The sequence below is a fragment of the Numenius arquata genome, chromosome 13, assembly GCF_964106895.1.
Source record: "Numenius arquata chromosome 13, bNumArq3.hap1.1, whole genome shotgun sequence".
NCBI lineage: Eukaryota > Metazoa > Chordata > Aves > Charadriiformes > Scolopacidae > Numenius > Numenius arquata.
This window is the reverse complement of record NC_133588.1, coordinates 11,959,683-12,028,705: the sequence shown is the minus strand read 5'-3', so window position 1 is coordinate 12,028,705 and position 69,023 is coordinate 11,959,683. Positions and strand designations below refer to the sequence as shown.

General features: G+C 52.1%; 1 protein-coding gene across 1 annotated transcript; it reads left to right on the top strand.

Annotated features, from left to right (window-relative positions):
• Positions 1–11,161: 11,161 nt before the first annotated feature.
• On the top strand, positions 11,162–67,482 carry JPH3 (junctophilin 3). Its single transcript, XM_074158012.1, has 5 exons — positions 11,162–11,543; positions 27,510–28,287; positions 49,248–49,372; positions 55,193–56,112; positions 67,352–67,482. Exons 1-5 carry the CDS (start codon positions 11,162–11,164, stop codon positions 67,430–67,432), a joined length of 2,286 nt encoding a protein of 761 aa, XP_074014113.1. The 3' UTR covers positions 67,433–67,482.
• Positions 67,483–69,023: the final 1,541 nt, after the last annotated feature.

The following is a 69,023-nucleotide window of genomic DNA, read 5'->3' as shown; positions in this document are numbered from 1 at the left end:
GTTTCTTCCAAATTTTCACTTTCAACAAATAACTTGGAGGCTTTTCACTCCAGAGTTTGACTTGGGCCCCTTACTTTAAAAATTCAGACCCCTGTATGTTCTTCGGTTTCCTAATGAAGATGGCAGGCCCTGGGGCATTCAAGATAAGTGAGAAGTTGAAGCAGGTATTCATTTGGCACTGACTTTCAGTCTGAGACCTTCTCCAGAATTAACTGTCCAAAATTCACAGGCTCTTGAAAATCCTGGTGACTTATCATGAAGGAAGTTTGGAGGGAAGGGTCAAGTAATACTGGTAAAGATGAGCAGAGGGTAAAGGAGGAGCTTGGAGTGGTTGTGAGAAGAAGAGCATTTCTAGGAGGTGGAAGCCCAAGGAAGGTTGTATTCCTGACTGAAAATGAGACTGGGTAAGAAGTGGACGGGATGAAGGACAGGGAAGGTGGCATCCAGCTCCGCTCCTTTCGGGGGGCTCCGTTCATCCCATTGTGTCTGGGATGAGCAGTGGAGTTTCAATCCAAATCCAAATTTTCCCCCACTTCAGAAGAGTTCCCAGCTGGGATTTATCAGCACCGTGTGCTGTGTTTCGGCAGGACCAAGGTGTGCATTTCATCACAGTGAAAATTCAAATTCCCTTTTCTTCTTCACCCCTGCTGCCTCCCATGCTCTGTGCCTGGGGTGTCTCTTGACAGTGACAGCTGAGTTAATCCGCTGGTTTAGAATTCTCGTGGCTTGATTTCTAAATGTCTCGCTGTTCTAGGGTGACGTTCCTTTATCCTTCGCCTTTTCTTTTCCTCCTGGATTATCCCATGTTAATAGGTACCATGTAATACAGCCTGTTGTTAACTTCTCCTGAATCCCGCTTGCTGATTCCTTAAGCAGATCTTGAAATCCTGTGAATCTGGCTTTGAGTGGAGGTTTGTTTTGTGCTTTGCCTTTTTGTTAGTTTGTGGGTTTTTTTGTTTGTTTGTTTGTTTGTTTGTTGTTTTTTTTTTTAAACACAAGGCATGAAATGTGTAGCATCGCTTTCTACTCCAGCTTTTGGGAAGGAGAGAAGTTTCATGTGTTTAGACAGTTTAGATACACTATTGCAGACTGCAGAGTGCATATGCTTTTAAATCCCCTGCAAAACAGGCCGTAAGAAAGAAACCTTGTTTGAAAAACTACATCAAATACGGAGTAAATCCTTCCATAGCTGTTTATCTGCCCAGAAAAAGAGATCCTTGAACACCCTTGCATGGCAGTATTTCATAAGAAAAGAGTATGAGTAATGTCAACTTTTTTACATTGCTGTGTCTTCTTGCTTCTATGAAAGACATTTCTTCTTTGTTATGAATTATAAATCTCTATTGCTACGGTCCAAACAATTCTGGGAACTCCTGCCACTGGCTTCCTGAACACAGGAAAATACAATGTCCTTACCATTTGCAATACTCAAAGCGTTTCCAAACATTCATTATTCACATAGAAATTCGTACATCAGCATCTCCATCAAACTGAAAACATAATCCCTTCTTTCTCATCAGGTGCCAAACTACTTCTTTACTTGGTTGATGCCTGAGTGTCCATGGTTTTAAGCTTAATGTTTGGCTTTGCTGTAGCTGGCGAGATGCAGGCCATCCCGTGGAGAGGAACACCCTGCCTAAAAATCCTGTGGTCGGTGCTAGCAACAGGAGCGGCTGCACCGAGGCACAATGCGCTGCAGAACACCCATCATCTTTTGTTCCCTTGAAAACTGGGAAAGGGCCTTATTTCTTCCATCGAAAGGGAATCCTGATCCCGGGGTTCAGAAGCAGCGCTTTTTCCAATGGGGCAGACCAGAGGAGCGAGTGTTTCTGTGACAGCAGTGGCACTGCCTTTCTGTGTGACCTTCGCCAAAACGTGTTTGTTGTTGATCCCTGCCTCAGTTTCCCTGTTGGCAAAATCAGATGTTGGAATTCAGTCCATTGGGAGCTTGAGAAAAAACAAAAAGCAAAGCCATTTTGGCCAATACTCGCAACCCTCAGCTCTAGCAGTCCTGGAGTTCTTATGAGAGCTTTCCAAATTAAAAAAAGGTGGCTTTCTGTGGCGGTTATGGAAAGCAAGGAAAAAACAAGCTCTTTCCAGAAAACATCCCGAATGTGCCCAAAACAACAACAATTAAAAAAAACGCCTCTGAGTTGCTTATTTTTTTAAAATCTCCCACAGGTTGAAGCCTGTCTCGAGACTGAGGTGGGACGGAGGGAGCAACGAGCCCCACATTAGTTCTTCTGGCCCTTTCCACCATCAGCCTTTGTACAGGGCGGTGATGAGGATGGAAACCAGCACACCAAGTCGTTTTCCGAAGCAGGTTTCTTCTCTTCACATTATGTCAGCCGCATTTCCTGACAAAACCAGCAGGAACACGCGGGTGACAGATGTCCCTTAATTATCGGCAGCGTTCCCGCTCCTTGGTCTCAGACATAAAATTCAGAGGCTTGAAATGAAGGCCGTGTTGCTTTTGGTTAAGACTGGCTACCTCAGTTTTATTTACGAGCATCTTTCAGCTATGGAAAATTAGTCACCTTGGGTTTCCTGGCGTGCCAAGGGGTATGCCAGCCCTCCACGAGAGCAGCGGGCAGACTGGCAGGGTGGAAAACAGGGGGAGGCGTGGGTAGCTGGGGAAGCCATGTCCCTTCAAATAAATTAAGCTTTTGTATTGCTGATTGCAGAGTTTGCCACCTGCGATGAGAAGGGCAAAGCAGGGCCACTCTGTGTGGCAGACTGTGCCTTGCAGAGTGGTGACCATGAGAAGGATCTGGGTTTTATCATGAACAAACAGCTCGACACACATTTATTTTTTGTAGGGCGTCCAGTAAAATAAAAGGGGAAATGAGACATCTTGCCAGGGGGGAAATCACGTTGTTTTCCCTTGGCTTTATTTTTCAGGTTCCAACATTGCAGTGGACAAAAGCTACCTCTGTCCTTCAGCAAACACCACAGAGAGATGGAGGCAGGGAAGGAGGACGAGATGCCACCACCACCTGCGGAGCCATGCACTGCTCCTTTTCTCCTTGTATGGTATTTACTTTGGGGGCCTTTACACAGGACAGCAGGTTGATTTTACCGAGAACACTTGCTGGGTATGTTCCACAGCTCATAGAAGCTCAAATCTGGTCATCATCCAAATGTAACTGATTTATCTAAACCTGCAGCGACATGGTTTTTCCCGTAGCCTGAATGCCAAACAGTCCCTATCGCCTGCCCTTACGTACCGCGAAATACCTCTTGCACACCTCTGCCCACCCTGCATCACTCACGACTCCAGCTGATTGCAGCCCTACTCCTTCGCTCTGGAAAGCACTGGAAACATCGGTGCTTGGAGGAGGTCTCGCACCCCCCAGCTCCCCGCTTCAGGCTGCCTGATGGTTGCTGGGGAGAATATATCCTGGGGGAAAAGATCCGTCTGGCCCCAAGGCATCATAACACATTTCATGCTCCCAGCATTGCCAGTTTCCCCTCCCATGTGCCCAGTTGATCAGGATCAGCTTCTTTGCTGCTGTTTTTGTGCCTCTTGATTTCCACACGGAAACTGGCTCTATTTTTACCCAGCTAAAGCTGATTAGATTTGCAGTAATTGGCAGGATAAACAGACACATACTGCATGCAGCAGGTTAATGCGATACATTCAGTGACCAGTAAATGCACTTAGCCCATGCCCAGCACAAAGAAGACAATCAAGGTAATTTATTGTACACATGCCTGTAACATGCCCATTAGCCGTCCCTGTCCTTCCTCTCCCCGCAAACCCATTTCCCCTCTGAGACAACGAGTGTTATTGCAGAATGCAAAACGTTTCATCATTTGCTCCTAAGCTCTTCGCAAACCGGTATTAATCCCAAGGACACGCAGGAGTTTCTCTTTCTGGCTAACCCAGGTCTTGACTTTTGTTGACCTGTGAGAGATTATTAGCATTGAAACCGCCACATATTAAAAAAGAAAAATGCTACTTACAACTCGAAGGCCAACCTCCTTCAAGTAATGTAATTTCCAGCCATTTCAATCACTTTCATAAACTACAATCTACCGGAAGATTAGCAGTAGTCCTGCTTGCTGCAATATCATTCTATTCTTTAATTGGTTTTGGGGGTAATTTAGCTAGAGACCAAGTAGATAAGAGAAAACTTGGGGACAACATCAGGTGATTGTATACGCCTGGAATTCAATTAGCTGGGGGAGGAAATGAGCGGGAAGAAAAAATGAAAATAATTCCAGTTTCCACAGCTGCATATTTCACTCTAATGTTGTTAGACCTTGGCAATACCCTGGCAGTTGGGCTTGGTCTTTGCGAGGTGGTGGCTGTGCCCACACCGCTCAAGCCCAGGAGAGACAGGCAAGGCGAGCAAGCCTCAAAAAACTCATGAGCCAGGGAAGGAGGTGCCCTGTTTACTTAAAAACACCTGTATCAAGCCTGATCCCATCCCAGAGGCCTTCCCCATCCCTCCGGCTGCTGCAGATTCCTCTGATCCCCAGCATTTAGCTCCTCTGCATGTGCTGGTGGCACAGGGAGGACGTTCAGAGACCTCGGTCCTCACCTCACCCAGGCAGGCTGCAGCCCAAAGCTGCTCACCGCGATGCTGCTGGGCCCACGCTCCATCGACGCTCGCTCGCCGTTTGCAACTCCGCTGTGAGCCTTCTCAGTTATGGAGTTTTAATCTATTTAATGCAGGACCTGTTGATTTTTTATTGTTTCCCGATCAATCTGTCGCATGGGCCCAAGCCAAGGGCTGTGCGGAAAGCTCAGGATATTGCATGGGTATGATTATCTCTACCTAACACCCTCGTAGGTGAAAGATGTTGAGCTCACCATGGCCTATTTCCCTCAGACTCCTCTTTGCCACTCATTACATCACCCTCTTTCAATTCTCCATCTATCAAGTTCGGCGTTAGTGGTTCCAATAATTGTCCAAGATCCCTCCCAGGCTTAAGATCGGCAGCGTCCTGTTCACCCCTTCAAGCGTGAGCAGGGCACTGGCTTTTTCCCAGTCCTTTAGTACTTCCAATGACTGTTCCAAGACCTACTGAAAATCCCCATTAACTATCCCGACAGCTCCTTGGCCACCTCCTTTACAACTCTTGCAAGTTATTCGGATCTGCTGGTTTAAAAATACCGAGCTCCATCAGCTTGCTGTTAAGTGTACCCTCTGTGTACTCTTGGAAAGTATTTCATTAGCACATCATCTTTTTTCCACCAAACACCAGGAATAAACCTGCACTGCGCATTTCTGCCTTTTCTACGTTATCGATAAATCTCCCATTTCCCTGTAGTATCGGCCCAGTGCTAATGCAAGACTCCTTTTGTTGAAAATCTTGGAAAATATCCTTCTGTCTTTAATTTCCCCAGCTTCTGAGGTCTATTAATTACTAACAGTTTCCCTTTTCTTCTTTTCGTGTGTTTATATTTTATGTGTTAGTCTTGGCGCCTCTTTCACTTCATTTCCAAGCCGTGTTGGTTTTTTTAACAAAGATTTCTGTCTGCGTTGCTGCTTTTTGGGTAAAATATTCTTAAAGGCTTCTCCCTTTCCAACACATTTTTCAGTCTTTCTCCAAATTGATCTGACTTGTAATTATTTTCTTCTCTGGGAAATGGGACCTTTTAAAGTGGCAAGTATGTGTATATATATATATATATATATACACACATATATTACTGCTTTGAGCTTTACTTTGTTTGCACATAACAAATGTAATCACGCCATGGTCACTTGTGCCTAGTAAAGAGAGAAAGTCATCTTCACCTGCCAGGGTGAGGTCGAATGTAGAATTCCCTCATGTTGGAGGCAATATTTTTTGCATTAGGAAATTATCTTTCTTTTCCCCCCAGAAATTCTAAGGGTATTTTAATACCAGCAGCTCAAGACCTCCAGCATCCGTCTCTCAGTCTGAAGTCTCCAGTGATCACAAGATTTTTATTAGATATTATGGACATGGCTGCTTGAAGAAGCAGATTGGGTCGAGTCCCTGCATGGCGGTCTGCTGCAGACCTTTCTTGCGTCATTATTTCCTGGGATATTGATTTCCATGTTGTTAATGACTTGGAACCAGCCTGGGACCGCTGGTGCTCGGGAGAAGAAGATATGTGCTCCCAAACCAGTCCCAGTGGGATGTGGATCAGGACTGGCAGATCAAGACCTCAAAGCACGAGTGGAAATTAAATGGAGAAGGTGGTTGTAACACAGGGGTGCAATACTCCGGCCAGAGAAATCTCCCCACCACCCTGCAGGGCTGGGAGCAGGGCTGTGGTGTGTATTCAGCGATTCCATCTTTTGCTGGTGGTTTTTGCCGCTGCAGTTCATTCTCTTTGCATCCTGTGATTTCCCAATTGTATTTTTTTTTGGAGTGAGTGTGTACTGTTGCCCTCCTTCTTCCTCCATTACGTTATCAGGCTAACATGCCCCTTGGCTTGGCTGGCCAGAGCGTTCCCCTCTGAGATGGAGGTCAGCTGAGCTCTGCAGCTCCACCATGGATAGACTCATCCTGGGAAAACACAAACCTCCCTACACCGCTTAGGCAACCTGGTATTTAATTCCACATTTGGAGGCCTTTTTCCTTTCTCTCCCTGTGAAACAGAGGCAATTTTTTTAAGATCGCTTTGATGTGCTTCCCCTTCAGCATCCTTTGGGCATCCCCAGGAGCTGCCTGCAATTTGTGAGGTCCTGCAAAGCCCCGCTGCTAGCGCCAAAAAAATATCCTTCCCCCGTGGATGGTGGCCCACTGAGTTGAGAAGCCTTTGAATCGCACCTCGTGGCTGGGTTCGGGGAGGCCGGCACGCCGTCCCTCCTCCTCCCCTCCCCAGCCTCTGTTGTCCTTCGCAGGATCAAATTCCCAGAAAAAGCTGCCCGCCTTCCTGGGATGCTGGAGATGTTTTTCTGGGCAGCTGGACTGTTAGAGATACATCCCGCCATTCTCATGCTGAGGATGCAGTAGCAGCATGGATTCCTCCAGCTAATCCTCTCTCTCCCTTGGCTCTGTGGCAGGTTTTTTAATTTCTTAAGCATAGCCAAACTCCCAGCTGGTTTTCTGCGAAGGCTGGGTCCCCGTGATGCCCTGCGCTTGTCTTTCTGGACCACACTGTACATGAGAAGCCGTTGCCTGCCGGCATCCCCATCCCTCCCTGAGCTGCTCCGTTGGGCTATGCCCTGCTCTTTGCCAGGGGGGTTTCTGCACACAGGGGCAAGACGGGATCCACTGGAGATCTGTGCCTTTCCACCAGCGTTTTCGTCTGCAAGGCACACCAGGAATAGGCAGGTGCTAATTTTATTCTCTGTATTTTGCATTGCTCCCACTGCCCGTTGCTATTTTGTCTTCCCCCATCCACCCTCAGTTACTTATCATAGGCTGATTTGCTTTTTATTGTATTTTTTCGTCATTATTCTTTTATCCCAAGTGTTGTCTCACTCCCCTCATGCGCACCAGGTTATTAAAAAACCCAACTTGACAGCCCTATCTAGCATCATCCGTACCCTTTGGGGAAACATCTCCAGAGTTAGCCAAGTGACTGTTGGGGGTTTTTTTGGTGCGTATATGGTTGGACTTGATGATCTCAAAGGTCTCTTCCAACCATGAAGATTCTGTGATTCTGGTATTCAGGGCTGGTGTGAAATCTAATCTGGAATTTCCTCTCCCTCAGCTTCCCGCACACCAGCAGCACCAGGGAAACATGAACTGGTCTGGAAAGGACTCCCCAAGGCAGTAAGGACTGCAGATGATTGGGGTGTGTGTTTTTATTTTAAACTACATCCTGACCTTTGGATAAAGTCTGGGAAAACCAGATTTATTTGGGGTTAGGCTCAACAGCGTGGCTGCATCATGGTCGGCCACCAAGTCACGGTTGCCCTGGCATCTGTAACCGTCCATCTGTCCCTTTCATCTTGTATTCCCACTGTCTTCTTTATCTCGTTGCCAACATGGCTTTTGGCAATTTTTGGAGCCTCCTGAAGCCCATCTTAAACCCTTTAATAACCAAGATGGCCTTTTCTGACCAAACCCTCCACTCCAGCCCCAGGGCAGTGAGACAGGCTTTGGGCACACCACAAAACCTCCAGCAGGTCATGAACTGAAGAAGATGTAACACGTGGCTGCATCTTTAGCGTAGAAACTGCCCCCCTCATCAGACACAAAGGTGCTGTTCCCAAAATAATACCCATTTTAAAACCACACGCCATCCTGATAAGCCCTGCACTAACGCTTGTCACTAGTAAATCTCATTCCTCCCTCTGCTGCCTCAGCAGATTGTTTTTAGTGATTTCTTTTTCACCAGGTAGCATGAAACATGCTGTTATTTTAAAGACCTATTTCATTAGGAGCAGCATCCCGCGTTGGTTGGAGGTGTATCGTACCTTGGTGCTTGCACAGGCATTGGCCTCTGGTCTCTGTACCCCACTGAACTCCACAGAAGGAATAGCTGGCCATTAATTAACATGCCAATTAACATGTAAAACTACTATAACAGTGTAAAACTACTGAGAAAACAACAGAAAGGAGGCTGGAATGTCTTTTTTTTCTCTGCCAAAATTTTTAAATGTGTTTAAGCAACTTCAGTTGTAGTGTTTTTCTTGGAAAGTTTGGGGGTTTCCACCCAAAGTCTCTCTCTCTGAAAAAAAAAAAAGGGAGTTTGCAGCTGCCAAAAAATGCAGTACCTGAAGCGTGGGGTTTTTAGGAGAAAAAAAACCCAACAATAACCCCCAATGTATAATGAGAACAGTTCTTGCATTCACAAAGGAACTCAGTGTAGTTTGAAAAGACATTTTCAACTGAAAAAAAAAAAAAAAGCTTCAGTGGGAAAATTTCCACCCACTCTGGTTGCATCTCTTCCTTCCAGCTCTGACAGAGAGGAAGGTTTTCTTCCCGACGAGGGTGGTGATGTGTTTCAATGGACGGACAAGAAAATGCATCGATGTGGAAAAAACAACCTGAGTGGGAAGATGCAGCCTGAAAGTTCCCACTAGGTGGGCAACCGAGACAGGTACTGAGGGTAACCATCCCTTCCAGGGGGGACGCACGTGCCTAAACCCTGTGGGTTTCCAATGCCAGGGTTTATACAGCTCATTTTTTTTTTCTTTGGAGTCCTGGCTGAGCCGGGTCTCGAATCCGAGCCGATAGTCTTGGCTCAAAACTAGCACTCCAGTAACGCCGGCGGTGATGGCAGGATGCAAATACGAGCTGGTGCGCCTGGCGTTCCTACCGGAGATTTTCCGGAAGAACTGTGTTTTCCTACATTGCCCAGATTTTGCTTTACAGGCACTTGTGAGCATCCCTTAGATTTTTCTTAAATAGAGCTCCCCCTTTAATACTTGTGTATTAATACACTTGTGTATTAATACAAATATATTTATACATAAATGCACACAGACCCGCACAGACCCGCTGATGCTGCAAATATTTGGCACGCTTAGAAACAAGGGGGTGCGTCGCAGGACCAGGACCCCGCGTGCTCCGGAGGCACGAAGCGAGCTGTCGCCACTGCCTGGGGAGGATTTCACATCTTCAGCAATCCCAGGGGAAAAGAAAATAATAATTAAAGTAAATCTGCGGACAGGACTGGCGAGGGCCTCCTGCTGTTTTGCACCTTCCCGGTGGGGAGGAAGGACCCTGCTGAGATGCTGGGTGATGAAGGGACGGGACCGAGGTGCGCAGCAGCCCAGCCGGGAGGGGACACAGCCCGGACCGCTGCCATAAACCCCGAGCGAGCGACAGCACGGCCTTTTCATGAATAAATAATTTGTGTTGCAGTTGCGGAGTGCTGGACCAGGTGCGGAGCAAAGTCTGCCTGGAGACCCGGCGTTGGTGGCGCTGAACGGGGCGTTTGGCTCTTTCCCATCCTACCCACCCCCCCACACCCACCCACCTGCAAATGGGGACCCCCGGGTCTGGCAGGGGACAGCCGGCCGCCCCCTCGTCGCATGGAAGAAGCAGCGGGAGAGCAGCGGGAGCGGGGCAGGGGAGGGATGAAGGGATAAATAAAAATCGGGGAGCATCCCAGATCCGCGGCGAGGTGGTGGGGGGCTGCGGCCCTGCTGGGGGGTGGGGGGGGGGAAGAGGCGAAGGCGACGCAGTTCCTGTCTCTTTAAATCCACCCTGAGCCAGGAGCCGGGAGATGAGGCAGAGCAGAAAGCTCAGGATCCCTGCTCATTAATAAGCAGGATTTATCCCCCGTAGGGAGCCGGCGAGGAGGGAGGGAGCTGGGGGGGGGGGGGGAGGCCCTCTGCACCCCTCCGACCCCCAGCCCTTTACCCCGGCATCCAACCTCGCTCCGAGCATCCTCCGGCCGAGATGCGGGATCCGCCGGGCGAGGCCAGCGGGTACCCGGGGGAGTGAGGTTTGCCGGGGGCGGGCGGGGAGCGGAGCCGGGCGGGCGGGAGGGGAGGGGTGGGGGGGGTGGTCGTTCGGGTGTGTGTGTGTGTGTGTGTGGTGTGTGTGTGTGTGTGTGTGATGTGCGTGCGCTTGCCATAAGGGAGGCGATGGCGGGTTTTTAGGACGCGGGGTGCGTGCGCGTTTGCCAGGGCCGGGGCGGGAGAGGCTGGGGGAGCCGAGCGGAGGCACCGCATTGCTGTCAGCCGCCCGCCCGGCCCCGCCATGCCGCCGCTGCCGCCGCTCCCCCCGGCCCCGCGCCCCAGCCCGGCTGGGCGCCCGGGCAGCCCCGGCTGGAGGTCACAGCGGGGGCTCTGAGACCCGTCCTGCCCTCCCCTCTCGGGCTGCGGAGCGCAGGTTTGGGGTTATTTTTCCTTTTCCTTCTCTTGGCATTTGGCCTCTTTTTTTTTTTTTTCTTTTTTTTTTTTTTTTTTTCCCCCACCCCCGTTCCCTGCCTTGGATGGTTTTTAGGTGGAGTCGTTTGCACCAAAACCCAATAGCTGCTGCTGTTCTTGCTGCTATTTTTTTTTTTTTTTTTTTTTAATGATACTGTTTCCACAGCAGGGGAAGAGAGAACTGATCCTGAACATACTCCCAGAGAATGAATAATCACAAGGAACTGGCTTGAGCAGCTCCCTGGATCTGGTGCATGATTTCGATAGAGTTTGATTTGATTTGATTTTTTTTTGTTATTTTTTTGTATTTTCCCCAAGTCATCGTTCGCATTTTATTTTCTGCATTTCTTTTTTTTTTTTTTTTTTTTTCACCTTTTGGGGGATTTGCAAACCGAATTACATGCATGTCCAGTGGGGGAAGGTTTAATTTTGACGATGGAGGGTCGTACTGTGGAGGCTGGGAGGACGGAAAGGCTCATGGCCACGGAATCTGTACCGGCCCGAAGGGTCAAGGTGAATATTCGGGCTCCTGGAGTCACGGCTTTGAGGTGTTGGGGGTCTACACTTGGCCCAGCGGCAACACTTACCAGGGCACCTGGGCGCAGGGCAAGCGCCATGGCATTGGCATGGAGAGCAAGGGGAAGTGGGTATACAAAGGAGAGTGGACCCATGGATTTAAGGGACGGTACGGGGTCCGAGAATGCACTGGAAATGGGGCCAAGTACGAAGGCACCTGGAGCAATGGATTACAGGATGGCTACGGGACAGAGACCTACTCGGATGGAGGTAGGTGCTGCATCGATACCTTCTCAGCCGGGGCGGGTGGTGGCGTGGGGGTACACAGCTCCGAACGGGGACCCTGGTTTTGGGCTGGAGTCTGGGAGTTTGCAACCTGCTAGCCTGGAGCGAGGGATGCTCATAACCCGCAGGAGATAAGGAGCCATCCCAGCATGGCATCAGCCCAGCTCTTTGCCACAGGTAGCCCCATATGTTCAGCGGGTCTCTGGGCACTGGGTCCTCCCCCCCTGCCCCCTGCCTCTCCTCTACCAGGCTTTTTGGGGAGGGGAGCCGGCTGTGCTGGTGGGGGGACACCCAGCTCTCGCCCGGGGTGGGTCAGAGGACAGGGTGGGCCAGGCCGTTGGGAGATGACCCAAGTTGCACATGGGATTTACAGTTCTGCACCACTGGAACCTGTAGGATTTGCATGGAAGCAACCGGGGGCAGAGGGGAGGGAGCGTGCGAGGGGATCCAGGGCAGATGGGTACAGCTCTTGTGCTGCAAATGCTTCCAGCGAGGGGCTGGGGTCTTTGCCCGCCCTGCGGCCCCCCCCAAATGCAGCCCCATGCTTAATAATACCAGGCAAAAGACTTTAATTCAGACAAGAGTCTTACATTCCTAGTTTATGGCTTAATGCTTAGCGTAGGGGCTCAGAGGGATCACCAAAGCTATTCTCTGCCGTCAACACAGCTTAACGAGATGTGGAGAGGAAACTAGGATTAAATAAAAAAACAAGAAAACCCAATTGGAGCCATCAAAAAAAAAAAATTGCCGGACTAACAGGCTTTAAGGCCGAAGTAGGAGAAACAGCTGGTGCTGTGCTGTAAGTGGCTGTATCATCCTCCCTCATGTTTTGTGGCTACTTCCATCTAAATTGCCTCCATAATACGAGGCGGGCCTACCTGCCGGCAGCCGGGGGGCATTGGGCAGCGCTGCGCCCCCCCCCCCGCCTTGTTTTGCTGCTGAATGTGTCCATCTGAAGCAAGCTCTTTTTATCTTTTTTCTTTTTTTTTTTTTTTTTTTTTTAAGGCGTTATGGTTTTCCAGGATTGCTATGTTAAAGGAAATTGCAGCGTTGCTGAGCTCCATCGCAGCCTTCCTGAAAGGTGCTGCAAGACCTTCCTCTAGAGAACCCAGTTTGCTGCTTTGTGGTGATAGAGGGAGGGAAGATTAAACATTACCTGCAGCTGCTCTTTTAATGCTCTGGAAGGGAGAGGTGGAACCATCTCTTGATTTTTTTATTTTTTTTTTTTAATATTTTTTTTAATGATAATTTTGTGCTGGTGGCTTTCTCCTAAAGGAAAATATAGCTGCAACCTTTTGTTTCAGCTGCCTGGAATAATGCTGGGGTCCGAGCTGGAATCTGCCGAGTGTGTTTTTGCAAGGCATCGATAAATCCCAGCAGTCCTTCGGTTGAGAATAAAGCTTGCTCAGAGAATAATCGTGGTCTCCCACCTTCAGAGCGGTCAGGAAGGGATGAGGGGGGGATGTTTCTGCATCCTCCCAAACCGCTCCCCTCCTGGCACCCAGCCCCTGCCGGGGAGGTTTGCAGGAAGGCAGACACGAGTCTCGACAAACTACAGGTCTCCGAGGGCTGGGTGTTGCAGGGCTGGCCACGCACGTGCCCCCACCCCCAGCGCGCTTCCCTGTCAACCGCAGCGCAGCGGCTCTGTGGGAAAACTGGGGAGCATCTCCAAACTGGGGTTGGCTCACCATCGTTTTCACCCTTTCTGAGAACCTACCAGAAGCAAAGAGCTTCTGCTTCCATCTTGTCAGGCCAGCCCGGCCTTCTCGGTGTGTGGGGAGTTGCTATATTGCGTGTTTGTCACTTTAGGAGGAGGCAAGAGGATGAGGAGGAGACAAGGACAGGGTCTGTAGCACCACGCTCCCACCCAGGGACTCTGCAAACTGTCCTGGGAGGAGAGGACGGCCGTGCCGGGGAAATGCGGAGCGATGGTACCTGTGGCCAAGCCCATCCTGCTGCCGGGAGCAGGGACGGGCCACGCACACCCCAAGTAGGCTCTTCCATACCAGCTTTCCCCCCATTCCAGTTGGGCAATCGCCACAGAGTGACTCAACCCAACTGAAATTGCACTTGGACCAACTCAGTTGCAAGTACCTGGCGGCCACGGTCCTTTCCCAGTTGCCTGTCTCCATATGATTCTGGGTGGGAAACGCCAAAACTGAGCATCTCCAGCCTTTTGGACACCAAACCTTGATGAACTTTGTGTGGTTTGGGTACAAGAAGCTGGTGTGTGCTGGAGCTCTGCCGGAAGGGTGGCTGCGTAGCTATGGCACAGGGGAGGCAACTGTTGGGAAGGATGTTTCTCATTAATCTATTCAAGTTATTACCTTCATCAAACTGAAGTATCCTAGAATCCTCGCCCCAGCATCTGTCACTTGCCACCCACAGATAAATATTCAGCCCTTGCATATTTTTTTTTTAGCACATCAACCAGGGCTAGGGGCTGGGTCCCTAAATGCGCAGCGAGGCTCAGGAAGCGAGTTGCCCCAGAATTTGTGGTTTTCACTCCCAATTTTACCGTTTCCTTGCACGATAGTGGGTGAGGGCAAATCTTGACGCTCCACCAGCCGTTGCCAGCGCTATCTTGGGGAGCGATGTTCGGCGTGACTGATGCACACGTGTTGATGCGTTGGGCTTGGAGGTGGGGTATGGCATGCGGTGGCCTGAGCCGCGTTGCCACCACCACCACCACCACCACCCCCCCCCCCGCCGCCGTCCTGGCTCTGCTCACCGCCCCGGGTACCGTCGTTCCCCCCACCACCACCACCACGCTGGGTGCTCACGCCTGCCACGCGCGCACGCTTCCCCCACGCGCAGCTTGCAGATCTCGCACCTCCCACGCCGACACACTCATCGCCATGCACACACGCCTCTCCTCCCCACGCCGAGACGCCGCTGCGCCCCTCCGCTCCCATACCCACACGCACGTGGTCGGCCCCCAGCACTCTCCGGATGGATGCAAACCGCCATCCCCGAGCCCTGCGGATGCGTGTCCGTCAGCGCGAACCCGTTGCACAGAGCCCACGGAAGCAAACAGAGCCTCGCTGTTCCCCTCGGAGCCCACGCTTTGCCAAATTGCCCTGGCACCGCGGCATGCCCGACCCATGGTCTGGCACCTGTGGGACATGCAGGCACCATCCTGTCTTTCTCCTGCAGGACTGCACTCACTCGGACCCCCTCCCAAACCACAGTACTGCTGGCATGTCCTTATCCTTCTGCCAAAAATCCCTGCCACCTCCTGCCCCCATCCAGAAGCACTCCGATATTACATAAAGCAGGCTGCTGAGGATTGCTTCAGTTGGATGCTGGAGTTGCACCACGCATTTGCTGGGCCTGATTCAGCCCAGCTCCGGAGCAGGAGTGGAATTGCTCCCTTGATTCAGGAAAAAGGGGCTGCAGCCACTTGGATCAGCTGGGGATGTTGCCATTGCCCTTGCTGGAGCTGGTGGAACCTCTCCAGGGCAGAGGGTTGGAGACCTCCCATTGGAGACCTTCTCCCCAGCAGGTCTGGAGATCAGGAGACATCTCAGCTGGTTCCTGCCTTTCTGTAACTCCTTGGACACTTTGGAAATAGTCAGTGATTTTCCCCTGGGGACAGTTCGGGTTGTAACTGCAGGCTTGCCATGGAAATCCTAGGGCTATGTGTTGGGTTTGGGTTTAGCTGCTGAAACCGTGGTTGTGGGGGTGGGTGAGATGGGGTGGATGAAGGAAGCCCCAAATCTAATTTTACCTTTTCCATCCCTGCCAATGCTGTTTTCCTCCTCCCTCCACCTCTCCCCAGCGGAGCATTTGGTTTCTGAGACCGGACAGGGGCTCGGGGAGGGGACCAGCCCCTCTCTCAGGTCCCCGCTGCCCGGCCAGCCCTCAGGGAAAGGCTCACAGCGGTTCCCCGGACTGGAGGTGTCCGTGGTGCGTCGAGGCCATGTCAGGTCCCTCCTGCTGCCACCCCCTCACCCCATCCCTGGTGCCCACGTGCTCCAGGCAGCCTTTTTTCTCGGGAGGGCTACCCCAAAACAGCCGGGCGGTCGCATCTCGGAGTTCGTCTTGTGTAATCCTTCGTGCCCACTCACCTAAATGAATCATCCCTTTGATAGGTGAGTGAAATATAATTAGTGTTTTCATTGTTAGCACCATGTGAGTAGGCAAGTGGGTTTTCTTGGCCCGGGCTGGGAAATTTTCGTGCTCTGCAAGCGATGGGGAGATGGAAGCGGTGCGGTGGGAGCTGCCGGCGTGGGCTCTCTCGCAGCCTGTCCTGCCCAGGAAGGAGCCACGGCGGCTCCGTGCCCCACTTTCCCCACCTCTGCAGTGGCACCGGTGACACCTCCAGTCGCTATCTTAGCAGGTGCACCAGGAGCCACCAACCTGGAGGCTTTGAAGTGGTTGAGGAGATGAAAACCATGAAATATTTTGCTGCCCCTTGCCAGCGTAAAGGGTCTCTTTGGGGGAACGGGCTGGGGATGCTGCAGGGGGACCTGCCTGTCCGGGAAGGGGCTACAGGCCCTTTGCCTGAACTGAGAAAGTGGGTTTGGATGAGCCACCACCGGCCGGTGCCTCTAAGGGCAGCGGCATCACCAATGGCTGCCTCGTGCCTCTCTCCGTACCGGGGTTTTTCACAGGTTCCTCTACAGCTGCAGGGAACCAACTAGCGAGGGCAAATTTCCATGCGATCTATTCATAGCGCAGATGTCAGAATTACCTTAAAAGTATCAGGTCTCGTCTCATTTTGCTGCCGGGAAGGAACTGTTGATGCACTTTAAATAGTGGGTGGGAACAAGCAAATACAAATGCGCCCTGATCCCCGATCCTCCCGCTTCCTGCAGAATCCAGACACAGCCCTAGCTGGTCCTAATAACCCTCCTAAGAACCTGCTAATTAAAAAAACAAAGCTATGAACTTTGTTTATGAAGCATCTTGCCATCTAGATTTGGTACAGAAGATGCTTGCAGTGCAACAGTGGTTGTAGGAGAGCAATAACTGAAACATCATCGCACCCACCGAACACAGAGAAATGAATCAAAATACAAAACGAAGATTCTGGCCAGCTTCATTAAAAATAAATGATATGAACTCATGGTAATTACTTATCTCACTGGAACATGCTGCTTAGTTTCAGGTACAGCTCAGGACAGAGGAAGAAGGATTTTAACCCTGGGGAAAAGTACGGGAGATAGAAATTGCCAGGCAGGCTTAGACCCCAGCTCCATCTTCTCGAGTATTTTGTCTGGTGCTGATGCTCCAGGGGATGGTGTAGGACCCCAACCTTGGGGCAATCTGACCCCCTTACATACCTCTCCCTGACCCAGAATAGGTTCTGAAGCACAATTTTAATATCCTTTCACTGGGGATGCTGGGGTGGGTTACCCTGGGGTTTCTCACGGCTTTTAATGCAAGTCTCAGGATATTTGCATGTGATTTGATATCCCATGGAGCTCCTCGTGGTTGGGTGACATCTGCTCCTGTAGCTGAACATTTTTTTTTCCTTGAAGCTCCAGCTTGTGGAATCATGTGATTTTGCAAGATTTTCAGCTTCATTTTTGAAGGAAGGTTTCCGCCCAGACTATTGCAGAAAAGTCATTCTTACAGGCTCGGAATCCAGCAGACGAGAGCTAAAAATGCCTTCTGCTTAAAAATGCCTTGATTTTTAAATGAACCTGATTAATTTTGAATGCTTTGAGTCAGGTAACACTGATGGAGATGAATGATCTGTATTAATGTAGGCACGACTTGAAGATACAGAAGTCGGGCAGGACGGGGATGATGATGGCCTTATAGGGTGTAACACTGTGGTTTAGCATCTGTCCTGTGAGATTTGGCACTTTTTGCCTGTTTTGGCTCTGGCTGTGGCATTGATTGAAATACTGACCAGGAAAGGATTTTTTTTTTGCAGGAGTTTGCAGTAGTTACAGGAGACTCTTGATGCTAGTTTGCCCCTGCAATGAGTTGTTTAACTTCCAGTTAATGTATTTGACTGTTAACAAAAAAAAAAGGGGAGCTTGGAGAAAAAAATTGCTTGAGTGCCAAGTGTTTATATTTTGGGGTTTGCTATTGGCTTTTCACAGAGAGATTCTGGCCTTTGAATTAAAAATCCTGAAAAATTGCAATTGATGCGTGAACATTCCCTTAGAACAGTCACTCCCAAAATTATCCCCTGAAGAGGTTCCACTTGCTCTTAGCATACAGCAGAGCATCATGAATTTTCATGAATGAGTGAACAGACAGAGCAAGATCCCTAAGTTTGCAGATACTCACACCAAGATGATCACTAGGATGATACGATTTCCTGCTCAGAGCATCACTTTGGGTCTGCGAGGTGTTTCCCTGGACTGAACAAGGTACTGATCATGTATTTCACAGGAAATAAATAAACCTTGGTCTCGCTTTGCCCTGTCCTGTACCCACCCTGCTCCTGGTGCAGCCTCCTATCCCCAATCCATGGGGACCTCAGCCTCATCCCATGCGTTTGAGCATCTCCCACCCCTCACAAGGGATGCGGCCCTTCAAAACCCGGCACCGGCACACAGCACCGTTTGGGAGCGCCGGAGAATCAGCCCTTACTTCTGTGAGCTCTGCTGAGAAATGGGGTGAGATCACAGAGTTTGCGATGAGGATTAGAGCGCTGGAGGATTAACAGACTAAGTATTAGCCCGATTTAACTCTGCTTTGTAAGAGGAGCACATTAGCCATAATAAAGGTGCTGAGTGATACGTTAATGTGTTTCACATCCCTCGTGCTAAAGCTTCATCCAAGTTTTGGACCCTGTTGGTGGCTGAATCCGCAAGGATTCAGCTGCCCTGGGCAAAACTATGGGCCCTGTTTCACCAGGGAATGATGCTCCCTTGACTTTCCCTGGCTCCAGTGGACCTAGCACTTCCCATTCCCAGGAAAACTAGAAATTTCTTTCTTTGGTTCTTTCCTTCTGAAAAGCTGTATTTCCCCAGACTCCGGGACCTGGCTCTTTAAGAAAAATCGTGACCAGCCTGAGATGCATTATGAGCCCCATCAGAATTAGTGATGCTGAGATTTGATTGTTATTATAATGGTTTGAAGCATTTCTCCAAATGCTGGCTGGAAAAGGCAATTACTAACAAACGCAAACAGGCTCTGGGAAGCGGGAGATACAGAAACAATGAGAGGGAAGAGGGAGAGGATGCTCAGGATGGCCTTGCATTTTCCTGCACATGGTGGAGAGCAAATTGAGTTTTTCCCCCTCAAAGCAAATAGCCAAAATGCCTCAGAAGCCATTGTCAGGCGAGACTAAACGTAGTTGTGGGTCTGGGAGGATGCTCCTCTTGTGGGTGTTATCTGAGCTGAATTTCCGTATGTGTTTTTTTTTACTTGGGCACGTATTCATCACTGGCCAGTCGCTGAGGAAAATGGCTTAATTCCTTTAGCTGGGGTTATCTTCAGAGGTAGGGTATCAGCTTTGGGGCTCTGCCCCATTCCCTGCCCTCCTGTAGGTTTGCTGTAGGCTGTGCAAAGCCACTTGGTGCCCGCAGGAGAAGGAGACACGTATCAGCAGTCTTTGCAATACCTTGATGCACATTAATGTTTGCCAGCAAGGGAAGTAGCTTTTTTCTGCTGATCTCCTGGTCTCTGGGGCAGGCATCATGGCAATGAGAATAGAAGGGACTCCCCATGTTTTGGATGGGGCTCATATCCCCCAGATGAGCATCCTCGCCACACGTGAACCTGCCTTTCAGATGATTTTCCCTGTGGAGAACAGTTGAGCAATCCCTGTTCTGTGGTATTTCAGCCTGAGTTACTTTATGTTGTTATTTGCATCCGCAGGGGAGGAGGCAGATTCCCTGGCTGTAGCGTGAGGCTGTGTAAATCCATCCCCTCTCTCCAGCCCCCGGCTCTTGCTCCTGCAGAGGTGCCCAGCGAGGCGCTGGCTCTGCCACGGCCAGCCCTGCACCCATCTCTACCTGCCTGCAAAGCCATCTCCCACCGTACAGCATCTAAACCCAACAACTCCCCTGCTTTGTTTCCTTAGATGGAGGGTCCCTGCCGTTTAGCTTTTAAAAGTGCAGCTAACCGTGCTGATAGGAGCTGCAGACTTGTAAGGATTTATTATTTGTCGAGTTCCAGCAACAGACTTAGTGCTACCCAGCACCCTGGCAGTAGCAAAGCAGCCCATGACAGCTCTGCTCTAGTCCTCCTCTTCTCCTCTCTCTTCTCCCTTCTCCTTTCCCCTCTTCCCCTCCTCTCCTAGAATGCCTAGACCTCACTGTGCCCATCGTGGATGGATGTATCCAGCCTCGCATTAAGCAATATGACTAACATCCATCACGTGTTCGTGCCTGCAGATTATATTTGCATACTCAAAAACCCATACTTTGTTTCTTCCCCTGTGTAAGCAGTTACCAGAGCATATTTTTGGCAAATTAGCAGCCACAGCAGAAGCATCTGACTGTGTTTTTAGCATGGCTTGGCGATAGTCAGAGGTATGGAGGTCCTTGGCAGGGATGGGGGGGAGGTATTTTGCCGCTGGTGCTGTATCCGTGTAGCACTGTACACGTGCGCCATCACTGACTGCCACCTTTCACGGCTGGCAATGCAGGTGGCAAGTCCTAGCCCTCCATATCATGCCAGTGAGGGATTTAGGTGAGCTTTTGGGGGACGATGGCTGCTCTCTGCCCGGCAGCTGGGGACAAGGGAGGGAATGCAAGCCACCCAGCCCAGTGCCTTGTCCTGCTTCCCAAGGGTGGCTCTTCGGATGTCTTGGTAGCAAACTTGCACCTATGTGCATGCTCAGGAGGACCCATACATGCAGGCAGCATGTTTGGGAGGACCTATGCATGCAGGCAGAATGTCTGGGGGAACACATTTTTACCAGCAAGGCCCCCTGACTGCTGGACATCAGCTGCGATGGCCAACAAGGATGTCCCCATCATCACACCCTCAGGGCTGAGGCTGAATTAGCAGCCTCCAGTCCCCTCTTCTCTCTCGGACATCTTCTCTTTGGGATAGGTGTTTCTGAGATGCTAAATGTGATATTTTCATGAATCCTCCCTGGGCCTTTCTGCTATCGAATAGGTGGAAAGTGATATCTGTAAAACTTGCTCCTTCTGTTGTAATTCAAAAGACCAGCCTAATTACTGCCATTGGACGTCTCTTAATTAATATGCTGCAGAGTTCAGAAATAAGAGGGGAGGTGAGCATACCAGGAAGGATCCCTCACAAGATAAACTAGCAATTTGCAAGGTCTAATGACTTCTGCTCAGGTTTTGAAAAGTGGACGGGCAATTCGGACAACTCGGACCTCGTTCCCAAATTCCGCTGCGTAGCGAAGGGGAGCTGGGAGGTTTGGATCACTGCCGTTGCCGAACACAGTCACTGTAACAGGCGGATCTGGCTGTGCTTCAAGAATGGGACAGAGGCTACAGAGAAACCTGCCCTTTGAAGCCTGCTGCTCCCATGTCCTGTGAAAGCCTGGGTAGCTGCCCCCGTGTTGCTGATTGTTTTAGCTAACCTGGAAATACCTTGCATTGACCCATCACAGTGGGTTATTTGTATTTTTTTTTATCTCAGTGTTAGTGACGGATAAGGACTATTTTTCTAAGCATTTGACTTTTTCCGAGGTCATGTTGTCATAATAATACGTGTGTGTCCACGGGCCTCAAAATGCTTTACAACATCCTAAATAGCTGCTTGGATTTCTCTGCGTAAGAAGCCGAAGCAGAGCAAGGCAGGGCAGGTCTGTGCAAACCTCCCTGTGTGCTTTGCCCCGTGTGTTTGCCAAGGGCTTCATCCTGCAGGACACCCAACCGGCCGTCTCAGTGCGGGAAAAGCCTGCGAGCAGCCTTCAGCCCGTAAAGCTTGTACTTAATGGTGTTCCTGGACTGGAGCCAGAGGGCTCAGCAGCCTGCAAAATGCCAGATCCTTGGGTATGGGGGAAGAGGGGAAAGAAAACAGCCATTCCAACCCAAAAAATCCTGACTTCTGTCTCCTTCCAATGCTGTGGTAAAGATGGACCAGGTTTATATCCAAGTGACTGATCCCACCTTGGGCCAAGGGAAGCCCCATGTCTGTTGCTGGGCTGTGAGCAGCCCATCATCCCCCCTTGGGGCTTCACCCTGTATCGTTCAAAACCCACCTATTGCTCTGGCATGCCCTAAGGTGCTGATTATTTGTCCGAAAGCCAGACTCCCTCAGGCATCATTGTTGCTCTTCACCATCTCTCCATAAGCAGGAGAGGAGCACGGGTGCCAGGCAGCCCCTCAGCTCAGGGCAGCATGTGGCAAAGCTGGGCACTTTCCATCATCCAGCATTTCTCACCTTCACCTGCTGAGTGCAACACTGTAGGCCACCTCCATCTGGGCCAGAAAGGCCATTTTGTAGATGCTTCAGGTCTCCTTTCCCTCTGCGTCATTCTGTTCTGTGCAAAAGGCACCTGGTACGGAGACAAGAAGCATCAATGAAGTGGCTCTTCTGCTTGCCCAAGGTTTCAGCCCGGTGGGCTGCATGTGGGAAGAGCAAGCCATGAGTTGGTTGCCTCTTCCCAGCCATGGTGAAGACCTCGTCTGCAAGAGCAAGCAGCTCCCTCCATGGTCCTGGGCCCACAAGCACCCATGCGAGCCCCACCACAGCAGCTGTATCCCTAGGAGATGAGCTGGAGCTGGAGCTGGGTCTCCTCCTTCCCTGCTTCCCAGGAAAATCGTCAAAAACCCTTGGCAAAGCCAAGGAAAACCTGTTGGTCTTCCTGGTGTCTGTAATGCTTCAGATCATCCCAGAGAACTTTGCAAATAGGAGCTAATTAGTCTTCCCAATCCCCAGCTGAATTGCTGGAGTGCCTCTGCATTATCCCTGTTTCCAGCAGGGAACATGGAGGCACAGAGGTTGCACCCAACCATCTCACTGCTGGCTTTGCCCGGGGTCCTGCTCGCCTCCCCATTTCTGCAAGGTGCAAACCAGGGCAAACCCTGATTTCGGGGATTTTGGCATTACGGGGACAACAGGAGGAGCCCTGCAGACTCTCTGCTCTCTTCCCAGAATGAATTTTAGCCTCTGGAGCCAAATGCTGAGAAAGCGCTGAATAACTGCAACAAATTAGATTACTTTTTGGTACCTGTCATTTCTCAAAACATGATCTTCTGCTGGAGCATCAGGAACAATGCTTTGGAGGCCAGTGACTTCCCGCTTTCTGCTTTCAGCCTGGCTGGCTCCAGCCAAGGATGGGGCTCCGCACGGTCCTCAAGGCAATGGAAATTCCTGCAGGAGTTTTAAAAGCCATTTGGAAACCACCCAGCCTTGCTCCAAGGGGAGCCAGCCAAAAAAGCCCAAAACCCAGCCTTAAAAACACAAGTGGCCAACAATCACATTGCCCATTTTCTTCCTTCCATGTTTCCATACCATCCTGACTTTCATAGTCCTTCTTGCAAGCCCGTTCCCTTTCTCACACTCCATCTGCTGTTTCTGAAAGAGGAATATTTCCGCCAATCCATCTTTCAGGATGACTTCAGTTATTTCTCCCAGCCTCAGGTTATGCCCTCTCCTTATCGCTGCTCCAAACATGTGCACGCACGTGGCCACATCCCCACCCTTCTTGGCATCGCCTTTGTCTTGGCCAAATCCTGCTGGAGCAGTGACACCAAGAAATCTTCCCTGGGGTAAAACCGCGGTGAGCGAGAGCACAACCTGCTTATTCCCTCAGGCTCTGGTTTTGCTGCCCATTACAATGAATGGCAAAATTCCTATTCCCAGGGCAGGATCAGGCCTTCTTTTCGGCAAGGCGGTAGTGGTGGCTGAGATTTCTTGGCTTGGCCATCCAGCACTCTCCTATCATCCACGATTTCCACCCAGCCCCAGCTCTGGCCGCACAGCTCCGCTGCCCGCAGCTGCCTGCACGATGCTGCCCTGAGCACGTAATGGATGCTGCATTTTCCCCGATGCAATCACTCCATTAATCTCATGCAATTAATGCTTCAGGAAGCATTTTGCAAATATTGATAGTAAGAAAAGAGCTACAACGCAGAAATGGCTGCCGCTTCGGTTGTATTACAGTAGTAAGTCACAAATTACCTGGCTCGGGAGGATTTTCTTTCCATGTCCAAGACTTTTTTCACTGCTCTGTGGCCTTTTTGCCCAGGGCAGAAGGGCCACACAGAAGGGGGGGGGGGGGATATTTGTGGCATCTTGGAGGCATCCATAAGAGTGACCTGCATGGCTGGGGGGAAGAGGTTGGCACATTTTCCTCCCCAGCAGTTCTCCACCACGGTGGCTTTGCCTCTTTTCCGTAGGGCCCTGGCTTGGGCAATGCAATCAGCTTGTGGCCAGGATTGCAGTAGCATTGACTTGTTCCCTGCTTCCCATCCCAGCGAGGGCATGTTCCTCTCTTGCACACAGTTTAAAGAGGGTGTCTGCTCTTCTGCCATGACCCTGGGAGGTTCTTAGCTCTCCACAGTTGCACTGAAGTCCTTGAGAACTTCCGTTCAGCACCTCAGCAGATCAGCCTGGGGACCTTTTGTGTCAGACGTGCTCGTCCTGTTACACCCAGCCCCATCCCACGGTCCCCCCTGCACGGGCTTCCCATTGCACACTCCCTTTTCAGCTCCCTGACTCAGGAACAGCTATAGCCCAGCCATCGTGGCACGTAGAGTGGAAAATCATAAAATCCTGTTTCCTCTGCAGGGAGAAAGAGTCTCCCGGCTCCTTGTGAGATTAAGCTTTGTGCATCTATCTGCAAATGTTAGGGGGCAGAGGTTAAGCTGAGCAGTGCAAGGGGAGGAGGTGACAGTGCTTAGCAATGCAGATCAGATGGCTCTGAGACCTTCCAGTATTCATGGCCAAATCCTGGGATATTTCGGGGTTTAAAACATAACGAAGTCAGATGAAGGAAGCAGTGATGTTTGGGTGAGGGAGGACAGATGAAATCAGCTCCTTGGAAGGAAGCGCTTTGATCTGCTGGTGGCCTTGAAGATGCCAGATGTCTTGGTGGCCATCAGGGAGGTGACTGCCCTCCTAGGCAATTCCCAGAAGGAATCCACCCTCCTGCCTCCAGCAGGGAAGCAATCAGGAGAGCAACGGCACCCATGAAAGCAATACCTGGGGTTTGGGTCTTGCTCTCTGCTGGGAGTTGCTCCATGATGCTGGGAAGGGAGAAGCAGAATGGGCCAGCCAGGTGGGATGGCTCCTCAAGTCCTTGCATCCTCCGCTTAGACAGATCAGCCTTGCCAAGGAGATGCGGTGATTGCTCCTGGCAGCCTTGCGATTCTAGGAGTAGGTTTTAAGGCCGTGCAAAGATGACAGCTTCCCGGGCACCTCTGCCTTGCTGGAGATAACTCTGCAGCTGTAACCTGCTGTGACCAATTTGCCGCCCCTGCTCCAGCTGAGACGCGCTGTCACGCCTGCTCAGGGAGCGCTTTGTTCTGCTCTTCGCTGCTGTCTCCGGTTTCCAGCAAAGGGCCGTGCTTGCTTTACGGTGCTTCGGTTTAATCCGTTGGGTTTTTTTCAGCTGCAGATTTAGTAGGAGATGGGGAGGTCAAGGGACCTGCCTGGGGCCAGGGACTGAGTCAAGGGGTGCAGCCAAGGGAAAGAGAGTCCAGGACTTGGGCAGGGCAGGCACTGATGGATCTCATGCAGGACCTTTTCTCCCTGTCCCCTTGCCCACACTGACATCTTTCCCTGAACCCCTTGAATCCATCTCTAGAGGAAACAGGAGGCTGGGCACGGGGCAAAGACATCCCAAGCTGTCTTGGAGGCTCCCTTTGCAGGGGTGCTTGGAGCGGTGGAGGAAATATCTCTCACCCAGCTGCTGCCCTTCTCTCCCAGTAGGTTGTCCTGCCGAGATCCTCTGGGAAGGAGCCAGAAAGGGGAGTGAGATGGTACGAGGTCTGCAGGGGGTCTCTCCCCTGCCATAGGCACCATTCCAGGGTGCCACTGGGCAAGGGGAGAGCCGTGGGTGCATGGCATCAGTTGCTGTCTGTTTTGGGGGACACCAAAGTGGGCTGCAGCAGAGCAAGCCCGGCTCACTGCTTGCACCCAACCACAGGACATGTCTGATGTCTCCTCTGAGATGTTTGGCAGCTGTCTTGCTGGTTGTCCCCCATCCTTCTCCCCACCGGCACTACCACCACCTCCTCGCCCTGCCCTGCCGGTGCCTGCCATAATCCCAGTGCTCTTCCTCCCTCCCCACTGCTAATCCTATAAACCTTCGGAAAATCCTGCCCTCCTGGCCCTGCCTCTCCATGTCCTTCTTCGAGAGAGTCTTCGTGGGGTCTTCCAGCTTGGGGCTGGCATTGTTTTGGGGTGCATGGGGCTGTCACCCAGATAATGTAGCACCTCGGGGGGTTGCTTGCCTCGGAGCATGGGGAAGGATGCCCAAGCCTTGGGGGATTTGTGCAAATTGCTGGTGGCTATTTTGAGGCACAAAATGCACCTCAAAATGTGTCCAGGTGCTGGTTTCACACTCTCGGGAAGCAGTTTCCATGCTCAGCGTGTTCCAGCACATACCCATCTCCAGAGCTACCACTGAACCCCAGGGACCGGGCCGTGGAAACCCCTAAGGGAGTCCTGGGGGTAGGATGGGGATGAGGAATGAAAGGGAGCAAAAGGATGCATGGCTGTCGGGTTGGGATCGCTCCTTGCAGCGAGAGCAGGGTTTATCTGGGCTGGGGACAGGGGTGGCCAGCACAGCCCGTTTTAATAATCCTTTCCGCTGGGCTGTTGGAAAGCGTGGAGAGGGAAAGTGCTGCAGCAAGGAAGAGAGGTCTCAGCAAAAAATATTTTTGCAGCCAAAAGAGCCAGCTCCAGGTGGACCCGACGGCTTGCTCGTGTCTACGAATTGCAGGCTGATTGCTAAGGGCAGAGAGCATCTTTGGGGATGGAAAGCCTCTATCAGACGGAGCCGGTGGTAATCAGATGGGGCCGTTTTGGTGTGATTCCCCCAGGGTTCACTATTTCGGCAAGTCTATTATAGGACTCCCTTGGCCTGCAGGAGCGGGGCTGGTGCGACGGGACGCCCCAGTGCTGCCTGTGCCCATCCCGCTCTTTGCATCGCCGGCCCGGGATGGGATGCAGCAGGGCAGCCCCGGGCTGGGACCGGCCGCAGCATCCCAGCAGCACCAGTGCCAGGCTCGGGCTCATCCATCCGCCTGCGAGGGCTTAGGCGGGCGGTGAATCACTGCATCTCCAGCTAGTCCAGAAAAGATTAAGCCGACCTAAGAATAAAAACAAGCCCCACAGTTCAACCGGCCGGGATAAAATGAGAAAGCGTGCCAATCGCCGAGCTCCAGGAGGGGAAGGGATTATAAACCCCGGGCAGATTACCAGCGTGCATTTCAGTGCACAGGGGAAGCTCAGGATGGGCTTCCCAGGCTGGATGGGTTTCTTGTGTCTCCATTCCCAGGGATGAAGTCCCGTGGGCTTTTCATCCCGCTAATGACCAGTTAAGCAACTCCAGTAAGTGCCCACGCAAATGTAGGAGTTCAAACAGGGGCATGTTTCCGAGGAGAATAACCAAATGGATCTCTCCCCGTGAGGCCTTTATTTCTATAGAGCCGTTCCCTTCCTCTACGTGCCGGATGAAAGGCGCTATGTATATAAATAAATGCATTGTAATATACCGTCGGCTTTGATCACTGCCGGCAGCATGGACGGGATCGGAATCTGCTCCCGGATAACGATTCCCCTACCCCGTATCCCCCCTCCCTTCCCTTTCAAATTAGGGGTTGCTCTAAGGGGGCAGTTCCTCGAAGCATCGCTCCCTGTGCACTGGTGCCTTGGCTGGTTTCTAGTACTTCTGCTGGAGTGCATGCCCGCCATCCCACCATGATGCTTTTTTTCCTCCTACAATGTGACTTTACAATCCTTGTCACGGAGATGGGACTGGGATCCAGAGTTACACTTTCCTGCGCCCGCTAACGAAGGGCTCATGGAGGGGTTCGATGCTGTTAGGTTTCCGCAGGATGCCATGCCATGAAACCCCTCTTTGCTTTTGTCTCCTCTTCCCAGGGACATACCAGGGCCAGTGGGTCGGAGGGATGCGCCAGGGTTACGGCGTGCGGCAGAGCGTTCCCTACGGCATGGCTGCGGTTATCAGGTCACCCCTGAGGACGTCCATCAACTCCCTGCGCAGCGAGCACACCAATGGCACGGCGCTGCACCCCGACTCTTCGCCGGCGGTGGCCGGCAGCCCTGCCGTCTCCCGGGGTGGCTTCGTCCTCATGGCCCACAGCGATGCCGAGATCCTCAAGAGCAAGAAGAAGGGCATCTTCCGGCGGTCGCTGCTGAGCGGGCTCAAGCTCCGTAAGTCCGAGTCCAAGAGCTCCTTGGCCAGCCAGCGGAGCAAGCAGAGCTCTTTCCGGAGCGAAGCCGGGATGAGCACGGTCAGCTCCACCGCCAGCGACATCAACTCCACCATCAGCCTGGGCGAGGGCGAAGCCGAGCTCTCCGTCATCGAAGACGACATCGACGCCACCACCACCGAGATCTACGTCGGGGAGTGGAAGAACGACAAGCGGTCGGGCTTCGGGGTGAGCCAGCGCTCGGACGGGCTGAAGTACGAGGGAGAATGGGCCAACAACAAGCGCCACGGCTACGGCTGCATGACCTTCCCCGACGGCACCAAGGAGGAGGGCAAGTACAAGCAGAACGTCCTGGTCAGCGGCAAGAGGAAGAACCTCATCCCGCTGCGGGCCAGCAAGATCCGCGAGAAGGTGGATCGGGCCGTCGAGGCGGCCGAGCGGGCGGCCACCATCGCCAAGCAGAAAGCGGAGATCGCAGCATCCAGGTAAGGTGGTCCCTGTCCCGGTGTGGCATCTTGGCCGGGGTCCTGCCCCGATGGCTGTGGTTTGATGGGAGAAGTGGGATGAGATTTTTTTCCTGTAGGAGGTGGTCGGAGGGGTACTTTAGGGAAGCTGCTGAAGGCAGGCAAGCGTTGCGGTGGTGCTGTCTGGATCCAAAGTGGGAGCAGGCTACATCCTGGAAAGCCAAGCCACTGGGCTTGCCCAGGCCTCATGGGTGGTAGTCAAAATGGGGTGGATCCAAGAGGAGTTCTCCCTCTGCTAACTCCAAGTGGGCTGTGGGTGCACAACCTTCCTGAACCAGACATGGAGGCCATGCAGGGTCACCCAGAGCGGTGCCTTTGCTGCAGCCTGTGCCAGGGGGTGGTTGTGCCATAGTGGGACTGCACTTGTGGGTCATGGTGTGGGGCTCGCAGGCTGATAGCTGTCACTTAGGAGGTACTGGGTTATTTACCCCATTTCTCCCCAGCCTCTTTAATAAGAAGGATGATACCCTTAGTAGAAGAGCTCCTGAGATGCTGTTTGCCCGTATTCTCTGTCTGACTTATAGCCAAGAGGAACCATCCCAGGGTTGGCCTGTGCTGGGAGGATTCCCAGCTATTTCTGTTCCCAAAAGAGGTTTTGAGTGGAAGAGCAGTCAAATCGCTGGCTGCAGCTGATGCTTCGGGAGGGTTTGGCCTGCCCAAGGCTCTGCTAGAAAGCAGCAGATTTGGGTGCCCAAATCATCCCTACAATCCTCAAGAACCCCCCGCTCCCCGGGCTGGCTGTAGCCATCGTGGAACTGCTCAGTGATTCAGAGCAGGGACCTGATCGGCTGAAAACCGGCAGGAGGAGGGGGGAAGAAGGGATCGTGTCTAATTTAGGTTGAAATAGGGTCCGACTCCCAGCTCAAAGCAGGGCCAACTCAAACGCCTTCTAAATGGCTCCCAAAATGTGCCTGGAGCTTCGTGACTTGCAGCGAGCTCCCAGACAAGAGGTGAGCCGAGGAGGAAAGGTTCCTCTGCCAAATTCAGGGCTCTTCGTATCACTTTTTAGGGTTGGTTTAATAGAGCGTGGTCATTCCTTTTTGGTTTCTGAGCAAGTGCTACACGTAGCAGCCAGGTTGGGGAAAAAGGGCTGGGGTTAGGGGAAAAACCCAGGTACCTCCTCAGTCGCCTGTGCTGGATTAATTGTTGGGTCTGGATCATTTGTATGCAGAGTCACACTTGAAATCTTTATCAGCATGTCTGCCGATGACTTATCTGCAATGTGAATGAGACTCCCAGGCCTGCTTTGGGAGCATATTTGGGTTTGATGATGTTTTCGAGTTGATGTTGTACCAAATTGTTGTCAAAGCTTTGGGAAAAAAAAAAAAAAAAAGAAAAAAGAAATCCCTCTAGATTGCCAGGTAGGAAACAGACTGCAGAGCAGCGCAAAGACCAGATCTTTCCCTGTGATCTGGGGATGTGAATGCCTCGATACAAAGGCTTGAATCCTGGAAATGTGAAGCTCTGGTCTGCCGTGGGATGCTGGGTCTGAGAACCCAAGCATCCTCTGTCCACAGGTGGTAATGGTCCTAGAAATCCACAAGAGTGGGAGTTGGAAGAGATATGACCCCTCCATGCTGGAAATACTTTAATGAGCTCTTGACATATAATGTTCCACCTTCTAATTATGAGAGAGAAGGGAAAAAACCAAATTAGATAGCAATGCAAGGGTATGAATACCTTCCTCCCCTGTACCAGTAACACGGTTCTGAGCTCTGCCGGAGAACAGCAGCAGTGCTGGGAGGGAGGATGCAGCCTGTGACCATGCCTGTGTGTGGAGGAGGAACAGAGCTGTGGGTTTGGGGGACCACCCAGAGGACCCCTTTAATATCAGTGAAGATACAAAGAAATAAATTAATGGGAGGACACGGCTTTGAGGATTCTCTGTCAGGGGCTGAACCTGGTCCCACCAGAAGGTGCTCCGTGAGCAACCTGACATCTCCATCCTGCAGCCCGGCTCCCACCACGGCTTGCCCTCGGTCCTAACTAGTCTGTTCTTGATGGGACACATGTAGAAGCAAGCAAGCGCCGGGAAGCCAGGGCTTCGCTCTTTTCATGGCACAGCCATCGCCTCCGGTGCACGAGGGCTGCTGGCGTGTTGAAAAGCCCTTTATTGATCTGCCCATCGCTCTCTGGGGGAGCCGGGGACAGATGGACTCCAACGTGATGTGCTCTGTGCATTAGTGCTGGGTTACCAACCCCAGGAGGATTTGCTGCCTGTGTTAATGGCTTACGGTGAGGAGGTGAGGTCTCCTCAATGGGCAAAACCAGAAGCGAACAAGGTTTTACAAACCTAGAACCAGCTAGAAAGGCTCTCGTATAATTAGTCCAATTTATTTTAAAGCTTCTAAATGAATAAACACACTGCCCTGCAGTGCCCGCACCAAATTGCATCGTCCAAACGGGAAGAAATGCACAAAATAGGCAGTGGGTGCTTTGGCGGAGGAATCCTGATGCTCATTTCGGTGGCTTTGGGGCTCAGGGCTGCAATTACCCATCTAATACCAACGTGGGCTCTGGCTCACCAGCACCTGGGGATTTTGTAACAGCACTGGTGTGTTTCTGTGTGTGTGCGTGTGCCTGTGTATTCTCTTCTGTCTAATAATATGGCTGAGTTCACTCTGCAGCCTTTCCCTTGGTGGGGGAAAATATGTGCCCACCCACGTATTTCATTAAATTTGTAAGAATTCAGTATTTTTGAAAACTCTACCGCTCTGTCAGATTTGGTTGGAATTGGCCAACACGTTCAAATGTTATTAGTGTGGGAGTGATGGCATATAGATATATAAACAGCACAATCACATAAGTAAGCCCCATTTCCTGAGGAAAGTAGGCTAAAAACATAGTGTACTGAAGACAAGTAAATTGGATTCTTAAAGTTGTTTCAGTCTGGAGAGAGCACAATGTTATCTGTGACACAGAAAAGTAAGCTCATTTAAGGAATGGGTTTTAGGTTCAGTAGATGATTTTCCTAAATTTTCTTCGATGCAATTAAAATGAAATAACACTTTCCTTCCTCTTGTATCTCCCATTTGCTGAAATTGTTCGTGTAAAGTCAATGGGCGAGAAGGGCTATGAATCAAGTCTGAAAAACTACCGTTGACATCAACTATAGGTTTTCAGAGGCAGCCGGGGAGGGAGGCCTTTTTCAGCCTGTTTAAGGTAAAGGTGCAGGGTGTCCTCTTTGTGCTATGGGGTGCTTCATTCTCCCCTCAAATGAGCCAAGAGCTGTCTCTCTTTCTGCTGCTACCCTGGAAGGATGAAGGATGCGCTGGAGACACCGGCTCCCATCTCATCAGTGGTAACGTTCATACCTAAGGCAAATTGTCCATAGGCACTGGTGTGTCATGGTCAACTAAAATACAATGTCCAAGCAAGAGAGGTGGCCAGAAGGCTCATCCTTAGCACTTGGCTTTTGGCACAGCTGCTGGACGTGGGGGATAGATGCACGTAGAGCATCAGGGGAAGCTCAGGACCAACTCCAGCTCTCCATAAGCGATGATGGCAGTTTTAATGCAAAGCAGACAGACCCTAATTCTCTCCAGGGTTTCCTTCTGCTACCATAATCCAAGGTTTTATAATGAGTGGCTGGACTACTTATAAGAGGAAGGGACGTCCCCGGTGCTAGGGATATGAGTCCCAGAGACGGGTGGCATTTGGCAAGCACTCAGCTCCTCTCCAGCACAAGCTTCATGGGACCCCATTGTTCAGCACCTTAAATAACAGCTCCTTGGAGCCACCGATGCCCTGGCACCCCAGAGGGGATGCTGTTCGCAGGTTAGTCCTAAGTAATGCACTTCCAGGCATAATTATAGCCAAGCCATTCAACAACGATGAGAAAAATATAATTAAGCTCAATAGTCTCAGGAGGAGTCGGGCTACAAATTAGCACAGTGTCATTCAGCTTCAGAAAGGGAAACTGGAGAAAAAAGAAAAAGGAAGAGAATAAAGACAACCTGGCAGCGAGGACAGGTAAAGGAAAATGTTTGGACTCAGCATGGATGCTTCTTCAGGATGCTGCAGTGAGGGCAAAGCATCCGCCTGCGATTGACATACAATGGGGAGCAGGAAGGCAAGAAAAGCCCCGGAGAGCTGAACAGCAAAGTGCAGAAGGTTGTTTGAGCCAAACAGGTATTTTCTACAGAAAAATGGAAATGCAGCCCAGGCAAAACCCACAGAAAAGAATAGATTCTGCAGTTCTGATCCCAAACATTTTAGGTTGCGGTAATGTCACTACCGGCAGTACGCCGAGCCATAATAATGCTGCTTAATGCTCTCTCAGACCTGTGCCTGCAGCTTTGCAATTGTACTTAACTGCATTTGATTTAAGGTTTCTGCTGGCTTTTCTGATGCCTGGGGGAGGTGGCTGCGGGGCTCCCGCATTAAGTCTCACCCTAATCCCCGCCTTGAGCTGCTGGAGGGGCTTTTGCTGCGGATGGAGAAGGGGGAGGAAGAGGGATGTGAGTTAAGGGGAACGCTGTGGCCCCAAACGGGTTGTGTGTCCCCTTCCTTGGGTTGGGGTGTTGGGGACGAGCTGGCAGCGGACTGAAGCCAAAATGGGTCACAGTTGAACAAGCTACAGGAATGGGGCCAAGCTTCAGGGGATCAGACCAACCATGTCAGGGCCTCCAGCCCCTCTTTGGAGACCTGTGAGTCCAGAGAGGGTTCTTCTACCTCTGGCCCCTTGGAGAAGTGCTGCCCCTTTCCCCTTTCCCTGGGTTGCTGAGGCCATGCAACCCAGCTGGAGCTTGGGGCTGTGCAGTAGCCACCTCTACCCATTAGCTGGGAACCGATGGAGTCACTGGTGGCATCACCTGGTACCCACTGAGTTTTGTGCAGGGAGAGCATGCACCCTCCATCGCTTCCCAGTCTCTCCATCCTTTCCTTGAGAGGTGCAAAGAGACAGGGAGGAAAACACAGAGGGGATGGGTGGAGGTGCCTCAAAGGCTGAGATCAGCTGGGGCAGGAGGTGATTCTCTTTACAGCAGCATTTTCTTTTTCCTTCCTACCCTCTCTCCCCCCAGACAGCCCCTGTGCAAAGCCCAGGGCTGGCAGCCCCCAGTGGGCTTTATGGTTGACAGAGAGCTGAGCTGTGGCAGAGCACACCGACCATCCCTCCTGCCACCTCCTTCCCTCTGCCACCTCCCTCCCCTCCTCCTGCCCGGGCACAAGCTCCCGTGCCTGTTGACAGGGGTCAGGCGATACCACGGCGGCAGAGATTAGGATCAGCTGTTGTTCCTCCCGTCCGTGTGTCGCTGTCAGCCGGGATGACACGGGTACCTCTGACTCATGGCAAGCACAGTTTCCACCTCTAATCCAGGACACTCGAGGAACGGCGGATCCCCGGATGGCATCCTAGATCATCGCATCCTTACCCCATTGCCAGCTCTTGCAGGACCTGCCGCCTGCACCGTGACTGTTTAAGTCCTCCTGCGATGCCAATTTAATAACTTCCTGCTCAGACAGGACTTACAGCATTAAGCCCTTATTGCGGCTGTGTCAAAAGTCAGGGCTAGCCGGCACGCTCGCGTGTCCCCGACTGCCACCCCATTGCCGTGCAGAGGTGGAGGGGGGCATCCCTGCACAGGCACGAGCAGGCTGGAGAATTAAGTGCCTTCCATAGGAATGATGCTTTACAAAGTAATCTAACTGGAAAAATCTCAGCAGAGTCGTTTTTAGCTTCTAGGAGAGCAGTTTGGCATGGGTTTCTCTAGACCCTCTCCTTTCATTGCTCTCCCATCCTTCAACCGTGACTGCTGCTCCCAACTTGGTGGCTCCCACCTCCTTCCCTGTCCCCTGAGCCGAATGTGAACTAAAACACCCCAGTTCTGTGGCCCAGGTGTGCAACATGCATTTGTATAATCATTTCCAACATTGCTAGGTCGTGATGAAATAACATGGGCAGAGCGGAGATGCACAGCCCGCTGGATTCGCCGTGGTCCCAGCCGGCTCTGCCCTCCTCCCGTTCCCGCTGGGGAAGATCTCTGAAAGATCTGAAATCCAAGCGGTTCTGGCAGCCACAGCAAAGTGTGGCTGGAGGGGCTGGTTTTAGAATCATAGAACGGTTAGAGTTGGAAGGGACCTTAAAGATCATCGAGTTCCAACCCCCCTGCCCTGGGCAGGGACACCTCCCACCAGACCAGGTTGCTCAAAGCCCCATCCAGCCTGGCCTTGAACCCCTCCAGGGATGAGGCATCCACAGCTTCTCTGGGCAACCTGTTCCAGTGTCTCACCACTCTCAGAGTGACAAATTTCTTCCTAATATTTAATCTAAATCTCCCCTCTTTTCGTTTAAAACTGTTACCCCTCGTCCTATCTCTACACCCCCCCGATAAAAAGTTCCTCCCCATCTTTGCCATAGAATGAAGCAGGACAGGGGTCTTGGGATGCAGGAGGAAGGGAAGGGCCCGGTGGCACAGCCGGGATTGGAGAGCTGTGCCGGGGCAGAGCCAGTACCGGCTCCATGGTGGCTTTTGCAGCAGGAGCAGATGGAAACGGGCAGGGATGGCCCTGGCCAGCAGCGAGGCAGGAAGGACGGGAGGGTGATTCAATCCTGGCAACCGCCGCTTCCACGGGAAAGGGCTGCCCCAAAGAACTGGGCAGGAGGTGAGGGGCAGCGCAGGGAGCTGAAGGGGAGGCTGCTTCATCCTCCTCCTCCTCCTCCTCACCTCCAGCATTGCGTAGCAGCCCATCGCAGTCCAGATCATCTGCGTCTCTAACCCAAGCCTTTGACCAGCTTAGAGCACGGGCTGAGTGTCTGGCACTGCTGTCCCACCGGGGCTGGCCCCACTGCAAAATCAGCCCTTCTCGGGAGATGGTGCAGGGTGATTTCAGCCTCCTGAGCTGTGCTAGATCCCCCCACTAACACAAAACCCTCCTGTCTGCCCTGACCACCTGCGCAGCACAGGGAAGAGGGAATGAGCTGAAGAAGAGGATGGTGGAAGCCTGGTCTTCACGCTGACGCCCACTAGCTCTTGGGTGGAGCAGCCCTTTATCAGATGGGGAAAAAAAAAGAAAAAGCCAACAACAACAAAAAAAGCCAGTCCCTGATTTTCCTTTCTGCTGCTTTTCCTATTCAACGAGCAGAAACTGCAGCGTTGCTTTTCTCAGCGATCTTCGGGAGGGAAGGGAGAGATCCTCCCCCAGCCTGCGCAGCTGCCTGGCAGGCAGGCTGGCTCCCAGCCCCATCGCTCTGCTCCATCCTCATCCTCACCCTCTGCGGGGTGCAAGGAGACTGGTGGGGCTACACACCAACCCCCAGCCAGGCCCAAGGGCTGGATGTGGGGGATGCTGACTGTAGCATCCCAGCCCCTTGCTGCCATGTCCCACCACCCTAAACCCCCTGGCTGTGTCAGTGGGAGCTGCTGCGTCGTGTCCCTGCCCACTCCTGTGCTGCGCCCCGGCAATGCTGCACCCCAAAGCTTTGAGGGGAGCTGAGGGGCAGGTTTGGGGTCCCTACACTGCCTTCCCATCTCGCGAGAGAGGCCTGCATGCTTTTTTCCTCTCCGAGCTCCCGTTTTGGGTTTCCTGGCATATGTTTTTCCAGCTGTGCTGCTCTCGCCCCAGCCACCCACCCACCCGCTTCCCTGCAGCTACAGCCCCAACACCCCCATGCTCCTGTCCGCCCCCAAAGCCTTTCCTCCCTGGAGAGAGGTGAAAGCAATATCAGGAGCACAAACGAGATGAAAATGCAGAGCTGGGCAAAAACATTGAGTATTTTCCTTGCTGATGTTCATGAGCATCGCTGCCCCCCTGCAGCCAGAGACTGGGATGCTGGGGGAACTGGCACCGCCATGGGGGGAGCACAGTGGCCAGGCTGGGGGCTCCTGATCCCGCAGTGCTCTTGCAGTCAGTTCGAAAAGCCTCGAGCAATGAGGTTTCTGTCGCCTGCTCCATGCAGGACAAATGACAAGCTGTCCTGGCTTCCTAATCCAGGAAATTAAAGGATTTGACCATAGACCCTGCTAAGCGAATTTCCCCCCTGAAAATCCCAGGGGGATTTAACCCATGGATCCGACCGATTATCCCTTTAAAGTTGTGACTAAGAAAGGTCCCAATTCTTCAGGGTGCTGAGCACCCTAATATCCCATCATGGCAACGACGTGGCCATGCCCAGTGCTCATTCTGCCATCCAGAAAGAGCTTCTTTTCAATTTTATCCCACCTCCACCCCCCTTTTCCAATGGTGGGCATCAGCCCTTTGCTGCCTGCTTGCTGCCAGCTGGGACAGCAGAGTCTTGCTGCAACCCCAGCCCGAATCCGCCCCTTCCCATCCCCGTGTGTCACCCTCCAGGGACATGGCACGTTGGTTTTCCCAGTTTGGCATCAGGAGGAGCCCCCATGGTAGACAGGCTGGGTGCACCCCAATGGGAGATGGGTGGGCTCTGTGCTGGCAGCGCCTTGATGGGCCTCAATGGCAGAAAGGAGCATGGGACCAGGCCATATAGCTTTGCTGAATTTCTTCTTCTTAATTAAAGCATGTCTGCTATCTATCCCCAAAGCAAAACCTGCTGGAGATGGGGATCCCAAGGAAGGCTGGGTGAGTGGACACTCTGCCACGAAGCATCCTTGTGAGCCTCAATGGCTCGATGACACCGTCCTGAACCCTCAACAGCAGTTCCTCGGGGTCGGACTCCCTTACAGAGAAGCAGTAGGCTTGTGGGCTCAAAGCTGGACACAGCGGTCACTGTGGCTGTCCCATAGCCATCCCACTGGCAAGCAGACACAGCCGGTCCCCATCCAACACAACATCCCTGGGGAGCTTCAAACATCCGTGGCAGGTGGCAGCTCTTCCCCAACCCTTTGGTCCTGGGGACAAACCCTCTGGGAAAGCAGTGGCAGAGGCGAGAGCCAGGGATGATGATGAGAAGGTGCTTTTCCAAGGGGAAGAGGTGTGGGGCAGGATTCAGGCAGGGGTCGGTAGCCTTCTGGCTCACCTGAGTCATATAAATGGCCTCTCTGGGGAAACAGGCTGCAGCCTCCTCTCCGTTATCTGGCTGTGTCTCTCTGTCTGATCTGTCTCTCATCACCATAGCACGGAGGTGAAGCATAAATAATTAAAAGCCCAGATTCTCTCCTGGCAGAGCTGGGCTCTGAGTCCCTTCCCCTGTTGTGCTGCTGGCTGCTTAAGTGGAAATTTTCACGGGCTTTGCCTTGGAGGCAATGCAGACCTGCAAACCCAGGGCCGTCTGCCGGCCTCGGGGCACGTCGGCATTTGGGGACCAGAAAGGGCACCTGCCACCCCAGCAGGTCCCCAATGGTGGCATCCCATCCAGGGGATCCCACAAGATGCTCAGGGTGCATTGGGATGAGCAAAACCCGCCAGCTGAGGGTCAGATCCGGGTGCAGGCAGGCAGCAGGGCTGAGCAGACAAACCCAGCAGCTCATGCGTGGCCCCCCCATCTTGAGAAGCCTCATGAGAAGTGGGATATTTGAGGGTGCAGGCTGGCTTTTGGGCTTCTGGGTGCTTAAAACTCCCCAGATGACAGGGAGGAGAAACCCATGCAGGCCGTGGGGATGAGGCAAGCGGCTTCTTCTTGGTGGGCTCTGAAGTTTGAGGCAGGCAGGAGATGCTCGTTGCTGTGGCAACCAGGATGATATATTTCTTTTTCCCCCCATGGTTGGCAGGGCTATGGCCAGCACTTGCACTGCGGAGGGGTCTGCCCACCCCTACCTGGCCACCTAGGGCTGAGAACATCCCTGGAGGCATCCCCAGACCCTCTCCCTCCTGCTTGCACCCACGGGGGCTCCAGGAGTTGTGGGGGACCAGACGACATGGGCCATGGGGCCGGGTCAGCCCCATGCAGTGCTCAAAAGAAGCAGAAATTTCACCAAACACTCTTGTCCCCTCCATCGCTCCCCACGGGGACTGGAGCTGCAGAGACCGGTGACAGCAGCCTGGCACTGAACATATTCCTGCAGCATTTTAACATGTGATGCTGCTTTTGGTAGGGCTGATTTGGTGGGTATTTTTTCCAGCTGAGATTTCCATGCAGGTCTGTGTCCAACCAAACTCTGTGCAGGGCTTGGATGCACCAGGGAATGGTGGTACCCTGGGTTTGGGGCACTGCCAGGCATGGTCTTCATCCCCACTTGGCACCTTCCAGGATGGCATTAAGCAATGGGGTTAAGGACATGTCTGTGGCATGATTTCCTTTGTTCTGGGTTGGCATTTTCTCATCATTCCTGGGGGTTGCTGGTGTGCAGACGCAGGAGCTGGATGTGGCAGTGGGAGATGGAGATGATGCTGCTGTGTCCCACACGTGGCTGTCTCCAACCAGCTGCTTTGGGTCCTGTTGCCCCTTATAGCAGAGAGAGGCTTCTCCAGGGTCCATCGTGGTGAGGCCAAATGTGGCAAGAGGTGCACCGAGTGGTGCCCACCTCCAGCATCTCCTTCCAGCTGTGTGGAGCAAGACATGTGTGTATTTGCTTGCCAAGCATCTCTTAGGGCCCTGGTGGTAGAAATGCATTTTTCCATCACTCAGAGGACTGGCTTGTTTTAGCACATCCCTTAGACCCCTGTCATATCACCCAAAAAAGAGTCCTGGGTCCTACCCCACAGGGCTGGAGGCAGTGGAGAAGTCGCGGAGGATGAGGCTGGATATCAACCACTTCTCCTCCGACAGCTGGAGAGCATCCGTCAGCGCTCCTGAGGCCATTTCAGCTCCATGTCTTGGCCAGAGTCCAGACTGTGCTGGAACTAAAATATTAAGTTCAGCTAAACGAGCTTGTTGTTGACTCTAGATGAGGTTGTTTTTGCAGTTTGCTCTGAGTTGAGGTGGGTTTTGCTGTTGGGTGGCTATAACGGTGCACGGCCAGAGGTATGTCACGGCTCATCCCTGTCCATCAGCCCGTCACCAGGGGAAAGGAAGACCATGAGCTCACCGTTGTGCTGCCTCTTTCAGGCTTTTATGGCTCCAACAGCAGAAAAAGAAGTTGCCTGGAAAGTTCATTTGCCAAATGTCTGTTTTGCTTGAGGTGACCAAAACTTGGGAAACTGCCAGAGCGTTTTGGCCAAAACCTGAATGGGGTGAAGGGTCAGGAAAGGAAAAAAAAGGACTTTTCCTTGCAGTTCGGTTGTGCTTTGCTTCAGAATTTGGTTTGACTTGTTCTTTTTTAGATATCAAAATGAAACAGAAATTAAATGGACAAATCTGCTTTGCTTGCTTGTCATCCCCTCCCTCACCTGGAGTTTTTTGCTTGAACTCCCTAAATCCTCTTATTCTGAGCACTTTTCCCTTGGCTATAGGGAAAAGCCCCTAATGATTCCCAAAGGGCCGGGCTGTGCTGATGGCTCCTTGAAGGGATTTGGGGGCTTCCCTGAAGGCAGATCAGAGGCTTCCTTGGCTCCCTTCACTCATGGCCTGGTTGAGTTTCTCTCTCTGTGCTGCGTTTTTCACCTTTGGCATTGAGACTTCCACCCCACTCTTCATCCTGTGCGTGGCATCAGCCAAGCAAGGAGGTCAGTGTGAAAAACGGGAAGGAATGGGCTGTTTTGGGGAGCCTTCTGGTGATGGAGGCCATGGTGGGTTGCCAAATCCTCCAGCTTTTGACCTGCAGCCTGGGGTAGGTCATGGCAGAAGGAGGAATCCAGCGTCCACGCTGAGCCAGGCTTTTTCTAACAGCCTTCATCCATCCCACAAAGGTGGCTCCAAATTTGTGGCTGGACTGGGGATGATCATGTCCTGACCACATCTCTACCCCTCCCCTCCAGGAGGACGGGCAAAGTTACACCGAGCCACCTATCCAGACCCACCACGGTCAAGCCTCCCACCAGAAAACATGGCATTTCCCCAGCCTAACGAGCAGGCACGGGCTCGCGAGGGTTTTGGTGGTGGCGCCTTTGGATCCAGCCTTGCTGGGAGACAGGGCGATGCAACCGGAATGCAGGATCCAGCCTGAAGTCATTACAGTCAGCAGCGTGTACAGCCAAACTCAACGCTACACATGTCCAAGCAGGCTGAGTTATGGCTGCCCGGGGAGCTATAACTTAGCCTGTCGTGCATTTAAAAATCTCCACCCGAATGCGGCATTGATGTAGGGCTTTTCTGCTGCTCTGTTTTTGCATTTCACGCAGACAGTGTAGATCTGCAGTGTGCGAATGATCCAGCGCTGCCCAGGTTCCTTGGAGATTTTGTGCCCTCGCTTGCTTTTTTCTTGGGCTTTTACTTCTTCTTCTTCTCCTTTATTTTTTTCTTTTCCGAGGGTTGTTAGTGATTTTTTTTTTTTTTTTTTTTTTTTTCCCAACCTGTTTTGCCTCCTGCCTGAACGTGGCAGGACGGTTTGTAATGCGCTATTTTTGCACAGGGTTAGAGGAGCGTTTGGTGGCGTGGTTGTGCCTTTGGGAGGTGTGCGAGGAGGGCTGTCTGCCGGCACTCCGCCAGAGCAGGGGATGAAGAGGGGGACGTCAGGGTTTCCCGTTTCCTCTCGCGCTATCCAAACGGGCAGTCACCTTTTCCATTACGTACACGACAATTATCCAGTAAAATCATGGAAACCTGCCCCATCCAAACCATGACAGCTGGAAAGCAGGTAGCATCCCTCCCTGCTCACTCCTTTCCTTTCCTTGAAGCTGACTCTTCCCAAACCCTGCTCCGAACGGGTTCCTGCAGGTTTTGCGTCACCACCCGTTGCCTTCTAGAAGATAATGACGCTCCTGGCACCACTGCAATTATCCCGTGCCTTCCCCAATATATAAGGAAAATGGGAACTCCATCCCCAGAGCTGGAATTTACCCCTCTGTCTGATTTGGAGAGGGGACTGCCCCAAGCTTGGCTGTGTCCTGGAGGCAGCTCCCTGTCCCACCGCTGCCCATCACTGCTGTGTTGGAGCCAGCAAAGTGCCGGGTCTGGAGCAAGGCCAAACCTGTCTCCTTTGGTCAGGTAGCAGTGGGGACGATGGCATCAAAGCTGTCCTTTCTAGACAAAGCCTGTCTCCTGCGCACGGCTCTGGGCTGGCAGGCACCGAAGCACCGGGACGGGCAGGTACTGCCTGGCCACGTCGCTCACCCGCCTCCTCCGTAGCTTCGTTACAAGTGACAGATGGCAGGAGATGAGACTCTCTCTCCAGATGTTAATTATCTTGCAAGCTGTAAATAACATCTCAGGGCAACCTGCGCCTCGTCTCAGGTGTGAAAGACCCATCAGCTTTGCCCTTGCCCGGGGAGGGGGGGGCACAAAAAATTAAAAGGAAGGAAACCCACTGGGAGGTAAATACATGGTTCTGCCTGGCTCTGCTTATTCTGCCTGTCCTTTGGGAGGAGAAAGATGCTGGCAGCATCCTGGGTAACGGTGGCAGATGCGCCTTTGGGTACCAGCCCCGCCTGGCCCAGCCCTTTGAAGTCGATGGAATTTGATTTGCTTGTGCCAGGGCTGGCAGTGTTTATCCCTGTTTAATGACAGGGATAAAATAAACAAATCCAAGCAGCCCCACAACCTATTTGGGATGATGGCAATAAGGCGAGCTGGAGAGGATCATGGCATTCTCATCCTCCATCAGGAAGGAGCCAGCTCAGGGTCCTGTGGGATGTGCAGGGATGGGAGCAGCCAGGACGGTCGGTGCCTGCTGTGGGCTGTGGTTTGGGCCACATTTCTCCCAGGATTTTGGAGACGTGACATTTGATTGGGATGGGTGGCCCATCCCTGTCCCCCAAGTCACCATGACTTTGCGCCACATGTTGTGAATTCAGTTCTCCAGTGAAACTCCTTTTGTCTACTTAAAGGCAAGGCACAAGACAGAAGGACACAGCCTGGGATATTTTTTTCCCCTCACTTTGATGAAAAAAAAATGGTATTTCAGTGCAAAATGGCAAATGATGCCTTGGTGAATTTGCTCTCCATTTGTAAGCTCCAAAAATAAGAAGGTAGAGAAGAATTTGGGACAGGTGCTGGAGCAGCGAGCTAAATGGGAACTGGCCCCATTCCTGTTTCCATGAATTTCAGAGACCTCATGCATGCTGTGCCCCAGCTGGGGCACGGGCACCTGCTCTCCGTGAGGTCTCCCAGCTGGCCTGGGGATGGCTTCCCCCTGTAACGTTACATTTCCCAGTGTAAAACCGCAGGGAAACTCAGATCTGGGCTTTTGACCACAACATTTTCTGTTCTTCTCTGTATTTCACTTCCTTGGGCAATAATAAATGTACGCATCAAGGTATGTTTTTCAGGAGTAAAGTGTTTGACTATTTTTTTTATATTTTTTTTTAATTAAGAACTTTCTTTTTGAAGTGAGACTTTCAGAGCAATTTTTTCAGAACCTGCAATAACGACCCCCTCTGCCCTGTGCCATCCCAGCCATCCCCAACCCTGCCCTCTTGCTGTATCACTGATGGGGGGGTTCCTGCTCCCCCGCCCAGTTCTCATTGCTCCTCGCAGGTACTCGGAGCTCAGGCAGGGGTGATCCATCCTCCCATCCCAAAATCTCCATCCAGAGCTGGGAACACTAGCAGTGGGCACGGGGAAGCCAGGCTTTCTCTTTGCTATGCACAGCACCTGCTTTCTGTCTGGCTGCAAAGAGCCAGAGCAGACGTTTTTGGCTGCATTACGTCATGTCAGAGGTCACATTAGCTGCTTTTTTGTCTTGATTAAGAATTCCAGCGATGGGGGGGGGAGTGGTGGAGGAAGAAGCAGACGGAGGAAGCGGGCAAGGCAAATATGCTTGCGATAAGCAGGTAAATGGGAATTTATGCACAGATAGCTAATTGGTGTGTCTAATATTCCACCCCCTGAGTACCGGCACTGTATTACTGCCTTCACAAATCACTCAAGGCAAGCCTAGTGCAATAACAACCAAGCCAGGAGAGCTGTGAAAAGAGCCAAGCTGGAATTAAGAGTGGGTTTTATCGGAGCAATAAATGCCAGATAGGGAAAATAACAAACAGGTTGTTAATTGCTGCCATCTCCCCACTCCCTGAAGGAAACGTCTAGACAGAGCCTGGCCCTGGGTCGCTCCTACCCCGGCCCTTGCGGTCAGGTTATTGCTCTTGCTCCGGTCTTTTGGGGCCGGGGCGGTGCTGGGTGCGGGATGCTGTGCCCGGTGAAGGCTGCGCCCAGCTGAAGCCCATGCCAGGGGCAAAGGGAGGCAGGATGGACGCTGCAGCTCTCCCCGGCTCTGCCCTAAATCAGAGATGCTCCCGCAGAGGTAGAAGCCAGACAGTCTGCAGCGGCTATTAATAATTCAGGCCCAATTTGACCCATCTAGGAGAGCGTGAAGACCAGCCGAGCCTCCCCTCCTTGCGGGTAGGGTTTGAGATCCTGCCCCGAGCAGGCAGAGCTTCTTATTCCTCCCCGGTGCCGGTTGCAGCTATCGATCCCACGCCGGCAGGGTTGGGAGCTGGAAACACCTCTCCTTGGCTGTGGGGTGTGGAGCCGTGGGATGGCCCTGGGAGAGGGTGGTGCCAGCGCTCACCCGGTCCCCTCGGCTCTGGGGTCCGGTTACTGGCATCGATCACTCGGGGACTTTTGCTTTCTTGGTGTGTCTCAGCTTGATGCCATTAGGGCCTGATCCTGCTCTCCGCTGTGCCGGCGGGAGCATAAAATAACTCCTGGCGAGTCAGGAACAGCTGAGGGGCTCACACTCATGCAAGCCTGGCTTTTGCACATAGGGTGGTTGGACTGAAAAGCTCCTTTTCCTCGTCTTGTCCAACCATCCCCTCTCCAAAGTGCATCCCGGTGCTTCCCTGTGCACCCCTGAGCCAGCCCGGCTGCTTTTCAAGAGCGAAACAGAGCCGGGGTTGGAGGGGAGAGCAAAGCACCGAGTCTCAAACGCCCTGCAAATGCTCTCTCTGAATTTTTCCTGAAGTATTTTCTTGCAGCTAGTGTATGTTTTCATTGAATTTTGCCATTTTGAAAAATACATGAACCTCTGTAATGGAGGGAGAAAACATTCCTCCTGTAGGAAGATAAAGATGCATTTAAAAAAAAAAAACAACAAAACAACCAAAAAGCTGCCTGATTACATATTGACCTGAGAGACAAAGTGCATCCAATGGAGCCAGCCTGGCCCCTTAGGAAAACCTGAGGCTGTTGATTATGTCCCAGGATGAGCTCACTGGCTGGTTAACTCCATGCTCGCCACTTCATCTGCCGAAGTGAAGCCTTCAGCGAAGACGGCACGTGGCCAATTTGCCTGTTTTCCATTAAAACACGGACCACGGGGTTTGCTCCTTTTATAGGGTAGGAGGAGTTTAAAAAGTTGCATGGAAGAAGAAAGCTTTAATAGTAGTTTTAATAATTTTCTTTTGATTGCTTTCTTACTTCATTTCTAAGCTCTGGACAGTTAGATCAGTCTGTCCATTCCTCCAGCCCCTCCATCTGAGCTAAGAAAATGCAAAACAAGGGGGAGAAGACAGCAAACCCCTTTGGAGTTACCAGGAGCTTGATTTTTTTGAGCTCCCTTGCAGGAGGGTTGATTTATAGGTGTACAGGCAATGTTGAAATCAGCTCGGTGCTGAGCAAAGGGTTTAGGGCTTGCTGCAATCTCGTGTGTGCTCCTGACAAGGAGCTGGGACTATCTGGAGAGCTCAGGAGAGGTTTCCATCACCTCTCGGCATGGGATGGAGGAGGGCTGGGGATGTCCATCCCTACAGCAGGATCCCGACAAACACGAGCAATAAAGCAGCATTTTTGTACTTCCCTGTCAAGCCTAAATCCCCCAGAGGAGGGGAATCCCTCGGCCGAGCTTTGTGTTCACAGGGGCATCAGAGAAGCAAGGAGTTTGCTTGCAAAAGAACAGAGCTCTCCTGGGAAGAGCTGCCATGTGAATTTTGGAAAACAGACCTTCTTTTCCAGAAATCTTGCCCATATGATGCTTTTTTTTTGCATTTAAACCATGAATAATGCGGAATTCCCCCCGTGTCCAGCACACAGCTTCCTTGGTCCCCAGACATACTTTTGCCCAAAGAGTCTGTTACCTGTTTTTATTGAAGAAGAGCCTGTTTCTCATATGGGAATGCAAGAAAAAGAGGGAACAAGGATGGTGAGTCCCTCGTCTGGTTCCACCTCATCCTTTGCGGTACCGCTGTGCTCAAAGAAAGTTGGATGGAGGTGAAGGACTCGGAAATGAAACAGGTTCCTTGTGACACTGCAGTCACAGGCATCGTGCTTACGACTCCCAAACAGACCCATCTCCGTTCAGAAATGTTTGGAGGAGGGTATTCAAACTTGCTCTGATTTTTAATTTCCAGCCTAAATTTTTAAGCAGTTTGTCCCACTTGTTCTCCTGCCAAAGCAATCCATTAACCTAAACACCACTCAAGCCTTGCCTGGTTTTAATTTTGCATTGTTTCTTCCTGAGACCGTCAAATACCACAAATTTTGTTAAGAACTCACCCCTTTTTGGCTAAACTGGCCCCGAGCATTGGATTTGCCGCAGAAGTTCACCGAAAGCCAGGCCAGAGTAGCTGCTGGCATTCCTAAAAAGCCAAGTTCTTCCTTTCAAATCAGTTTATTCCAGCTTCTTATAGATTAGCCGGTGCTGATAAACTTGGCATTACGAACCACTCGCAGGTATTATCCCTTCTCCTGTCAGTCCTGGCCAAATCACAAGAGATCTGCAAAGATTTACAGAAATCTGTTTGGTTGGGATTTTTTCCCTGCCTCCTGCCAGCTCTTCTTGCCAGTTTGACCACTTGCCCGGTCATCCTGCGAGAAGAGTGAGTCAGCTGGGCAAAAAAATTAATAAATAAAATATCCCAGGCCAGTCCCAGTGTGAACTCCCTGCCCCAACCCAAACTGGACCCTCAGGGCTCAAGAGCTATAAACCACCCCCGCCATCGCCCCTCTGGCTCTTCCCAGCCCTACCCTTGCCAAAACACCCTCCTCCAGTTCAGCTTGGACGGTGAAGTGCATTAAAAGGAGATTTAGAGGTTGCGACCATCCTCAAAAGTCCCTCTGCGCTTGTGCGTGCTGATGTTCAGAGAGCTCCGGCCACCCCCGTCACCCTGGGATGCGTCGCTCCTTTTCCCCTGCTCGTCCGTCGATGGCTGAAGAAATCCAGATGGGCACCTTCCAGCTGATGTGCAACTTTTAATCAGCTCAGACAAGATGAGAGGGACACCATGCTCCTGCCAACAACAGCTTTTGTCTGGTGGCCTCATCACAGGATGGAGGACACCACAGGAGGTAACGAAGGAGCGACGCAAGAGGATCTTTTTAATTCCTCCCACACCTGAGCATCCCCATCCTCCTTCTCTCGCTCTGATGAATCCATAGGGAAGGATCTAGCCTTATTTTGACTGTGGTTTCCAGGATGGCATCTCTGTACGGGAAAGATTTATGGAAGTGCTTATGGCAGGAGGAGAAGAGTGATTAGATCGGGCCCCGTCTATGTATTGGGGAGAGGGACCCGCTCTACAAGGAAATAAACTCAAGCAATTAACTGGGGAATTAAGATTTGGCACACACTACGAGCAGCAGGCATGTATAAAGGAGACAGCTGTTAAATTTAGTATGTGACAAAGTCATGCGAACACTAACTGGATTACTTGCATTTATTTGGGAATACTTATGTATTTTATTATGCAACGTATAGATCACCATAATTCTGTTTTTCATTCTGACGGCGCCTCTTCTCCAAGCATCTTAGCGAGCATTACAAACAATTAAGCCTGCCTGCGCCTCTGCGCAGCGCTCAGCATTATATCCGCTTTGTGGGTATTGAGTATATTTTAAATGGGAGCTGGCTTAATTAATGTGATTGATTTTTAACTCTTTCTGGGCCAAAGCCCCCTAGTTGCTGCTCTTCCTGGGCTGATTGTGGAGTCCACGGGGATGAACTAGTCCAGAAGTTGCTGGAGTGAGTTTTCCAGGGATGGAAATCCATCCAATCCCACAAGGATGGTGATTTTGACCCATTTTGGTGAAAAAAAAGGGAGGCGATGAATGCTGGAGAGGGGAGCATGGCTTGGGTGGTGGCTCTACTTATGGTCTTCCAGCATAACCTCCTGCTCTGCAGACACGTTCGTGTGTCCCCAGGACCTTTGGAAGTGGCACAAGCTGCTTTTCAGTGCTTCCAGCCACCTTCCCTGGCAAGAAGTGACAAGTAACTGCCTCCAGTTGCATCTCCGGGGAGGAGTTTAGGGAGGCAGCGTGTAATCCTGCCTGCTGAGTTTGGTCCAGACACTATCAGACGTTATTAATCCTTTGTATCAGGCCAGCGGGGACCGGCAGCCTGCTCTGTAAGCGTGCTGCAGTATGGGAGGGACAGTCCCTTCCTGAACAGTTTCCAGTCCGAAGAAACGGCAGAGGGGTAGACGGATGGAGGATCTTCGGGAGCCAATATCCAGACCACTGGGAAGCTGCCGTGGAAGATGCCAGCCGTTCTTGGCACGGGGGTGGTTTAATCGGCCGGTCTGACGCCCCAGCCTTTCCCACCGACCACGTCTGTGCCAAAAACGGGAGCTGTTTGCGCCTCCTCGCCCGGGAGTTTGCTGCAGCTCCTGCTCGGAGCATCCCTGCTCCTCCTAAAAGAGCTGAACTGGGATACCTGCCAGGGGATGGGGCTGTAAAGATGCTTGTCTACTCCTCCAACCCTGCGTGAGCGTTGAGCAGAGCGAGCGCTGGACCCAGGGCGGGTAAAAAAAAAAAACCACATTTAGAACCAATTTTTGGTTGGTCATGGAGGACCTGCGGGACCTGCGCCGGCATCGCCGCAGCCCCTCCACCACCTTCGATAGCTCCAGGAGAACAGGTCGTATCCGTTCCCTCAGCTACTCCAAAGCAGCCCATTTATCTAAATAAAGCACTTATTAGAGGAAAGACAACTTGTCAGCACTTGAAAACAAGTGAGAGGCCGGCTCCGGGAGCAGGGACCAGGCATCTTGGCCGGGCTCAAAGAGGTGGCCGCGCACAGACACACGCGCACCCGGTTTCCTATCCCTGGCTTGCGCTGCGCGATGCAAGGCCAGGCACGTTACTAGCCCCATTTTCCATTTATAGGAGCCTGTCAGAAATGGCACTCCTCTCCCGAGCAGATGTCGAAAAATTAGAGGGAATTCAGAGAGCGGCAGGAAAAAAAAAAAAATTAAAAAAAAAAAATAAAAATGATTAAAGGAGATGGAGGGCCTGATTTTGGAGGGAAAAGAAATCAGCTGAGCTATTTATAACGCTGCCTGCACCAGGGTGGGTCGGAAAAGGCGTTTTTTTAAAGCGCCTCGATAGCTCAGCTGAGGGGAAGGGGCAAAGCAGCCTCCGAAGGAGCTCTGGAGAGGGGCTGGATAAGAGGGTGTAAATCCTGAGCGGTGGGATGAAACACCATCAAACAGGAGTGTCTGGGGAATCGCCGGTAACGGGTGAGTGCAGGGGACAGTCGCCCATCCAGAGTGGAAAACAAAAAAAAAAAGGCCCTGATGAAGATGTGTTAAGGGGTGGTAGAGGCGGTACCGATGGCAAACCCCCGCTCCTACCTCTGCTCTCGGTGACAAACCGCGCTTGTATTTACATCCAGCATTTTACGCAAAACGTGGTGGCGGGGGTGGAATTCTTCGCTTTTTCATCCAAAAGCAACTGGTTTGGGTTAAAAAAAAACACAACAAAAACAACAACCACCGGCTTTAAATTCAGGCCTTCATCCCCGGAGGCTCACGGGAGACGCATGCAGGGGTTGCTGCAGGTGTCAGCGGGGCTGGGGTCCCCCGCAGAGGGGTGCCTGATGGAGGGGACCAGCCTGCTTCGGGGTGATGCATCCCGGGGGATAACAAAGCATCCTGCCCCCGTTTCCAAATTGCCTGGGTGATTTGCAGGCTGAGAAGCAGTTCATTAACGTGTTGACAATGTAGCGTCACCCATTCCCCCAGCTTCCAGTGGTGACTCCGTGGCCAAACGAGGTTGGGGCAAAGGGGTTTCCTGGGGGAAATCTGGATTTCTCCGTGCCTTGGTCTGCATAGGGAAGCTGCCTAACGTGGTCCTTGTCTCTCTGGTTGCCTTGCAGGACCTCTCACTCCAGGGCCAAGGCGGATGCAGCTGTGACGGCGGCGCAGAAAGCTCAGGAGGAAGCGCGGATTGCCAGGATCACTGCCAAAGAGTTTTCGCCTTCCTTCCAGCACAGGGAAAACGGTCAGTGCGTGCTGCCGTGCCGGCCGGCCCCACGGATGCGGCTTTCGCCCCGTGCCCCTCTCTGCCCCGCTCAGCCCTGCAGAGACCCCAAATCCCCAAAAATGAGCCCTGGGCAGAGGTTTGGTCTGTGCCCGCAGCTCCCGTTCCTCACTGGGACCCTTAGGTGGGAAACTGCCCCAGAACACCAGCTTTTGGGGGTCTTAGCACAAGGCTTTCAATATTCAACACTTCCACCCTGTGCAGCGCAGTCATTACAGGGATCTCCTGTTTTCACACCAAAACACCCTAATTTTTTGAATCCATAGTTCTCAATGGTTGCACAGAAAAAAAAAATCCAAGAGCTCTGAAAGCAAAATGTAAGCACAAATGATCCCGGCAGCAGTCACTGGTTTTACCCCCAAGACCTTCTTGGTTCGTGATTTGGGGCAACACGCATAGGTACCTAATCCTTCACTTGGGGGTGCAAATCAGTCCCGTACGCCTGCAAAGAATCACAGAATCACAGAATCTTCTTGGTTGGAAGGGACCTTTGAGATCATTGAGTCCAACCACAAAAAAACCAACCAAACAAACAAAAACAAACAAACAAAAAACAACCACCAAAACCCACACAAAACAAACACCCACAACCACACACCACACCCACCCACAGACACAAACCAACAATCTCGGGCACTAGAGCATGCCCTGAAGTGCAATGTCTACACGTTTCTTAAATACCTCCAGGGATGGCGACTCCACCACCTCCCTGGGCAGGCTGTTCCAGTGCCTGACCACTCTCTCAGTAAAGTAATTCTTCCTAATATCTAATCTAAACCTCCCCTGCCACAACTTCATACGATTTCCTCTGGTCCTGTCATTATTCCCTTGGGAGAAGAGGCCAACACCCACCTCTCTACAACCTCCTTTCAGGTAGCTGTAGAGAGCAATGAGGTCCCCCCTCAGCCTCTTCTTCTCCAAACTAAACATGCCCAGTTCCCTCAGCTTCTCCTCACAGGACTTGTTCTCTAGACCCCTCACCAGCTTGGTGCCTCTCCTCTGGACAAGGTGTTGGGAAAATGCACATTTGAGGTTTGCTTGGTGGCTCTTCCTCCCTTCCATCATCTTTGACATTTCTTGCCGGTTTGTCCCAATTTTTGCTCATTGACGAGAGGCTCGGGCTCAGCAAAGGCTCAGGGAGGAGGAAGCCGAAGCGAAGCCATGGTCGGGCAGGGGTCTGCAGCCGGTGGGCACGTAGGGAGGATTCGCCCCCACAAAAGCTGCGCCGAACCGGGAGCGAGAGAGGCTGCGGCGAGTGGGAGTGGAAAGCTCCAAGTCCCCACAGCAATAATTAACATAGTAATTAATATATGTGAATGGTTTTATTCAAAAGTTTTCCTGCACCGAACCCTCATTAGGAGGCGTCTATCATTATTTTCTCCCCCTTCCAGCTCTCTAACTGAAGATTACTCATTCGGCTTAATTGCTCCAGGGGCTGGTGCCGGTGACTCATGTCGGCGGTGCCGTTCCCCGAGGCCGGGGAAGAGGGATCGTTGCATCTTTTGGACCAGCCAGCCCATGCACGAGTCCTCACTTAACCACGGCGCGGAGGCTGCGGGGGCGGCCGGGGGCATCCCACGGCTCAGCAGCGATGAGCCAGGCAGAGAGTTTGAGGTCTGGCTCCAGCCGTGAACCTGCCCAAGCCGGGGTGGCGTGTGTCACAAACCCCCATCCGGGACACGGTCACCTGCGGATGGGTGTTTTGGGGGGACAGAGCGTGCAAAGCCCCTCACAGCCAAGCCCCCCCCCCCCCAGTTCTCTGCTGGCTGGAAGAAGGCGCAGCCCTGTTCAAACCCCCCTCAGCATTTCTCCTCCTGCAGACGTCCAATTTGTATATCAGAGATCTGAGCTTTTTCTCAGGGCTGCGCGGTCCCAGGGGCTTCTTCAGCCCTGAGATATTCCTCATCTCCATTTCCTCTTGCCAAGACACTTTGCTGTTTTAAATCACCTCTTGAAAAGATATTTTTAGGTAATACATTTTTTACTAGCTTCCAGACAGGGACATGGTGCTTGACTTGTGTTGGGGCTTGTGTTTCTGGTGCTCACGTCTGGGTGGGTTGCGTGTGAGTGAAGCGGGGGGGGGTTGGGGGGGGCCGGGTTGGGGGGAGGGAAGGAGTTTCCACTTAGAGCACATTAAAAAACAAACACACCATCCAAGACGTGTTGGGAAACCTGGGAAACCAAGTCAGGCAGATAATAGCTGTGAGCAGCCGCGTCACCCCACAGACCTCGTAACCCCAGGCTGCAAAGGGCTGGGGGGTGGGGGGGCTGGCTGGGGGGAGCAGCCACAGGGATGGGGTGAGCTGCTGACACACTGCACGGTGATGCAGGGGCTGGATGTGCCCATCTCGCACAGTGCTGCAGGCACTGCTTGTCACCCCGCAACTTGCGCAGCAGCGGGGGTGTAGGACGTGCCCCCCTTGCACAGCATCAGGGGTGCGGGATGTGCCCCCCTTGCACAGCATCAGGGGTGTAGGATGTGCCCCCCCCTTGCACAGCATCGTGGGTGCAGGATGTGTCCCCCTCACACAGTGCTGTGGGTGCTATGTGCCACCCACCTTTGCAGCATCTCAGGGGGGTTCATGCCCACCTCAGCCTCGTGTCCCCAGCCGTCCTGGCCCAGAGCACCCCACGGTGCAGCCCCTGTTCGAACAGACACAGACTCCAGACCAGCAAGCACCTGCTCCGGCTCCAGCAACCCCAGACATGCCACAGCAGTGCCTCAAGGCCTTTACCTGGAAAAAAACAAAAATATTCCTGCTCAATACCCTGCACCACCCTCTCCCCTGTGGTTTTGCATCTCTGTTGGCCGGGGGGATCTTCCATGTCCCCACCATGCTCACTGCGGTTGTGCCTCCCCGGTTCCTGGCTCTGCCGGACGCCCCTGGCCATGGCTGCCAGCAGGGTCAGAGGATGGGCTGGATGAAATGACTCCCCCAAGGTGGTGGCAGCACATCGGTGGCAGAGGCAGGAGCTTGGCACCGCTCCCAAACCCCGTACGTGGGTCCGCAGCACCGCAGCCGGGCACGGCTGCCTCCATCCTGCTGGAAATCCAGATTTGGTGCTCCGCATCCTCCTTCGCGCTCTCACAACCGTTCTTCCAGGAACATCACGTGCTCCGCAACTAATTTTAGCTCAGAATAATTGTTGCACATCCTTGGGTGTCGAAAGCCGGCAAGACGGCACCGTGCATCTGTCGAGTTCCTCCGCAAATGCCTGCATCCCTGTGAGGCACCAGGGCTGGAGGGGCGGCCGTGCCACAGCATCACTGGCCCCCGCTTATCCAGGAGCCCCAGCCAGGGGCTACAAAACTCAGGGAATTAACCCATGGAGAGGCAGAATTACTCAGCTCATTGCAGGTCCAGGTGGGAAAGATTTAGTACGAGAAGGTGCTTAATAACGTGGTCTCTGGTGTGGGGCTCTGGGGTGAGGACGCTGGAGCATCACTGGGCTTTCTTGCCTCCATCATGGGACTCAGAGGTCCAGGGAAGATGGGGGTCAGAGCTAAGGTGCAGGAGCAGTGAGTGCAGCAAGGCTGTGGCTGGTTGTGCCCTTGGAGATCGGCTTTGGAGTCACCAGAGCTGGTGGGAAGCTTTCAAGCCCCTACACCTCCAGCCTGAGACAAACAGGGACACCCCAAGTCTTGGGTGAGCCTATTTCAATCGCTGGCTTTACAGCTTTCTCATATGAAGTCTGTTATTCCCTTCCTGCCTCAGTTTCCCATCTGTGATACTGGAGGGTGGCTGGAACGGGAATGTCTCAACAACGGCCACAAAACCAGTCTGTATTTTTCCCCAGAGACAGTTATTCTGCATGAAAACAGAGGGGGTGAACTCCACGTTCCTCCTTCACCACAATTTCCCACCACTACGAGGATTTCTCAAGGGCCCCAGGTGAATCCCGGGAGGTTCAGTCTCCCACTGACAAACAGGGACACAGGGGACAAACTTAAGACTGAACTGAGTATTGTCCCAAAACACGAACAGAATTTTCTGTGGCAAATAATACCAAAAAAATTGGCAGTCATTAGAAGGCCAACTTCCCGTTGAGAAATTGCTTCTGTAGCAAATTTCTAAGCAGCCTTGTTGCTATTTACCTCCCCTGCAAGTGCTTCGATGGGGACATCTGTCCCCACGCTCCCAGCATCCCCCGCATGTATCCGGACCACGGCGCGGTGGGATGTGGGGACGGCTGCGGGCGAAGGCACATCCCGGCGGCAGCAGCTCCCCAAGAAGATGCCATAGAGAAAATTACTCAGCAGAAGTGGAGAGATTAGAGCAGGAGCTTCAGAGCATTTATTTTTAAACCATGGTAAGAAATTGAGTTCTTCCTTTTTGAGACTCATTTCTTGTCTAGCCATAGCAATTGCAATTAGATGCATTTCAGGGGCATTAGGCAGTTAATATATTTATCAAATTATTCACGTAATTTAGCATGCCTTTAGCTGGGAACAACTATGCCTTGAGAGAGTAGAAGGAGAATTAACCGCTATTAGCTTGTACCCCCTTGAAATAATTTGGTGTTTCATCTGTGATTAATAAGTTGCAGGGTTTTTTTCTAATTGTCCGGAGAAGCGACATGTTTCTTGCCAGCTGGTCACCTCCAGCAGAAGACACTCAACTGTGTTTAAGTCTCTGTCCCCGGGGAGACATCGTCTGGGGTGTCCTCTGGGCTCAAAGGGAAGGAAGTGCATTCAGCATGGTAAAGATAAGATGTTCTTATCTTTAAAGATACGGTGTATATTTTACTCATATAGCCCTGAGCACCCTACCTTGCTCCTGCCTAAACATGTGAGGCACGACCGCCCGTGTGCTCTCCATCACGTCCAGCAAGGGGGGGCTGAGTGGCAAAATGACCGTGTCCTCCTGGTGCGTGTGGGGCAGGAAAGCTGTTCCATGTAGGGTTTATGGTTTTTTTTCTTGATGAGAGGCTTGCACATCTGCCCAGAGGGGACCATCTCCCTCTGAAAGCTTTGAGATGAGATTGCCCTTCTGAAACCAAAGCTGATGTGTTTCCCGCCCGGGGAGGGGTGTGAAAGCTGTCGGCAGTGAGCCGGGCACGGGGTGATGCCAGCAGTGCTGGCACAGGGCATGGGGTGAGCCGTGGGCTGCCACCAGCTCCATCTCAGATTTGCCCTCTCGTGCCTGAAAACTGGGTTTGGAGCTGATGGGAAAAGGTGGTGAGATGGATACCCCAAAAAAAGGTCAATGGGTAGGGAGATAACCCCCTTAGTGGGGTTGGAGTGGCTGCTTGCACAGCGCAGGGATGGTGCCGTGGAGCAACGCAGGCTGCTTTCGAGTGGGGCTGCCAGCTCCTGCATCCCTGCAACCCCCCGGGGAGAGCGGGGCTGCGGGCAGAGCGCAGACAGGGCCCGGGCTCCTCTGCCTGCACAGGGCTCCCAGCAGGAGCATCCCAAGTGGCTTCCCCACATCACTGGGTCTTTTCCTTGTAATAAATACGCACGGTCCCTCCACGCATGTCCCCAAGCGAGCAGGGATCCTGTCGGGCTGCAGCCGCTTCCACCGCGCTGCTCTGCGGATGCTGGGAGCGACGGCAGGTTTGGTGTAAATCCAGCGATGCCTTTTCTCTCGGTCTAGTAGCAGAAGCCGTTTATTGTGCGACACTGCTGCTGTCCCCATCTTGCCCCGCGGTTTCCCCGCCGTCCAACACTCGCAGCCCTATTCTTTGACACGAAAAGCCTGGTGGGCGCCCACAGAATGGAAATAATCCTGTTGCTTTTCTCTCTCCCTCTCTCTTTTCTCTTAACGACTGCACAAAAAGGGCTCGAATGCCAGAGACCGAAGCGCCAGAACTCGAGCGATGACATTGAGGTCCTCTCCACCGGGACGCCTCTTCAGCAAGAGAGCCCCGAGCTGTACCGCAAAGGGACCACCCCGTCCGACCTGACTCCCGATGACAGCCCGCTGCAGAGCTTCCCTGCCAGTCCCTCCTCCACGCCGCCCCTGGGTCCTTCCTGCAGGAACAAGAGCGCTCACTTCTCCAGGCAGGTCTCGGTGGACGAAGAGCGGGGTGGGGAGATCCAGATGTTGCTGGAGGGACGTGGCGGGGATTACTTGCGCCCCAACAGCTGGAGCGAAGAGAAGGTCAGCGGGACTCGCGGCGTGAGAAGCGGGACGCTGCGCAGCGGTCAGCTGGGGTCAGCCTCCATCCCCGAAGACTACAGAGGTCGGAGTGGAGGACACAAACATTCGGCCTCCAACCACAAGCAAAGAGAGAGGTGGACAGATTCCCCAGCCACGGTTTCATGGACTTCCCACCACAGGTCCCACAACCACAGCTCAGGGAGCTCCAAACTGCTTGAGCTCGACGAGGAGAAGATGAGCAATTACGAGATGGAGATGAAGCCCCTCATGAGGATGGATTCTTATATGCAAGAGATTCACACCCAAAAAAGACACTATAGCAAAGGAGGACCCTGCAGGAGCATGGCTGACGACCACCGCGGGGAAGACCGGGGCTTCGGGGTTCAGAGACTGCGGTCTAAGTCCCAGAACAAAGAGAATTTCAGGCCAGCTTCTTCTGCTGAACCCACCGTGCAGAAACTGGAAAACCTGAGATTCGGGGACAAAGCTGAACCTCGGCTACTAAGGTGGGACTTAACCTTCTCCCCGCCACAGAAATCTTTACCTGTTGCACTAGAATCTGAAGAGGACAATGGGGATGCGCTCAAATCCAGTACGGTAAGTAGACAAAATTGTGTGTTGAAATCCAGCCCGTGCTGGAAGTTGGTATGGGGTTTTCTCTGCAGACTCTTGGTGGGAGCAGCAGGTTTTTCACTGGACTGTGTGAGCAGCAAGTTTGAGTTGGTTTTGCAACCCAGTCCTGGGGCCAACAATAAAATAACTGGGATTTTGAGCACTCACCTGGTGGAAAAGCTGCAGGAGTAGGCAAGGTGTTGGTGATGCTTCCTTACGGTGAGGTTACGGCAGCAGAACTTCACGCTGGCCCAAGAGCGTGGTGGGACCCTGCTGCGACATCAGGGCTTAAATGCTGGTAGCTGGGTATTGTGTCAACCTGCAGCAGCTCTCCGTCACTCTGCCACTGTGTGATGGCGCTGCCTGTGGAAGCAGTGGCCTTGTCACCACATTGTACTGGAGACCTGACCCGGGTGGAGGAGGGAACCATGGTCATGGAGCAGGGGACGTTGCAAAGGGGTTGCATTCCTGAGCTGACCACTGCTCGGGTTGTGCTGTACTGATCTGCACGATGCGACACAGCTCAGTTTTTTTGGTGTGTAGACACTGCTGAGCCAGGAGGGGGTACCAGCCCATCGGGGGGGATGCAACGTGAAAGGGTCTCGGCAAACTGCAGACAAGAGGGTGCAATTCAGGCAGGATACCGAGGCAGGGAAAGCGACAGGCAAGTACAGCAAGGGCAGTGGACTATTAGAGCTCTGCAGGTCAGGGTGATACAGCCAAACGTCACCCTGGACCGTCACTCTACTGTGAAGAACACAAGTGTGCTTTCTAAGCTGGAGTACAGCCTATGGGACCCAGAGGATAACCCCTAGGGAGACATCTGGTCCTGGGCTCCTCATTTTGGGAGACAAGGACACATTGGGCTTTGACAACTGGCTCTGGGAAGAGCTGGAGGTGTTCAGGCCAGAGAAGAGGAAACAGAGCGATCTTCAGACACATAAAACAGGTACTGCATAGTGGAAGGGAATAATCTGTTCTTGATGAACAGAATTAATGGGCTTAAATTCAAGCTTCAGAGGCAGTGATGAGCCATTCGCCATTACTAGTGAGTTGAGGGCTGGAATAAATTGCCTGAGGAGGCCATGGTGGCTGGGAGGTGGTCTAAGACCTGCTTGGACATCTGCAGCTCAGATATAACTTGGATGGAGCCGAACCTGCCTTGGGAGAAGGCTGAGCTGTGTGATTTACAGGTCCTTTCCAAGCCCTGGTTTTTGGTGATTCCTGGACTTACCGTTGATAGGAACTTCCTCACTTGTTCTCACTGTTGGCTCAGAATTGCTAGGAGAGGTGATGGGGGTCTGATGGGAGCAGTGGGGAAGCCACCACCGCTCCAAATTGCCCCTTGTTGAGTCAGGACCAAACACAGGGCAGGGCTGGAGGGGTCCCGTGCTGCTGGATGTCCCACAGCCCAGGCCAGACCTACACAGGAGAAAGAGAAAATCTCTAGCAGTCAGGTGTTACAGAAGAAAGGAGCTAAATCTCCCTGTCAGGGCAGGAGACGATGACGCTTGGTTGGTTGGGAGACTGGGATCATGAAAATGAAATGACATTTGTCAGTCGGGCCAAAAGTTTGGGCTGGAGGCATCGTGGTCTGTAATGTATGATCCCCGTTGCTGTACCTACAGCATCCCCGCTCCTCCGGCTGCCTGCCAACGGCTCCGCCGGCAGAGCAAAGGTGCCGGCACCTGCAGCCGAAGGATGAGAGCGAAGAAGTGGGAGAGAGGAGAGAGCGGTGACATCTGCAGCCCGTGAGCAGCCGGGCTGCAGGAAGGACTAAGTTACAGATCTGCCACGGTTTCCCTGCTGTGGCTGTGGATAAATCACCCCCACACACAGCCTCGGTAGCTCTCTGCCTTCCTATTCATCTTGCAAGCTGCGGCGCAGGCTCGAGAGCACCCACACAGCATTTAAGAAGAGCTGAACACAGTGTGTTTGCTGGTGGACGGCACCGTAGGACACATCTTGCCAGTCCAGAAAAAAAAAAAAGAGCTGCAAGTGAAGCCAGCCCCGAGCACACGAGCGGGTGCCGAGGCCAGACCGGGCTGTCCTTACCTGCTAGCATCTGTGTCTCTGAAGCACTAGAGAAATGACAGGCAGCATTCAGAGCCTGACAGGCTTTCAGAGGGGGAAAGCAGCAGCAGTAATTGCAGGGACATCAACCCTGTTGAGGTCTGTGGGACTTGCAGATGGTCCAGCACCTTTGAGAACGTGGCCTCACGCGGCAGGCAAGGAGCTGGGAGAGACGCGGGTCCCCAAGGAGGAATGAAACCACCATTTCTCCTCGCTGAGAGGCAGGCGTTCCTCGGGGAGATGGCTGGCACAAGCAGCCCTGGTGTCTCTCCCCACCCAGCCCGAGTCAGACGCGCTGCTGAGGCTCCTCATCACACACCAACCTCCAGCCCCGGGGGGGGAGGGCTTGAGCTGCGGCGCTGGAGGTAAATAGCCACTAATGCAACATAGCATTAACAGCTATTTCGAGCGAGTCCTGGGCACTAACGAAGGGGCAGAGCCTGCACGGAAAGGCACACAGAAAAGCCATTAGGATGCACATCATACTTTTTAAGTGCTGTAGCTGTGAAGCAGCATGTTCAGTTTTCTCACATTCATAACCGAGGGTGGAACAGATGGCGAAGGTTTGGGAGGAAGCTAATGTAATACAGAGGAAGAGATAATATGTGGATTTAAATAACCTACAATGCCAGCAACAATTTGTTCTAGCAAGAATTGCACTGTGCTAGCAGGGTTTTGTTCCATGTGGCCTGGCGGGGAGGGGGGTCATCGGGCAGGAGCAGGGGAAGGGGGTGTAGGAGAGGAATGGGAGGTGCAGGGATTTGTATTCCAACCTCCCGCCCGACGCCGTGACCTTGCCTGCTCCGGCCGTCAAGGATCTCAAAGCATTTCAAACTTCAGCAAGCATAGTGAGTCCCTGAGGAAGAGGAGGGGAAGGTCTGAGCGGGAAGGATTTATCCCACAGTCCCCACATCCACCCCCCTCTCAGCTTGCTTGGCCGTGGAAAAAAAAAAACCCAAAACACCGCATCCTGCTCACGCTCCAGGTCTTTTCATGCAGAATTAAGGCTCCCCAACTTCCCCAAAGCCCCATTTCTCACGGTAGCCCAAAATACCCCTCCCGACGCCCAGCAGCGAGCCTCCAGCGCCCAGGCGAGCCCTGGGAAGGGCTGGCTATGCGCACGCGTGTGCGTGCACGCGTGTGTGCCCACGCCGTTTCAGCTTGCCTGACAGCCTGCTTCCCTGCGATCCGCAGCACCGCCATCTGTGAAGCTGCTCACTGAAAAAGGCATTTCTCATCTCCCAGGCAGCTGGGCTGTTTCAGAAAGGTGCCTGCCGATGAAGGGGAAGGATGCTTTTAGCTGAGAAGGGCTATTTTTGCCCTACCTGGAGTATCCCTGAGCAGAAGTGAGGTCAGCCTCACAGTTTAGCTTGTTTTAAAAATAATCAGCCATAAACCAGCTCTACAGATGCCATCGATGAGGCCGGTGGGTTGGCTCTGTGTTGGAGTGCCAGCTCCAGCTTCAAGAGCTGACACACCTCTAGCAGTGCTTGTGGGAATGGGATAGGGATGCAGGTCTCGCAAAAATGCAGCCTTAAATTTATCACTTCTCTCCCCACACCTCTTGCTTGCTTTCTTAGAAAAGAGGCTGGAACAGCTTGGGGAGGTCCCTTGGTGTCCAGCCTCTCGCAGTGGGTGCCCAGGTCGGGATGCAGACCTTTAGACTTATAGGTTGCTACATGAGCTACAAGACCTTTGTTCTTATCGGTCATTTTTCGCCAGTCCCTAAAAAAGAGGCTCCCAGAACCCCCCTTCATTGGTGCTGCACATCAGTAACTGAAAATTGCTCTTATAAAGGTCATTTCTTGAGGCCACCGCTCGATAACATTGATGAAATTCAGCCCTGCTTGGTGTTCGCTATCAGGGGACTTTGGGGTTTCAGGGTCATCAAGCCGGCGCTACAGTCATACAAACGCTTCAAAATTACATTTAAAGCCACCTGCTCTTTCTGTGTCTGTGTGTGCACTGACCCCTGCGCGCACAGAACAAACTCACATCAATTGTCATCCTTCGGGCAGATGAAAACGGAAACCAACGCGCCAGGACTAGTGTCGGTGTTGTCGGATTAAGGGACTTAGATGAACGTCACCATCCTTTCTGGCCTTAAAGGCCCACGAGGTGCAAAGCTCAAGCCTGTGCCCGAATGCTTCACAGGTTCCTAGAGCCTTTGAGAAGATCTAAAACGGGAAAGGAAAAAAGGAATTGTTGAGATACTGGAAAGGGAAAGAGGTTTTCTAAAATACCAGCAACACTTTTATCCATCAGCACAGAACACATCACATTTTTAGGGTTGGGGAAAAAAAAGAATACATCTCCTTTTCTGCAGGTGCTGAACATCTGCAGCTTCTAAAAGGGAAAAGAAGTGTTTTAGGCGCAGAGGTCCTCAGCGTGCCTGCGAGGAGGGCCAGTGCTCAGGCACAAATGGAGCCTGATTCATCTGCCTGTCCTCATTTAGCAGGAGCAACCATGGACATTTAGATGAAGACTTCTAGGGACACGCTGTGGTCTCACTAAAGGCACCCTGGAGATGTAAGTAGGCTCGAGACTTGGCCCTTTAAAAACCCCCTGTCTCATCTTTTCGAGAAAGCCTGACGGTAGGGCAGCAGCCAAAATAAAAAAAACAACCCCCGCCCCGGCCACCCCTGACATTTTCTTCCATTGTCACATGCTGTCGGATGAAATCCCAGTGGTCTCAGCTGTTTGCTATCGGTGCTGCCTCTTACTGCAAACAAACTGGGGGAAGTGGCTGCAGCAAATGGGGTTTGAAAGACCCCTGCTGGGTTAGGGATCACGGAGAGACCCCCTCGTTGCCTCCGGGTACCTGCCAGGGAGGCGGGGAGGGATTCCAGCGGCTGCAGCATCTTCCTCGCTCGCTCTGTGCGAGGGGCGTATTTTCCATCAAGATATTCTGAGCAGGTTTCGCTGTCGCTGGGGAAAGCGAGGAGGAGGCAGCCAATCTGCAGAGCGCAGGGCTCTGCCGGAGCCTGCCGTGCAGCCGGGGACGAGGGAGGATGCCCAGGGAATGGGGGCTCAGCCCAGGCTTCCACGGAGCAAGGTGGGGGGACGGAGCACGGGAGCTTGCCCCAGAAACGGCACCTCCCTGCTGATACGGGCGATGGACCCTGCCTTTTCCAGTGGCTGTGGGGTTATTCTTGAAGGGATTGACCTCGAGGCGGAGAGTTTTCTTCAGGAAAGTTAGGCACCTTTAGCCCTAAAGAGTGTAAAATGAGATAAAAATAACAGCTGGCTGTTCCCTCTGTCCCAAATGGGCACCTACTGCTTGAATTGTGAAGCTTCACCTGCATCTCAGCCTGGCCTCGATGCCGTGCACGGAGATGCTCCCGTCTACGTGCCTTCGGACCAGTCTGCTGGGAAAGGGGCCTGGGAACTTTTTTGTGGCTAGCTTCCTTGGGACTAAACCCTGTGGCTTGTCCCTATGGTCCTCTCAGTCTTCCTGCTTCAGGTTTTTTCCATTTACTTGTTTTTCCCCCCATCGGGAGCCTCCCCCAGGTCCCCTTACAAACACAGGTGTGTCTGGGTTTTCCTTATTTCCCTCATCTCGAGCAAACAGGTTCAAATCCCCAATCCCAAACGGCCGTGGCACGTACACGTGTCCGTACAAGAATAAGCTATAATTGCGTGGGAGACGCCCGCTCGCCATCACACCTCTAGAGATGAGCCGGGTCTGAGCGTCGCCGCAGGGGCTGCAGCGCGAGAGGGAAGAGCCATCACATGCAGAAAGCGAATGGTTTGGGGGTTGTCTCTCCTTAAAACAAATAATAATGGGAAGCTGTTCTTCCTCTAATCTCTTTCATGTACAGACATCGCAGGCAGTACTTGTAACAACACGAGGTAAATAATGTTCAGAGAGAAATGTGATGTTTAACTCGACAGGGTCCTTTTAAAACCCTTTTAATCTCAGGGCCCCTTTGATGTACCTGAAGAGAGCACCTCGCTGACTTTGCTCCTGTCATCCTGGATTCATTTTAGGGTTTTGAGCCCAACTCCACATCTCTTTCTAGCTTTGAAAAAGTTGGGGTCAGATGCCAGCTTTTGACCTCACGAGAACCAAAAATCTTAAAAACATCCTTATATCTCCAAACATATGGCTGGTTCCCGGCTACATAACGTGAGGACTGAACCAGAAGCAACAAAACAGTTCATTGAGAGGCACCATCTCGGGGCAAATCCCTGCGTTCGCTTCAGCCACCTGGGGTTTTTCTGCAGCTTTTCCCCATTCTACCCCACCGGTACCGAGTGCCCCTTCCTCCTACACGGGCACATCCAGCATCTCCCAGGCTCCCTTCCTGGAGTGGCGGGACATGCAGTAAATATGCTGGAGAAAGCAAAGTGAATCCCTTATGTTTCTTTTGCTAAATGCTCCTTAACCGTTTCACAGCAGCCTCTTCCTGGCAATTATGTGACAATTCAGCACAAATGTCACCGACCTGCTAAGTTTTCAGCACTTTCCGCAATGCTGAGGCTGGAAAACAATGCATATATATTTTTTGCTGATCCAAGTCCTTAGTAATTACACTTAATAGATCCCAGAGGGATTCCTAGGTAACCTGCACTATGGTTTCCATGGCAGAGAGACAGAGCTTGTACCCTGCGATAACACATAATAATGGATTGTTAATGCTTAAATTAATTATGCTACAATTGTATTTGTAAACCAGCTGTCCCTCGTATTCCCAGTAAGACTCGTGAGTTGCTACACAACAGCTAAGGGATAAAAACAAACAAGACGGAGGGGCAGCCACCATCAGAGCTGCCGTGTTCCAAAACCCACAGACTAGAGGAAACCTTCACTCATTACTTCTACAGCTACAATTAGTGCTATTAGTCCTGTGCCATAACAAGGGGTTATTCACATTTCAGTGTTTCCATAGGTTTGAGTCTGGGTTCTGTCTCTCTAAACTTTGGAGGGAATCTTAAAAGTCCCGGGAGACTATCCCTGTTGATACAGAAGGACCCTTTCCCCTAGCTGATACTGGTGTACACTGCCCATCCCTGGCAGATGCTTTCCTCCTCCCATGCAGGAGTCCAGGGATCTTATTATAAAAAATAAAAATAAAAAACAGTCCCAGCCCCAGAGTTGCCTTGTTTTGCTGATGAAATTTGCCATCGCCCAGTGTGCTGGATGATGCTCAGGCGCACCAGAGCTTTGATTGAATTTTTCCTTTCCTGGAGCCAGGCTGGTAACCATTCTGGGTGGAATTCGTCTCACGTCACTGGGTCTACAGACAGCCTAGATGGTTAGCGCAGACTAGATGTCTAACATTTAGACAGCTAAAATTGGGTGAGAGGACGCTGCCAACTGGCGTCTGCTTCCCAGTAAAGCAGGTTCTGGACTTGCGGGCACTGTGCTGGGAGGCAGCACGGCGTTTCGCAGCCGAGCCCCGTCTCCTGAATGACAGGCAGGGTAGTTTAAACAAATCTCCGCAGTTCCTGATGGCCTGCTTTAGCACTACTATTCCAGGGCTAAAGAGAGTGTTGTAGCCTTAAAAAAAAAAAAAAAAAAAGATAGATAAAAAAGAAAAGCTTCGCAGGCTGCTTGCTGTCTGTGACACACAAACCCCAGGCTCGGAAAATCAGCTCAACCTCTGGCTTTCTAGCACCCCAGAGCCTGCAATACCGCTGGCCTCGGGGGTTTCTTTGGGCTTTTCCAAGTCTCCGGAAGGCCAAAGATGAGATAAAACCCCAGCAAACTACTAAGGCAACATGCAAAGTTGCAAATCAAGGGCTATTTCTCTTCTTTCTAAAGGTGGGTGGCTCACGATAGAGGGCTAGCGTGTGGCATGAAGAGTTGTAAAAGCTGCTAGTTCTAAAATGCTGGCTGTAGCTGCAGTAAAAGGGAGTTCACTGACCTATTGCCAGGCTGGGCTCAGCAAAACATCTCTTCCAAAGCACAAACCCAGAAGTGATTCATCTTCTGCCTGGGCACTGAGCAGGAATCACTTCTTAGAAACAGATGACACATATCCCAGGACATCCTTGCCATCAAAGGCGAGAAGGGCAAGCGTTTCCTCTGAGCAGAGGTTAAGGCACAAAGACCTTACAAGTTAGAAATAAGCCAGACATAAGCATTTAGAAGTGCTGCAGGATTTGTAATTGGAGCTAAAACAGAAGCTTCAGAGTCACAAAGCTGCTTATCCACCAGCTGCCACAGGCAGGGCTCCAGCCCCTGCTAAGACACACTGGCATCTCACTGGGGGGAGCAGCCGTACCTGCAATTGCTGCGTGGAGAGCCCTTCCTGGAGTCAGCGTGGGGAAAAGGATGTTAAAAAGAGGGAACTGTAAAAAAAGAAGCAGAATTCGTAGGTTGTCAGACAGTCGGATTTGAGCTGCTCGGTTTGCAGAGACCCCTCCCAGGTCATCATCCTATTTCTGGGATGCTTTTGCTGGCAGATGTGGAAAACTCCACATACACGGCGGCAAAGCAGGCACCTTCTCCTGCCTCTGCGTTGAACAGGGGATGGCAGGATGCGAATAGGTGCAGACTGAACCAGGGAGCTGAGCAAAACAATCGTCCGTGGGAATCCAGTTGCTGCTGATGCTGTTGTGCACATTGACTCCCTCTGTTTTTCTAGAAAAGGGCACGACTTTGATGTAGTGGTTATAAATGAAGGGTGTGCTCCCTCCCTGGACACCACCCCACCAGCATCCTCTGAACACAAGTACCAAAGGGTTGTGATTTCGGTCAGTCCAACGAGTCCATCCCAAAGCGTCCATGTTTGTGAGGGTAAAGGTCAAACACCAGGGAATTAAGAAGCAGCCAGTCCCGCTCTATACCTTTTGTCAGGGAGGAGAAAGCAGCCTCCAGATGATCCTTGGCTCAGGTGTACAACTTTGCCTCCTTCACGGTATCGAAATGATCTAGTAGTCTGGGCAGAGCAGGGGCAGGAATGGCGGCTGCTTCTTTGGCAGGGGAAACCAAATGGCGAGTGGACCAAGCGCCAGCGAGAGCAGTTAAGTCCTCCCCTGGCTGCGAGGTGGAGGGAACCAAATGCATTTTGTGTCCCCGTGGTGCCCTGCCAACAGAAACAATGACAGTGATAATCACTCACAATCTGTTATTATATTAACACCAGCTCAAAAATCGTAAAACCCAATAATCTTTTGAAATGAAGCTAACCCCCCCCCAAATGTAAATAACACCCTGCATCGCCGCGCTTGGCAGCGACAGGGCCGGGGAAGAGGGGGGGGGGGGGAGGAGTGGCAACAAGGGGGGTGGTTTCTGCCTTTGAGAGGCTTTGCGTGGTGCAGGCGGAGAGATTTGCTGGAAGCAGCCAGGCGTGGATACCTGGCTGCCAGGAGAGGCTCTCCGCAATCCCTCCCTTTGGTTGGCTTCCTTTGACCCTGTTGCTAAGCTACAAATATGCCTTTCCAGCAAGCTCCAGCATCCTCGCTCCCACCCACTCCCAAATGCGAACTGAATCAGCCTGCTCAGAAGAGAAACCATCTCCGGCCAGCAAGGAGCTTTTTGCCTTTTTTTTTTTTTTTTTCCCTTTTTTTTTTTTTTTCCCCAGCAGCTCCGCAGAGCAGAACCAGGACTTGCTTAGAAAGGGTGCCCACCTCTGCCCCATGCCAACCCGAGGGCCACGGGGGCTTTGTGAGGAGGATGGGAGCACAGAGAAAAGCGTTTATACCACTCCAGGCGATTAGAGCTGGCACAGCTCCCTTGCTGCAAGAATAGACGAGGATACCAGCTACTCCGAGAAATAGCTACCACCTACCTGCACACACGCTCGCTCGCCCTGATGCGAGCCACGTTAACGCTTTAGGACAGCAAACGCTTCAGGGCAGGGACGAGGTGGCAGGGTGGATGTTTTTCTGACCGATGCTCTGCAGAAAAATGCGTTGGAGAGTTGTCTGCAGTCCCGATGCCAAGTGGTCTCTTCCCATCGTTCCTGGGATGCTAATAAGGTCCAACATCCACATCCTTGTCAGGTCCAACACAAGTTATCATCTGGGCTGCCTTTATGCTCAGTGGAAAGTAATGGGTGCTTCTGGGGTGCACCTCAACCCCCTAGGGTGGGTGTCTGACATGGGGCAGCTGCGGTGTGAGATGCTGCAGCAGTCTACATTGCAGCACAATGACTCCACATAGTCCCTGGGAGCTTAATTTGGTCCATGTGAACCTCAGAAAAGGAGCTTTCCCAAAATGTTGCCTTAACAGAGACCACCATGTGCTGGCCTGACTTTTGCCCTTCTCAGAATACCTGTACATCGTGTTTACTGGGGAACGTCCTTTGAAGACTCCTCCAAACCATCCCCAAACAACTAAATGACCTCATAGAATATTATTTCCTTTTTTTTTTTTTTTTTCTTTTTCATTGACCACCCCGGGTAAGCAACCAATTTTAGTTATTCTTTTAAGGCCAGATTTCCTGTGTACATGCCACGGGGGAGCCCATAAGCAACTCCTGTCTTAATCGATGGCTCGGGTGGGTTTGCATCCGGGTGTCTGCTCAGCAGACGCTGGGTCCGGAGCTCACGCTGGGACTTACCTGCCGTTTGTGCTGAAACACGACCGTAAACAGAGTCTGCCCCAGGAGTTGCAGGTCTATTGAGGCAAGTGGATAGAGAGTAAGTGTTGAAGCAGCTCGGAAAAGCAGGAGTCCGGCAGCTTTGCTGTCACTCGGGCACAAGAGGGACAGTGCTGCCAGGGATGCTGCGGGCCCCAAGAATGCCTTGGGCTATGGGTCAGTGTGGGGAGGGAGCAAAGGGGATCCTGGCAGAGCCCAGCTCATTTTGTTGGTGGAACAGGAGAGGGATTTTTGTCTGCCTTTGCAGAGTCAGAGGGCTGCCTTGGGAGGACACTGTGCTTAGATGAAAGAGCCAGGGGTGACCTGCTTATTGTCACAGGGACGGAGGCAACGGACCTGGGTTTAGTCTCTGCTTCTGCTGTTTGCTCACCTCCGAGGGGCAGATCTTTATTCACACCGTCCTCACGAAGGCAGCAGCCTGCGACAATTCAGCGAGGGTTACCAAGCGCTTTGGGGTCATTCGCAGGAGGCTGTAAATGGGCCATTTGGGGTCCACTCACCTGCAGACCCCCCCCGTCCTGTGGTGTTCCGGACCCAGCACAACCTTCGACAGTCTTTCAATGCGCCTTTTAACTCCTCTCCTTCTCTTTCTCTTCCAGGGCTCAGCTCCTATCCTGGTAGTCATGGTGATCTTACTAAATATTGGAGTCGCCATTTTGTTTATTAACTTTTTCATCTAATTCAAGACTGTCTTGTTTGCAAAAATAACAGTTACATGTATGAATGGGGGAAAAAAAAAAAAAAACAAACACAAACCAAACAACAACAACAAAAAGGGAAAAAAAAAATCATAACTCGAACTGTCCTACGACAATTTCCAAGTCTTTTCACAGAAGAACAACAAACGATCGAGTCTCACTCACAGTTTGCCTTTTTTCCTGGGTAATGTTTTTTGGATTTTAGCCAAAATTCTTTGCTTGTATAACACTATGCTGTGTGGCATGGCAAAATGCTATCAACACTCTGCCCCCCCAACACTGGAAAGGATGAGAAGGAATCCCAACAAAATAAAACCTCATTTCCCTTCCCCTCACTCCCAAAAAAATATATTCGTAACAACTGTAATGAACCCCAAAATGGAGACCAGATGAGGGGACCACGGGGAGAGTTTGTTTGAAGTATGTACGGGTCCTGTGATGCTCCAGGTTGAGTTTCCCAGGGAATTCCACAACAGCTTTAACGATAGAATAAATGGGAGAGAAAAGCGAAATCAGGCTTTTCTTCCTTCTCCCTTTGCAGAAGGAGAAACGTTGCTGTGAGAAGGAGGAGAGGAGGAGCACGGGGAAGGCACGAACCCCGTCTAGATGTGAAAGATGGGAGAAGGGCAACGGGCCCCATTTTGTTACTTGGTTTTTTTTAAAACAAAGCAGCAATTGGTGTTTTGCTAAATTTCTTGGGGCGGGGGGAGGGGGGGGGAACAGGGAACACAAGGTGTGAGCAGCAGCCTCACCACCCTCCTGCCTTCACTCCTCCTCCCCGGGCTGCTCCCCCCCACACCGTGGCAAAGCTGGAAAACCACCTAGTGCTACTTTTAATTTACAGCCAATTTCTCCTGGGTAAAAAGGTGTACCCGGATTCTCCCCCCCCCTCCCCCTCCAAAAAAAAAAAACCCCACAACCAAACCTTGCAGGCACCTTCAGCAACACGAATGGAGTAGCTGCTGGTCATCGTGCCGTGCCCACCAACACGCGAGGAGCAGCCTTACTTGAGCATCCCATCCCAAAACATGCATGCGCAGAGATGCCGGGGAGCAGACTGGTGGGGAGGGACCGGGGAGAGAGGGCTCGACTCTGATCCACTTAGGCTACAATAAAGCGAAATAAAGCAAAATAAGAGGAAAATGGTTTTTCAAAGGCATCTGGGGAGGAGCACTGGAGCATGTCCCAGAGAGGAGGGAGAGGGTGGTGGGTTTGTCTCTTACATCTTGCTGTGGACTGTTTCAGACATCATGCTTGGGCTCTGAGCATGTAGTATTTTGCACTTTGTAATGCAGGATGTATATTCCAGCTTCCAACATGTCCCTGTAAAAAAAAAAAAAAAAAAAAAAAAAAGAAAAAAAAAAGAAAAAAAAAGGAAAAACAAAAAACCAAACATCATTGGCAATGGCAGCCTCTAAGGATGTATTCTTTTCTTTTTTTTTTTTTCTATGTCACTTAATTTGTTCGTTTATACCATCTTTGTAATATGCCTGCCTTGATTTTCTCCCCTCCCCTGTCCCCACTGATAATATGCATACTCATTAAAGATGCCGTATCCCTGTTCTGAGCTGTT

Excerpts from the sequence above, each read along its gene's own strand:
- JPH3 (XM_074158012.1), top strand. The coding sequence starts at position 11,162 with ATGTCCAGTGGGGGAAGGTTTAATTTTGACGATGGAGGGTCGTACTGT. Across the intron at positions 28,288-49,247 it reads GCGGAGATCGCAGCATCCAG|GACCTCTCACTCCAGGGCCA; the intron begins GTAAGGTGGTCC and ends GTTGCCTTGCAG. Across the intron at positions 49,373-55,192 it reads CTTCCAGCACAGGGAAAACG|GGCTCGAATGCCAGAGACCG; the intron begins GTCAGTGCGTGC and ends CTGCACAAAAAG.